The 58,242-nt window shown below is 37.2% G+C and overlaps 6 protein-coding genes across 9 annotated transcripts in view; 4 read left to right on the top strand and 2 right to left on the bottom strand.

The window, feature by feature from the left end:
- Positions 1-6,967: 6,967 nt before the first annotated feature.
- On the top strand, positions 6,968-10,967 carry LOC122076085 (transcription factor bHLH35-like). 2 transcript variants are annotated; one of them, XM_042641371.1, is made up of 5 exons: positions 6,968-7,120; positions 7,207-7,384; positions 7,500-7,733; positions 7,833-8,003; positions 10,594-10,967. In XM_042641371.1, the coding sequence occupies exons 1-5, from the start codon at positions 7,047-7,049 to the stop codon at positions 10,681-10,683; spliced, it is 747 nt and encodes a 248-aa protein (XP_042497305.1). In that variant the 5' UTR covers positions 6,968-7,046; the 3' UTR covers positions 10,684-10,967. The 2 variants fall into 2 exon arrangements, with proteins under 2 accessions (XP_042497305.1, XP_042497304.1); XM_042641370.1 differs by having other exon boundaries at positions 6,970-7,120; positions 7,204-7,384.
- A 1,640-nt stretch (positions 10,968-12,607) lies between these two features.
- On the bottom strand, positions 12,608-13,421 carry LOC122076360 (uncharacterized protein At5g49945-like). The gene is made up of 2 exons (XM_042641664.1): positions 13,291-13,421; positions 12,608-13,178 (listed from the first exon to the last, which is right to left on the bottom strand). The coding sequence occupies exons 1-2, from the start codon at positions 13,419-13,421 to the stop codon at positions 12,608-12,610; spliced, it is 702 nt and encodes a 233-aa protein (XP_042497598.1).
- A 4,125-nt stretch (positions 13,422-17,546) lies between these two features.
- On the top strand, positions 17,547-42,834 carry LOC122077129 (A-kinase anchor protein 9). Of its 3 annotated transcripts, XM_042642939.1 has the most exons (12): positions 17,547-17,763; positions 17,845-17,904; positions 18,025-18,151; positions 18,301-19,131; positions 19,288-25,002; positions 26,096-26,978; positions 27,088-27,773; positions 31,043-31,178; positions 31,384-31,465; positions 31,551-31,677; positions 31,772-31,824; positions 42,505-42,834. In XM_042642939.1, exons 3-10 carry the CDS (start codon positions 18,101-18,103, stop codon positions 31,651-31,653), a joined length of 8,487 nt encoding a protein of 2,828 aa, XP_042498873.1. In that variant the 5' UTR covers positions 17,547-17,763; positions 17,845-17,904; positions 18,025-18,100; the 3' UTR covers positions 31,654-31,677; positions 31,772-31,824; positions 42,505-42,834. The 3 variants fall into 3 exon arrangements, with proteins under 3 accessions (XP_042498873.1, XP_042498872.1, XP_042498874.1); XM_042642938.1 differs by lacking the exon at positions 17,845-17,904; XM_042642940.1 differs by lacking the exons at positions 17,547-17,763; positions 17,845-17,904; positions 18,025-18,151 and having other exon boundaries at positions 18,991-19,131; positions 19,277-25,002.
- Positions 38,473-38,954, top strand: LOC122076359. Its single transcript, XM_042641663.1, has 2 exons — positions 38,473-38,483; positions 38,591-38,954. Exons 1-2 carry the CDS (start codon positions 38,473-38,475, stop codon positions 38,952-38,954), a joined length of 375 nt encoding a protein of 124 aa, XP_042497597.1.
- A 7,266-nt stretch (positions 42,835-50,100) lies between the features above and the next one.
- On the top strand, positions 50,101-51,446 carry LOC122075832 (B-box zinc finger protein 32). The gene has a single exon (XM_042641001.1). The coding sequence runs from the start codon at positions 50,349-50,351 to the stop codon at positions 51,147-51,149; it is 801 nt and encodes a 266-aa protein (XP_042496935.1). The 5' UTR covers positions 50,101-50,348; the 3' UTR covers positions 51,150-51,446.
- A 5,215-nt stretch (positions 51,447-56,661) lies between these two features.
- LOC122076792 (trafficking protein particle complex subunit 8) overlaps positions 56,662-58,242 on the bottom strand; it is a 34,121-nt gene continuing 32,540 nt past the window's right edge. Inside the window, exons 27-28 of the mRNA XM_042642344.1 lie at positions 57,490-57,611; positions 56,662-57,392 (exon numbers count right to left, since the gene is read on the bottom strand). Coding sequence (XP_042498278.1) covers positions 56,852-57,392; positions 57,490-57,611 — 663 coding nt within the window. The 3' untranslated portion in view covers positions 56,662-56,851. The remainder of the gene's footprint in view (positions 57,393-57,489; positions 57,612-58,242) is intronic.

Raw genomic sequence — 58,242 nt, 5'->3', positions numbered from 1 at the left:
AAAAAAAAAAAAAAAAAAAAAAAAAAAAAAAAAAAAAAAAAAAAAAAAAAGAAGAAGAAGAAAAAAGAGAAATAAAGAAGTTATTATCTAACATGATTGTATAAACTACTTAAATTTATTACCATATTTTTAGTAATGATACTTATTAGATATAATTTTTATTTTCCTACTCAAATCTAAGAGATTTAGATGCAAAGTAAAATGAAATTTAATAACCAAACATAGAATAATTTAGACTTAAAGACACAACTATGTGGAATAATGGTTATAATAATAATAATAATAATAATAATAATTACAAAACTTTCCTTATTAAGTTTGAAGATACCATTTTCCTTCATTTTAATTTCTCCTACAACCAAACGGAACCTATGTGATGACCAATGCATAGTTACATTGATCATGACCCTACTAATAAAAAAAACCATGGTCTCTTTTTTACTTTTTGTGGTAGTATTCAAAACAATAGCCTACGTATATGACAACCCAACCCAACACCCAAACATACAAACCATGGTCTAGTTGACAATTAACCCAAGACCAACTCATACGTTGTATAAGAGAGAGAGAGAGAGAGAGAGAGAGAGAGTGGTGTAGATGATAACCAACCCAACATCCAACATACAAACCATGATCTAGTTGACAATTAACCAAGACCACCTCATACGTTGTAAGAAATAGAGAGAGAGAGAGAGAGAGAGAGAGTGGTGTAGATGACAAGCAACCCAAGACCAATTCGTACGTTGTAAATAAAAAATTATTAAAAGGGGACAATGTTTTCTATTCGGGAGTGTACCCTACACCCTCATACAGCCCTGTCAACCTCTCTCCTCTATCCTTCTCCCTGCCCTTCTTTGATTATACCAAATGAAGAGCCCTGAATAAAGTTGCGTTTGGTAGTCATTCTGTTCCAGAAACGACATTTTGTGTCAAAACAAAAAAAAAATTTGTTTGTGTCAAACTTTGGTTTTGGAAAAGCTCATATGTTGGAACATGGGTTACAAACATCGTTTTTCAACATTTTTCGTTTCTCACACCTTTTTTACCCGGTTTGTTTCGTAAAAATGGAAAAACAATTCATGGACACCAAACAAAAGATTATGTTTTCTTGTTCATGTAAAATGAAAAAAAAAATGCCACAAACTTTTTTTCGGATGATTATGAAATGTAGCCTAAGTATTTCCTGCCGATGTAACGTACATTCTCAAACAAAAAACACTCGATCTTCCATATATATGGAAAAATATTAGATTATCTGAAAACACAACCTACATTAGGTCTCCCTGAATCTACCTCCTTCCTCCTCAAACTGAAAGTAGATATATCATTTCATTGTAGGAAAAAAAAAAAAGACAAACACAAGACTACAAGAGAGGCCACACTCCCTCACAGAAAACACATGAGAGAGAAAGATATGATCTAAGGTAATGTTTAATAACGTTTATGTTATTTCTGTGTCTAGAAATAGCAGAAATGGATTTTCAAGTTTTCAAAAATAAAAACAAATTTTTTGGTGTTTGATAAACTTGTTTCTCGAGCTATTTTTTACAGACATAATGCCACTTAAAAACTCAATAGTATCATCGGATGCCCAAAAGAGAGAGAGGGTTTGATTGTCTTTTCTTAGGTTTAAATAATTAAGAGATTTATCGGGCACAATAGCCTTTTTTTTTTTTTTTTCTCTCTCTCTCAAATTTGTTTCTAAAAATGATGACTTACTTCGTCAAAATCGTTTCTAGAATTATAACGTCAAAATCGTTTCTAGAATTATAAATAAGCATAAATTTTGACAATCAACCAAGACCACCTAACATGTTGTAACAAAGAGAGAAACTCTTCACCCTCCACATCTTCTTGCCCTAAAATGGGAGACTGAAGTTGTGCCGCCATGAAGTTTCCTACCTACCACATGTACTTCTTCTTTTTTTTTTCTCTCTCAAATTCGTTTCTAAAAATGACGACTTACTTTGTCAAAATCGTTTTTAGAATTATAATGTTAATATCGTTTCTAGAATTATAAATAAGCATAAATTTTGACAATCAACCAAGACCACCTAACATGTTTGTAACATGGAGAGAAACCGCCACATCTTCGTGCCCTAAAATGGGAGAGTGAAGCAGTGCTGCCATGAAGTTTCCTACCGACCTCATGTACCTTCTTATACGGGTCACCCCAATGTAAAAAGTATAGGGTAATCATGTGGCCTAAAAGTTTATCAAACAGTGCACCAAAACAAAATCCCAATTTGAAAACTGTCCCTCCGAGCATGACCCATCACCACCACCACCACCACCACCGCTCACCACCGGTCCACCACCACCTAAAGTCCGTCCCAATCTCAATCCAAGAGGCCCCCAAATTGTCATTTTCAAGTCGCGCCGCAAGACCCTTGACTTCAGTGGTCAAAGCGGCTCTTCCCATTACCATAAGACAAGACTAAAAGCGCCTCTATTAGGCACCGACCAAAGACAAAATATCCAATGCTATGCTTCCCTTGCACCCCTCCCTCTCCCCCTATTGGGCCACTTCTATTATTTGGGTTGTGGGCCCAATTCCATTATTGATAAGATGCTGATGTCATCACATCCAAGGTAATCTTTCTTACGTCACATTTGAAAAACTTTCCTTCTTAGATGAAAAAAAAATTTAAGTAAAATGACTTTACTCACTAAATTCCAAGAGGAAATTTCAGTGAAGTTTATGAAAGAAGTGCGCGCCTTTAAGGGGTCCAACGTGCAAATTGTTGCATTTATTCGAAGCATAAATTTGAAGTTTTTTCCACACTATCATGTGAAAACATTCTCTGCGGCTGATGCTGTGGTACGACGAGTATGATGGCCGAAACCACATCGGACTATGTGGTAATGTTGTCTTGAACATCTATTGATGATCGCACCACTGCACAGGTGACAGACAATCATCGCTGGATTTGGAGTATGGGAATTTGAATCAAGGAAAATGGTATGAATCATTGGAAGAGGGAAAAGCAAAAGCTATTTGTTTTGCTATGAAGTACCAAATATTCAAGATTCTTAAAATCAATGTTTTTGGATTTATTATTCATGGGAGTTGAGACTTAAGAGTCTTGAGATAAGATGTATGAGGTTCTCTGATTTTTGGAGTCAAATATTGGATTCTAAATTGCTGATATAAACTATTGAGATTTAAAATGTAATCGTAAGCATATGGATCAGTTTAGCTATGGGTCGAATACAGGGAGAACAGTCATTTTATTTTTTTATTTATTTTAGTAATGCGAAAGTGAACCGATTAATGGTTGTGATCTAATTCTAATTACCATCATAAACATATGTATCTAAAATAATATTCTAATCATTCGTCATCTAAGAATTTAAAGATGCAAACCAAACAATTAAAATTAAATAAATAAATAACTAAAAATAAACAACCAACGTAATTTAAAAAAAAACAATAAAAGAAAAAAAATACTGAAATAAAAATAAAGTAAAAGAAAGGGGAGAAAACTAGAGAGAGACTCACAAGTAGGTTTCTCTACTTAGCCCGAGAGATGCATCATAATATGAGCTTTCTTACTTGACCAGAGAGTCACTCTTACAAGGGTTACTCTACTTGATTTTAGGGAAAGGGAGACAATTAAAATAAAAATAATTAATTGATAGTTATATGGCTAGGAGGGGCAATGCCAACACATACACTAGTCATGAACCTTGGGGGAAAGGGATAGCAATAATGTAACGACTGAAATTAAAATCCTAAATTAAGAAAGAAAAGGTAGTCAGAAAAAGGAATGATAGGGGGGAGAGAAGACTACCGAATGAGTCTACTTACTTGAATCAATGCTTGAACTTGAAAGTTTGGGTGGTTTTAGATACTATCAGTACTAAAAATCAGATCTTGAATAAACCAAATCTGAAATTTCTAGTGCTAGAGAAAACAAATCCTGAAAAAAAAAAATGTTCCACGGCTCGTGATCTTGTCATATAGATCTAAGCCTAAAACTATAACTTTAAAAATTACAACTCAATTGCATAAATCATAAACATAAAAGGCTGAATAGAAATTTAAAAAAAAAATGTTTGCATTAATTGACATAAAAAACTATTACAAAAATGATTAAAGCAAAAATAGAGAATAACTAAAACTAAAGAGTGAGAGAGTGAGAGAGAGAAGAAAACTAAGTATAAACTAAAAAATAAACTTAGGGGAATAATAAAATAGGAGGGGGGAGGAAGGGGCTTTTATAGGGTTTTTTTCTTGCTTCATTCCTTCTACAAGTCTTCTTTAAGAAAAGAAAGTAAATAAAATTAAATTAAATCTTGGTAAAAATCCTCATTCTCTGAGATATTGTATGAGGAAATGAAGAATCTGTTTCCAAAATTAACAAATTCTATTCTTTCCTTACAATATTCACCAATATCTTGCAATCTTGATTAAATTATAAATGAATCTCTGCATAGCATCTTCAAGATCTTGTGAGGTGGCAAGGAGGGAAAATAATCTTCAAGATTTTGTAAGAGAGAGAATGTGGTACCAATGAGTGGGTCTCACCTTTGGACTGGTTCTTGATTCACTTTAAGCACTTTCACTTGTAAACTTGAAAACAAAAAAAAAAATAAAAAAAAATAAAAGTAGTACTATCCAAAGTAGGGCAAAATATGCACTTATATCCCTAAGATTTCACACATTATTGTGCTCATCATAAACCATATTGGGTGGTCAAACTTGGAAGGATATTTGGACCAATGAACTCTATATAGGATTCAAAGTGGACCCCTCAACAGTAATTTTTCTTTTATTTTATTTTATTTTTATTTATTTATTTTTAAAAGGGGGTTTTTTTTTCTCCATTGCACTATGTCTAGTAAACTATAATGTTTCACTATTTACTACATGATAGTTTATGGGTTAACCCATGCGATAAAGGACTAGGCAAGCATCTCTTTAGTACAAAATATGTCTTTTTGTAATTTATAATCATCTCCATTTGATGACATTTTGATAATTTACTAAATCTTTAAATTGGAGTTTAAACAATTTTTCTTGTTTTATTTATTTATTTTCTTTCAAAACGGCTTTCCTTTCCTGATGCACTATGTATGTTGAAGTATGCGTTTCACTATTTGCTACATAATAGTTCATGAGTTAGCCCATGTGATACAGGACCATGCAAGCATCTTGTTGGTATAATTTCAGTTTAAAATTAGTAGAGAAAATAGCTCAAATTATAGAAGATACCTTTTGTGTTTTATATTCATCTCCATTTGATGGCATTTTGGTAATTTACTAAAACCTTGAACGGCTTACTTTGGACTAAAATTTGCCAATTTAGATGCATGTGGAGTCCTCTATCGTATGGACTAAGTCATGTAATGCTAGTGGTAAATACTGAAGCGTTATACTTTACATGGTGACACTTAGAAGGACCCTTTTCGAAAACTACCCCTAGGTTTAATGCAACCAATCACCAATAGAGTATTTTATCCTACATTTATATCAAATATATTTTATAAGCATCTACCCCTATACTAGATGTCTCCTACAATCAAATTTGACATGAGGATTATTCAGATAACTTAATCTCCAATTGTTTAACTATTAGAAAAATAGATATTTGGCACCCTTGGTGTGAAAAATATTTTTATAATTTACTATCGAATTAGAGAAAGTTGACCAAATTCCTCATTTTATGTTGGGTCAGTGAATAATAATAATAACAATAATAATGAATTAGAGTGTTATTGTTTGTTATATACTTGACTAAGATAAATGAGTGTGGATTCATGTGATAGAGGGCAATGCAACATTTATTTCAGTAATGGAATTTTAGCTTATTGCAAACATATTCAAACTTGAGAGATGCTATGGCAAATAATATGCAATAAGAAGAAAGTGCCCCTAGGTCCATCCTAGTAGCAGGCTCTCATAGTCACTCAAATTTCTATATTGTAGATTTATGAAATTGTTTATTGTTGGATTAATCAGAACACATCAAAAATTAAATTTAGTTCTAATCTCATTTAGAAGTATAAATCATGCCTCATGTAGGTATAGAATATAACAAAAAATTATGAACGGCTCATAATGATCTAGTTTGATAACGTCTATCGTTTGAAAAAATAAATAAAAGACATTTCATAACATATGCATGCATAGATTTATATTTCTGTAATCTCATTCACTAAAATTCCTAGGTCACTCCCCAAATTGCAAATAATTTAAAATTCTTATCTTAATGCATAAATAATCTCGCATGTAAAATGATGAAAATTAATATAATTTAAATTATTCAAATTGAATTTGATGAACACAAATATCTAAAAATAGACTTACCCTCGACAAGGGTTATGGGATTCCTTTCGTATTCCTTTTTCTCTCCGGTCAAGACTTAATCTATTTCCTCACTTTGTAAGATCTTCAAAAACAAAAAAAAAACAAAAAAACAAAAAAGCCTTGTCATGGGATAGAATAGAATCCTTATTTCCCCTACCTTCAATTTCAATTTTGGGGTAAGGGGGGTCGTCCGTAGCTGGCCAGTGTGAAGTCAAACCCGATTAGGCCATTTTGACCCGTTTCACTTCGGCATTACTTCTTGAAGGACGACCTTCTGTACTGTCGCTGTTTCCTCCTCCGAACGACTCGTTTTTTGGTTATTCTGAGTCTAATCCCATTTCCATCCTATCCCGCGTGATCCGCATGCCAGTTTTCTTCATGTTGGCCCATCCTAGTCACTAGAAATGACAAACCCTAGACCCCTAATAGGTATTCAAATGTCAACCAACCCCCTTTATTAATTCCCGAAACCCACACGAACATTCCTTTTTTATTACAGGAAACCCCCCTTCCCTCCACACCTTAAGCATGGGGCCCTTCCGACCATTTGATTTTTCCTGGTAAGAAACCCCATCAGTATTGACACGTGGTACAATCATCATAATTCCAATATCCTATTCTTTCCCCTATAAATTCCTCTCTCTCGCTGCAATTCTAAAAAGGAATCCCCAAAAAAAAAAAAAAAATATTTAAGGAAGAAAGAAAGCGAAGTCCTCTGTTCCTTGGGAAGAAAATGGAGAACGTTGAAGAGGATTACAATCTCTATTGGGAAACGAAGATGTTCTTCCAGAATGAAGAATTTGACAGGTATCATCTTCTTCTTCTTGATTTTCTCATACTTTTTTTTTATCTAAGTTCTCTGATTAATGTGAAAATTTGATGAATTAAAGCAGTTGGGGATTCGACGAAGGGAACGAAGCGATCTCTGGATACTATGATTCAAGTTCTCCAGATGGAACAGCGTCAGCTTCGTCGCCTGCTGCGAAGAATATTTTATCGGAAAGGAATCGGAGGAAGAAGCTCAATGAGAGGCTTTTTGCACTTAGAGCAGTTGTCCCCAACATTAGCAAGGTTTTGAATTTTGATCCTTTCAAGATTTCAAGATCTCGTTTTTAGGTTTAAATCTCTGGTTTTTTTTTTTTTTCTTTTTCTAAATGAATTGAGTGGTTGAATTGGATGATTATAGATGGATAAGGCATCCATAATTAAAGACGCAATCGAGTATATCCAAGAGCTGCAAGATCAAGAGAAGAGAATCCAAGCTGAAATAAAAGAGCTTGAATCGGGAAAATTGAAGAAGAATCAGTACAGTACTGATTCTGAAATCCAAAATCCAGTTCGTGTGAGATCGAAAAAGAAGAGAATTGATCAGAGTTTTGGGTCTGGAGGATCAAGAAGCCCTTCAGTTGAACTCTTGGAGGTGGATTTGTGTGTGTCTGATTCTGATTTTTCTAGATCAAGTCTTCATTGTTTGTCAAAATCATTGATTGATTTTGTTTTTAATGATTATTTTTTGCAGCTTAGGGTTTCACATGTAGGGGAGAAGACATTAGTTGTGAGCTTAACCTGTGGGAAGAAAACAGATACTATTGTGAAGCTTTGCGAGGTTTTTGAGTCATTGAAGCTTAGAATCATCACAGCCAACATCACTGCCTTTTCTGGAAGACTATTGATGACGGTGTTCGTTGAGGTGACTTCCCAACCTTTTTCTTTTATTTTACTTTTATTAATTTATATTGTAAATATATATACAGGGAGAGGGATCGATATGTCACTGATATCAAGTATGCTAACGGATAACACTAATAGGAACACATAATGGAGTATCATTTAGGAAGAATATGGGGATCATTTCAGAAAAAAAAGAAGAAAGAGATAGACACAATAGGTGTTAGCGTACTTGATATCGGTGGTATACCCAACATTTTTCCATATATTTAATATAAAACTGAAAATTAGTTTCCATGGGCAAATGTGGCCATTGTGCAAAAGGGCAAAATGATTATCCTATTGAACCTATCCCATGAAATGCAAAATGATCCATGTTCATGCTTCTTCGTCTATTCTCATTGATCACACTTTCCCCAAGACCATAAACAAAGATATGAGACAAAAACTTCCCGATGTGGTGGGGCTTTGCTGATGTATGTACCCCGCAGCCTCGGGTTCTTCTATGAGAAGCATGATTGCATGAGCTGAGACTTATCATGTTCAGAGTCTCAAAATTTAGAGTCAATAATCGAATCAGCCAGGGTGGCCGATTTTCGATTTCATTGATTGAAATCGGTAAGAATGAACTAAAAAATATCAAAAATTAGTGGAAATTGATTGAATTGATCAGTGCCAATATTAATACAAATTGGTCGATTCCACTTATCCGATTTTGATTTTTGAAACCTTGATCAAAATACCCATTTCACATGGATTCAGGAATCAAATTTCACTTTTTCCTCTGTTTTCATTTTTTTTTTCCAAATAATAATAACAATAATAATAAAAAAAAAAAAAAACCGAAAACAAATCATAAGGTTTTTACTTTCAAGGGGCGTGTCCTTTTCCACTAGACAGGACCCATATGGGACCTACCTTTGTATTAGTTTTGACAGTTGAAAAATTGAATCTGTCCACCTGTCCCTATATGCGCTCTATTTTGTAAATACATCCACTTAATAGATGAGGTGAGAGGTACTGGATATGGATGATTAGTCAATTCTACATAAGAGAATATGTAGGTAACAGTAACGTGTCATCTATATGTCACATGTTAAAGCCCTAATAATGGTATTTAAATAATAGCAATAATAATAATACTAATAATATTAATATAATGATGATAGAGTAGTAGGGCAATATTTTAAACTTGGGTTTTGTTTTTCTTGTTTTTTGTTTTTTCTTGGTTTGGCATTTTTTTCCTCTTCGTATACAAATTATTATTATTTTTTAAAATGTATGATTTATTCTGTAAAAATAATAAATTAGTAGTTAATTTGTCAATGATATCTTAAGAAAGTCTGGTTTGGTAAACATAGGGGCTTTCAACTCCAACCAATCAAGACATAGTAAAACAGGGGGGTAATAATACATTTCTCTTGCGACCAAACGTAACCTCTACAATAAACTTGAGAATTGGTTGATAAGGCAAAAAACGAATCAAATAGTTTTAACTAACAGTGGAAACTCCAATATGATAAGTGGAGTTTTCAAATGGAGCCCACTTTCTATTATACTTTTACCTTGGGCTCCACACCCTCTTTCTCTCTCTCTATACATTTTCTTTTGATAGGAACCTCTCTACATAAAGAGCGCAAAATGCAACATTTTTTCTTTTCCCTTTACATTATGATAATGGTTTGAGTAAAGTGCAATTCCGAAACTCACACGAAAGTATACATAGGAGAATGCCACTTTTATCATGGGCCCATTCTAAAGTGGATGGGTACCTGTGTGGCATCTTTTTATGCACTAACTCCACTAACTCACCCTGTTTTGTTTTTATAAGTACAAATGATTATCATTTTTATTTGAAAAATCTTACTAGTTTAGATAAACTTAGTAGATCTTTTTTAATTATTTGTTAGTTATTGAGCCGCGTAAGCATCGCAAGGGAAAAGATCCGCATACCATGTCAATGGTAATGCACAAAACAATATCATCTACATAGAACTCACACGATGAAAAACCCATCATGAAATGGGTTCTATTTCTTGTGCTCTTGGCGGTCCCAGACTCCCATTAGGTATCCAAGGCTAGTAGCTTTGATCACTAAAATGAGGAGAAAAGATGTCTTGACTCCAGCTAACACTTTTTTAACTGTTGATCCCATTGGACTGGTGTGAATGGGAGGGGTGGGAATGCGGGAGACCAATCGCGTAAATAGCGGGATGTTTGAGGAGAGAGAAAAACATGTTGACCCATTTTTATGCGTCTTGACGTGCAGATTGATTCACATATCAGCGAATCTTTTAACCAAATTATGATTAGACAAAGTTGAAGGATCAAGGGAATCCCTATGAAAAGTGTTTATAAGGTGTGTTAAAGTGAGTGCTGCTTGGCCCACCTGTGGCTCATCTTGTATTTAGAGGACTTGGTTGACAGCCTATTTACAAGTTTGGTGAGTTGGGTGGGCTTAGGGTCCCACTCTGAGCCCATTTTGGGATATAGAATCCAAGCCCAACTAACTTAAAGGCTATAAATGATTAAGTGGGTTTCTTATGTTTATACCATTTGTTGATTGCTTTTTAAAAAAGGTGTTTGGTTATTCACTTTATTCTACTTTCCAGGCTGATGAAGAGGAGAAAGATCACTTGAAGATGAGGATTGAAGCAACCATATCAGCTCTTAGTGAAACACAAAGTTCTATGAGCTATTAGTGACATGTGACTCTTCCTTGCATCCCCAAATCTTCTTTCGTGTCTTGTTAGTTGTTACCCCACAGGCTTTTTAGTTCTAGGATTTTTGTTCTATCTTCATCGAGATTAATCTTGATTTTAATAATTTTTAAGATCACATCCAACGAATCCATGAAGATTTTCCTCTTTAGTTGATGGGCGCTTATGTCGTAGGTTTTTTTTTCCTTTTTCACTTCCCCTGTTATTAAGTGAATGTCTATTGAAAAAAAAAAAAAATAGATGCAATGAATATGTCTATTCACAAAGTTTGATTGGCCATTACTTTGAGGGATTAGGGCTATGTTTTGATGCCACTAACATATTTGTAATGGCTAAACAGAAACAAGATTGAAATAGCAAAATTGCAGCCCAACCAGCCCCGTATGTAATTGATTCATAACGTCCATCACAAATAAGAATTGGGTGATACACATAAAACAATCAAGGACATTAGGTTGGAGTGATGACAAAGTAATTTTGCAACCAACTTATATAATGTGCAAAATAAGGGTGTAAGTTTGGCCCTATGAACCCGAGCCCGACCACAAATGTAGACTTGGTAACTTTCCAATAATAGAAAAACAATGTCAAGAGAAGTGGACGGCTCCCAAACTAAGAGGTCACAGAACATAAGGGTACAACCAGAATGGGTTGGGCCATGTTTTTAAAACCTCAGCCCAATTTTAGGTCCCTTAACTCAGCCTAGGTCTAGTCCATCCCAAGGTTGGGTAAGGATATCTCAGCCCAAGCCCAAGACTATGGAGCTCAGCCAAGTCAAGCCCAACCCTAAATGACCTTGATGGGTTGGGCTAGGGCAGGTTAGCACTGATTGACCCCTACCAGCTCCCATTTTGTCACTTCATGACTAGGCTTTTTTTTTTCCCCCTCATATATGATATAATTACATAATATAGAGAATTTTTTTTTATTGGCACCTCTCAAACTATCAAATAAATTATAACTTTTTTTTTTTTTAATTTGTAAAATGTACAATTTTTTTCCTAAATATTGCCATTTCACACGTGATAATGACATAATGATATGACACTTTCAAATATTTTTCAATTATACCCTTATCTTACATAACTTTTGGGAATAAGATTGGGGACAATAAAGAAGGTGTATAAGTTGAAATTTAGACACTCTCAATATATAATTATATATATATATTGATATATTTACGTACACAAAGTAGAGTCAAGCTCAGAGTGATGCGTCCGCCCAAGCTTGGTCTTGCTTAACTTTGGAGCTGAAAATCTCAACCCTACCCCAACCCGTTGATCAAAAAGACTATCTCAAGCCCTTACAGACTTGGACTTGGGCTCGTCAAGCCATACTTACACCCCTCAGCCCCCGTTTGTCTGAGGCCCATATTGTTTGATGGAAACTAGAGGAAGGAAAAAAGAGGCGGGAATAATGAGGAATATTGCCTCAAATACCAAAAACCTTGGTTATTTATTTGTTAGGACTTTATGGAAAACTTGTTTTGTGTTTCGCTCTCCTCCTCCTATATTATCTCGTTCCTATAGAATTCCACGACATTTCATCTATTTTCCATAGAGGTGGATCCCACTATAAATAATATAAAATAAATTTCACTCTCTTCCCTTGAACTAAGGCGAAATATCAACTGGACCCATCACTTTTGCGAAAATATTACTCCCCTCTCCTACAAGAAAAATATGTTATCTAACAGCCCCTAACCGTTAGTTTTGGCTGTTAAGTCAAGTTAATTTTTCATAATCCCCAAACTACCCCTATTTGTGTAATACCAAATCTACCCCTTTCTTTCCCCTCTGATCTTTCCGATGTCGGCGGCGATACTGTTGGTTCCGATGTCGATGTTGATATTCTGTCCGATGGTGATGGTGATACTAACTACATCTTCGTTATCCCCGACGAGTGCTTAGCCTACATCTTCCAGTCCCTGTGTTTCCCAGACCGTAAACGCTGCTCTATCGTCTGTCGCCGTTGGCTTCGCGTTAAAGGTCAGAGCCGACATCGTCTCTCCCTTAAGGCCGAATCTGGAGCTCCATGGTAGCCACCAACCCCGACAGAACCTCCTCCCACTAACATAGAACTTGAACACACTCTGCCCTTCTTTCAACAACAATGGCGGCTTCCCATCACCAGTACCCATTAAACTAAAATTCTCGTCAAAGATCGAATCCTTAGTGGCAAACTTGGCAGCCCAAGCCAAAGCAATCTTCTCATTCTCTCTCTTCCCAGTAAAGTAATTGATCACGAAACAAATCAAGAAACTGATGCAGGCGACCTCGATAATGAAAGACCTGGGCTTTGCAGGTGGCTTACTGGGTTTCGTATCTTCCGCCGGGGAAGATTTGTTGGCAGTTTCTGTCGTCACTAGTGTGGGTTCGGTGATCGGAATTCCTTCGAATTCGTCTTCGTCCCAGTAGTCAAAGGCTGATGCTTTGGGTGAGGGAACAGAGGGCGGTGACGAAGGTGATTGGTTGGCTCTGGAGTGCCGTGATAAGTTTCGAAGTCGGATTGGGTGACGGGAGGAGGAGGGACGAGTGACCAAAAGGGTAGATCGGTGATTTCTGAGGAATCAAAGGGTTCTTCTTCTACTTCGTCGCCGAAGCCTTCGAAGTCAACTGTAGCGGCGAGGACGGAGCAGCGAGTGAGCTCTTGGTCGAGGACAGAGATGACGGAGAGGAGGGCGAGGATGTACCAGAGGGTGTCGACATCAGCATCGGCATCGGCATCGGAAAGATCAGAGACGATTTTTCAGAGAATAGTGTGAGGGTGGAAGAGAAAGGGGTAGATTAGGTATTACACAAATAGGGGGTATTTTGGGAATTATGAAAAAAATTAACTTGATTTAACAACTAGCGGTTGGGAGCTGTTAGATAGCATATTTTTCTTGTGAGAGGAGAGTGATATTTTTGCAAAGGTGGTGGGTCCAGTTGATATTTCACCTTAGTTCAGGAGAGGGAAGTGAAGTTTACCCAATAATATATATTTCATTATTTCATTTTTTTTGTTTATTTTTCTTGTCAACCCAATCCACAACATATAGGACCTAGGGGTGTTAATCAGTAGGTTCGATTTAGTTTTGGTCTGATTGAATCAGTTTTGGTCTAGGAATGAGGGAGACAAAAACCAATCAATTAAGGAACATCAGTTTTTGGTCAATTTCGGTTTCGGTTTTGGTCCAATTTTGTTTCAATTTATTTCGATTTTTCAATATCGGGTTCATACCGATTTAGATCGATTTGTTATTGGGCTTGAACTATAGTGAAATATTACATTCATAACTTATAGTGACAATATTTGACAAAAAAAAAACACTTTAAATTTATGATTAAATCATGGTAAGGGAAATATAACTAATATTAAAACCAATGGATGACAAACTACTAATAAGATAACATATATTGAAATCACAAAATAAACACTATTATCTATTCATTCATTTCACCATTCAACTAGTTTTGTATAGTGAACAAGAAAATCAATGAATGCATTATTACAATTTACAAATCAATTTATCGATTCATAGCTTATTATTCAATGATTTGTAACAATTCCCCTTACGATAACAAATATTCTCACTAATATTGTAAAAAATGGATAGTTAATTCACCAATTTATAATCTCATAATCATTTTTCTTTTATCAGTTTGGTTATTGATTGGTTCTGTTTGGATCGATTTTTAGCCAGTCTTAACATTCCTCGGTCAAAAACCAATCCAATAAGGATAAGTTTGGTTTGATTCGGTTTGGGCTAGGTTTTGACACCCCTAATATGACCCACTTCATAAGTTTTCCACCCATTTTTATTCGTCAAACAAACGGGTCTCGAAGGATAAAAATGGGTGGATAACTTGTGAAGGTGAATCCCACATGTTGTGGGTTGGGTTTACCAAGGGAAAAATAAAAAAATAAATGAATTAAAATGATATGTAGTTTTTAGTGGGGTGATATTATATGAGAAATAGATAATGTAGAGGATATAGAGGATACAGATGGGGGGTGGTAGGACTTTGGAAGTGAGGGGTAGAAAATTTATGTGCCATATTAACAAACAACAGTTATAGCATTAAATGACATTGTCTGATAAATTTTCTACCTTATTTATCTAAATACTCGTATTTCTATTAATTTAAGGAAAACAAGTATAAGTTTTTCACCTCTTTTTACCTTTTTCCATTTTTCTCCGTTAAAACATATACGACCCAACAGAACAGCTCTCGACCACTGTTGGAATCATATTTTACTAGGGTTTTAGGACAAGCACAATGTGGGCATGTCCAGATTCCATAGCTTAGACTTTTCCCACCAAATTAAGGGCTTGGCTAGGCCCAACAAAATATTGGGCCACAACATGGGCTTGGGATATAAAACATGCCCATCCAGAAAAATTGCACCCGTTTAAGCTATCCAAGTTGATGATTGATTAATAGTGGCATTGCTCTTCGTGTATTATTAGCTCATGGTGCGTGACGGCCCATGGTCAGCTTAGACAAGCCCAAATTTCATATGGGCCTTAAAAACTAAAGCCTTTGGCCATACCTATCTGCCTATGTCACTCTTGCCCAAACCTAATCAACTCAGTCCCCAGGAGTTGGTAGGGTTGTGTCTGATGCTAATAGGTCTTTGAGGAGTGTAGATTAGTAATTAAGCTCAAGTTTGGTTTGAGAAACCCTGGTCAACTATCAGAATAGTAGGATGATGATTTCAATAGATAGCATCCAATATTTTCTAGGGCTCCAGAAAAAAAACCAGAATACCATTGTGTAATCTGAAATTGTATTTAGTACGCGTTCTCATAATAGATTCTAGGTTTAAAATGATTTTGATGATTGATTTATCTTTGTTTTTTTATTTTCTTTTTATTTTTTTTTTATAATGCATTATATACCCAAAATCTATACGAGAATGATTATACCAAACCCAATCTTAGTTTCTTCAAGTAAATGGAGTGGTGTTTCGGTGATTTATTTACTACATTTTAGAGAAAAACTCAATTATATATGCCATTAATGCAATTCATTTAACTTGCATTTCTTTTATTAGTCTTGGAAGGCAAAGTTTTATTAGCATGGCAAGCCTAATAAATTTATCAAAGCGACTCATCGATTTTAGCCATACGGTAGGATTATGCGTCTATTCAGATAATTGGATAGATGTCTAGTATTGGAATTACCACATGTCACTTTTCATGACCTAATTCGATCAAATACTATCAGCATCCATCCTTCTCATTCAATGATTGGATTTTTCAAATCATCTTTACCGTGTGGCATAGACTTGGATCCTGTGTGGCGCAACAGGAGTATGGTGGGCATCCAATGCTCATAAACGCATTGAGTTGCATGTGACAATCTTGGGCTCTGTGCTTTAGCGTTTTTGGCCGTTGAATGAGCACTAGATGCCCTACTGCGAAACAGGCGCAACAGGAGTATGGTGTGCATCAAATGCTCATAAACACATTGAGTTGCATGTGACCACCTTGGATTCCATGCTTGAGCATTTATGGGCATTGGATGTGCACTAGACGCCTTGCTACGAAACACAATAATTCAATCCTGCATTAGGTGGTCAGTTCATGGAAATTTTCATGGGTGGACCCAACTACAAGAAAAATTAACTAGTAGTTTATTCGGTTTGGAATATTTTTTTTTTGTCAACCAACTATATTAAAACATAATAATGAAAGAGTTTTCTTTTATAGCACGATGAACAGTGAACAAACTCATTGCACTGAACCTCAATAAGTATTTATGTTAAGTGGACTGGAGAGGTATAATTATGAATTCACTTTTTATGTAGCTATAGGGCATTCCCACTCACATCCAATATCCTACCATTGTGACATATAGATAGATCCATAATTAAATTTGCCGAAGTACAAAGTATCTTACAATGATAAGAATTATCTCTAGAAGAATAAAGTTAGAGAAAAAGAAACCTGAATGGCAATGTGACCCTTCACGTCCAGACATAGTTGGAGGTGGGGCAAATGATTAAAACCCTTATGAAATGTTGAAATCCAACATTTGTTGATGCTTTCACATACGCCCAATTGGTATTTTTAAAGGTTAGAGTAGATTAAAATGTAAAATAAAAATCAATTTGCTTTTCTAGAGTTAGTAGAACGGTGAAAATAATGCTAACTACATTCATACATGGGGGTCATGAAAATGACCACCCCACCCCTCCTTGTTGGATTCTTAGTTTTGTACTCCCATTGTATAGGCGCCACACGACCAAATAGCATTCTCTCTCCCTAAAAAGATATAGAAAGGTTCCTTCTAACCCATGTTTTAAGGTATCAATATCAAATTGCTGTCTCAATATCACTAGTCTCAATATCACCAGCCATCAATCTTATATTAGTTGAATGATACATATTACGAGAAAAAAAAAGGGCAAAACTTTCCAATCAAAGTCAATCTGTATCGATATCATATCGATTTCCAAGCATGATTCCAAAAAAAAGGAACAGAACGACTAGTATCACTTGGATCAGAATGATATTGACTATGATGATCCCCCGATCTTGACCTTTTCGATCCATTCTACTTATATGATCTAAGGGTAAAATTGTGAATTTTAAAACTTTATTTCGAAGGTGATCAATATCCGAACTAATACCGTGTACTAAAACCATATTTGTCACCCATGAATTTTGCTGGCAACAGAGGAATAGGAAATGACACACTAACCAGAATTTATTTAAAAAAAAAAGAAAAAAGAAAGGCAAGGTAATAGGAAATTGACACCTTAACCAAAATCTCGGGAGAAAAAAAAAAAAAAACCCTCCTCACCAATGTGTCTTAGGTTCCAACTCATAAGTCATAACCAACCAGGGCTACCGGAGCGAAGCCGATCGAACTAATAAAGCTTTGCGTTAACTTTAGATCTAAGATTCTGATTTCAATATAAAACTGAAATAAAAAACCAAGGGAAGAAAGCCCTCGCAAAATTTAAGGAACCGACACAAACCAACAGACGAAGAGACGAGAAGAACGAAGCAGACGAAGAAGACAATTAAACGAGGGTTTCTCTTTCTCTCTCTCTCTCTCTCGATTCAAGGTACGTTATCTTCTATCAAACTTTGGTTTTTCGACACAGATCTTTATTTATTTATTCATTTATTTATTTTTTCTATGAAAGTTTCGATTGGGATTCGATTTAGTGTTCAACAATCAAGACTGTCGATGTTTGGTTGAATAGGTGATTAAGAACAGTTTGATTTGATTTGATTTTTTTTTTTTAAATTTTAAATTCATCTATTTATTTAACTAATTTGATTTTGTTGGATTTTCAAACGCTTCTGGTTTGTTTTATATCTAGAGCGGTGATTTAATGGTGAGGGAGGCTTGTTTTGATATCTGGAGTGAACGTTGAGGTTGAAGTAGAAGCAGGTTGGATGGAAAAGAACAAGAACAGGACCGATTTGCTTGCTGCTGGTCGGAAAAAGGTTAACTCTTAATTACTTTGAAATGTGGATCTGAACTGAATCTGAGCATTTGCTATAATTGAAATTTGAGACCCAATTTTTAAAATTTGTATCTTACTTGATATTTCTAGATTGGAGTTTAAGTTTACTTTCTTAATTTTGTGTATCAGCTGCAACAATTTAGGCAGAAGAAGGAGACTAAGGGTGGTAGTCATGGAAAATCTTCTCACAAAAGTAGTAAGTCGGACCATGACGTTGATGGTGAACTGGAACCAACCGCGGACAAACAATCAACCTCGTCCACGGTTGCTGAAACTGGGGCTGCATTGCAGGCTGCTGCTGATGTGGAGCCTGTTGATTCTGTAATCTTGCAGTGTGCGGGGAATTCAGTGGCCCCTGAAGCAGATGTGTCCTTTGTTAATCCGTCTGTATCAACTTTTGCCGTGGATTCAGGTAGTGGGGAATCTGTACTGGCCAGTGATTCTTTGTTGGAATCTAAGGTTGATAGTGAGGTGGCACCAGCTGCTGACAAGTCATTAACCTCGCTGGTGGGGGCTAAAGTTACTGCTGATGCTGAGCCTGCTGATCCTGGTTTCTCACATCCCATTGGAGATTTGGTGGTCCTTGATGCTGATGCATCAATTATTAATTCATCCAGCACACCTGCTGCTTTAGAGTCTAGCAGCAGGGTAATTGATGATGCTAACACAGAAGGTGAAGTTGATGTTCCAGTCTCAGTTGTCATGGAGGGATCCAACATGGAAATATTTGGTCAGGCTGATAAGGCACAAATTGATCCTCTGGAAACATTGGGTAGGGAAGTGGTGGTGGGAGGGGCATCCTCACATGAAGGCGAGTTGGTTCCTGTTAATGTGGAGGCCAGTGAAAGTGTTACTGCTCCAGTCCAAACGGATGGGGGCAATTTGGGTGAGGAGGAAGTGTCATTTTATGCACCAAAAGATCATCACAGCTTGTCCTTGGTCCAAGCAAGGGAAGATCAGGTAAGGGACATAGGTCATACTTGTGTATATGTTATCATAAAAACTACATTATATATTTCCTTTGATTATTTGAGATAGAGAAGAGTTGGGCATATTAGGAAAGTGAATTTGATGTATAATTAGATTCTCATTTGTTGCTGGGTAGGGGCAATGCAGGAAGTGGACAGTATGGGTTCAATTCAATTTGATGGAAACACTGAAGAAAGTCATGGATCTTCATGTGGTGGTGAAAATTCAGAAGTTGGATCTGTGAAAGTAGAGCTTGAAAGAGATGGGCGGCTTGTTGAACCTAAGTGGGTGGAGAATGGTGATCCTGCAGAAGTAGCTGAAGCTGCAGCTGTGGAGGACACAAAGCAGGGAACTCATGAAGCAGAAAAACCCAATGAGGTGGATGGTGTTAATGTTTCTGCTGATGGTACCCACAAATTAGAAGGATCTTGTGTGAGAGATGGCCATGATTCTGCAGAGGCAAGTGAAGTAGAAGAAGAAGCTCCCCCCACAGAGCAGACTGATCCTCGAGTAATGTTAAAGGCACAGAAGGAGAATGCAGTCACAAGTTTGTATAATGAAGAAAATTGGGAAACTGTGCAACCATTCCCTGATTTAGACACTGAACCTAAAGAACAGGCTCAAGAAGTTGTGGAGCAGGCAAAGACAGGTGTTGAAGTGTATGTACAGAAATATTTTTCCGAGGGAGATGCTGTACTCACTGGTGAAAGACCTGAAAAGCTATTGGAAGCAAAAACAAATGGTTTACTTGAAGGACAGACTGTGTCTCTTGGCTCAGGTGACATCGTTCAACTTGAAGAAGTGCCAAGGAGGTTTGATGAAGATGAATTTAAGTTTGTTCTCAAGTCCAGAGAATCATCCCGTCAGGCAGACTCAAGTGATACAGGTGGTACATTTATACCAGGAAATGGCCCTGCTGATATTTTGGGGAGTCTTAAAGAGCAGCTCTACATCACAAATGTTGCAAAAGAAGTCCTCCAGTTGCAGCTTGTGGAACAGGGCAAGCAACATGTGGAGTTTGAACATTGCAGTAATCAGTTTGCTAATGAAATATCCAAGCTTAGTGCTTCACTCAAAGAAATGCAGGAAAGTAATATAAGCCTCAGCAAAGAGCTTGTGGAGTGTAGGACTGAGCTTCAGGCAGCAACAGCCACAGCAGCAAAGCTAGAAACTCAACTATGCTCAAAAAGAGAAGAGGTTGAAGATATTACCGTCAGTAATTTTGAACTGCAGACCAAACTGGGGAGGTCACAAGAGGAGTTGGAAAACTTGTTGACAGAATTGGCGTACTGCAAGGGTGTAGTGGACTCTCTCCAAATGGAAAATGCCAACTTAAATGGGAATCTTTCATTGGTGACTGAGGAAAGAAAGAAGATTGAACAGGAGAATGAGTATCTCACACATGAAAATGATAAACTCTTAACTCAGCTTATTGATCATCAAAAACAATTAGCTGTAGAACAGGTTAAACACATGCAACTTGAGGTTAACCTAGAAGACGCAATTGCTCGCCTTAACCAACTCACTGATGAATGTATATGTCTCTCAAGCAGCCGAGACATACATAAAGTGAATCTTATATCAGCAATAGAGGAGAGAAAGAAGCTTGAAGAGGAGAAAATGGATTTTGTGCATCAGAATGAAAAACTTTCAGCTGAGCTTGTTGACCATCAAGATCGATTAGCTACACGACAGTGTGAACTCTTGCAACTTGAGGTTGACCTAAAGGAAGCAATAGCCCGCCAAGAACAGCTCGCTGAGGAAAATATCTTTCTTTCAAGCAGCCTAGATGTTCACAAAGCAAAAATAAAAGAGATCGATAATAGGCATATGCAATTGCTCCCTGAATCTGAGGAAGGTGGGCATCAGCAAGAAGATTGTAATGTGCTGAACATGGTTTATGATAATGGAGTGGTTGATGAAGGTTCTCATCAAATTCCTGATAAACATGAAGGAGAGATTTTCATGGGAAGACCTGCAGTTCTCACTATTGTGGAATCTCTACCACTTGAACAGCTTGAAAAGGATTGCTTGGATGTTTGTGTTGGACTGAAGGAGCACCTGGAGGAGGCTGAGAGAATAATGGATAAAGTTGAAAGGGCATTTGAAGGGATGCACTCTCATTCAACAGCCTTAAGTAGGTCGGGTGGTAAAATCCCTGGATCTGGGGTGTCTAAACTTATCCAGGCCTTTGAATCCAAGGTTGGTCATGACGACAATGATTCAGAGCAGGTGCTTCCGACTGAAGGTGAAAAATTGATGGCAGAACCATTTAAGTTAGCAAAGGAGCAAATGGGAAATATGAGAGATGTGCTGAAGGAACTGTACCAAGATGCAGAGAAAGCCAATGGGCTGTTCATGAAAGACCAGGATAATACAAAACTCGCTAGTGTTGCTTTCAATGAGCTCAAAGTTCTGTATGAAACTTTGAAGCATGAGAAGAGTGGTATTGAAGTAGAGAATAGTGAGCTCAAGGTTCAGTGTGAAGTTTCAAAGCAACAATCCTTTGAAGTTGAATCAAAGAACAATGATCTAGTTAACAAGCTGAGTATGTATCAGTCTAGAGTTGGTGATCTGGAGAGTCAGTTGCATGGAATACAACATAGTTCGGATGAGATGGCTGCCACAATCTCTGATGAAATAGAAAATCTGCAGAAAGAAATGGGTAACATGGCATCTACCATTGAGCAAGAATGGAGTTCTATTGTTGTTACAATTTCCCAGGCAGTTGAGATGCTTGATACATCCATCAAAAAACTGTTGAGTCCACCCATTTCAATTGGCTGTTTTAGAGATATGGACTTTGGTTGTCATGTTGCTGCTTCGGTCACTGTTGCAACAAAAGCAATTGAGGATCTGCACAAGAAACTTGAATCAGCAAATACAGATCGTGAAACAATGCGTTCTTTATATGAGGAATTAGATAAAAAATTTTCAGACTTACATGTGAGGAATGGATTGGCTTTTGGTGTTCTGGATAAAATTCATCGGGAAATCAGAAAACTCCTAAACGACTGTAGAGGTGCTGATGAAAGTGATATGTATCTCAATGATGTCAAACTGCTTGAGCCTCTAGAATTGACTTCTTTTGAACCCCTCATAGAACAACTGGGCAAGTTACTGGGTGAAAGGTTGCAACTGGAGTCTGCCAGCAATGAACTTAAGTCAGAGTTGGTGAATAGAATGCATGACATCGAAGAACTGAACAGAAAATGTCTTGATTCAAAAGCCATTCTTAAGTTGGTGGGAGACATTGCTGGTGTAGTTAAGCTGGATGCTGTGGAGGTTGATTCAGACAAGGCACCATTTTTTCTCTTGGAGTCTGCTGTCTCGGTTCTTCTTCAGAAATACCAAGAAGCTAATGACCGCTTTAGCTTGTCAAGAGAAAATTTTGAATCCAAGGTGACAGAAATGAGTGAATTGCAGGCAAAGATACACCACATCACCTCTGTGAATCATCTACAGGAAGATGAAATCTGCCTTGTGAAGGGAAGTTTACATAAGGTGGAGGAGGAACTCGAAGCTCTTCGTTCTGAATTACAAGTGAAAGTATCTGAACTTGAGCAGTCAGAGCAGAGGGTATCTACTCTTCGGGAGAAGCTTAGTATAGCTGTTGCTAAAGGGAAAGGCTTGGTTGTGCAACGAGATAGTTTAAAGCAGTCCTTGGCAGAAATATCCACTGAACTTGAGCGATGCTCTCAGGAGCTACAAGAAAAAGATGCAAGGATTCATGAGGTTGAAACAAACCTTAAAACCTATTCAGAGGCAGGTGAACGCATTGAAGCTCTAGAATCTGAATTGTCATACATTCGTAACTCTGCTACTGGATTAAGAGAATCCTTCCTTCTTAAAGATTCTGTTCTTCAGAGGATAGAAGAGATCTTGGAAGACCTAGAGCTCCCTGAGCATTTTCATTCCAGAGATATAATTGAAAAGATTGATTGGTTGGCGAGATCGGTCAATGGGAACTTGTTACCTCTGACAGATTGGGACCAGAAAAGTTCTGTTGGAGGAGGGTCTTACTCTGATGCTGGTTTTGTTGTTATGGATGCGTGGAAAGAAGATTTGCAGCCATCCTCAAATACAGGAGATGATTTTAGAAGAAAATATGAAGAGCTTCAGAGTAAGTTTTATGGCTTGGCTGAACAAAATGAGATGCTGGAACAATCATTGATGGAAAGAAACAATGTTGTCCAGAGGTGGGAAGAAGTCTTGGATCGGATCAATATGCCTTTGCAGTTGCGGTCAGTGGATCCAGAAGATAGGATTGTGTGGTTAGGAAATGCACTGTCTGAAGCTCACCATGATAAAGATTCTCTCCGGCAGAAAATTGAGAACTTTGAAGACTATTGCGAGTCACTCAAAGCGGACCTGGAAGAGTTACGAGGGAAAATATCTAATCTTGAGGCTTCTCTTATCGTGGTAACTCAGGAGAAAGAATTCCTTTCTGCTAGTCTGGAGAATCTCAGCAGCGAACATGATAATGTCTCAAAAAAAGCAGTTGAATATGAGCTTGAGAAAGATTACTTGCAGAATGAACTAACAAGCTTGCAAGCAAAATTGGTTGAAAAGCTTGAGAATGAGGAGTATCATCAAAATATTGAAGTTGAGATTGGGAAACTACAAGTTTTGGTTAGTGATGCATTACAGGGTCATGATGCTGATGATGTGGTGCCTACTGGTAGTAGTGCTGCGAGCCTGGAAGCATTACTGAGGAAGCTTATAGATAATTACACAAACCTAACCTCAGAGAAAACTATGCTTAAAGAGACTGTGAAGGAGCATGATACTGAAGAAGCTAATATTGCAGCAGATGCCAAGGAGAGGGATGCAGTAGTTCTGAAGAAACAGCTTGAGGATGCTGTGGGTAATTTGGCTCTTGTGGAGGGGGAGAGGGATGAGATTAGAGCGAACCATAATTATTTGGTTACTGAAGTTGAGACACTGAATAGACAAAAGGATGACCTGCAAGAGAGACTTAATCAGGAGGAGCAGAAATTGGCTGCTACTAGGGAGAAGTTAAATGTGGCAGTTAGAAAAGGAAAAGGATTGGTGCAACAAAGAGACAGTCTGAAACAAAACATTGAAGAGATGAATAATGTAGTTGAACGCTTGAAGGGTGAGCTTGTCCACAAGGAAAATGCTATTGTCCATTATGAACAGAGGATCAAAGACTTGTCTACCTTTGTTGAGAAGACAGAAGTTCTAGAATCTGGGAGAATTCTCTTGGGGAATCGTTTGGCGGAGCTTGAGCACACATTGCAGGAGAGGGAACAGACCTTGAGCAGGTTGTTAAATACTTTACATGCCATTGACCTTGTTGATGAATATAATAATAATAATATTGATCCTATTGAGAAGTTGGGACGAATTGGAAGACTATGTGGTGATTTACGTGAGGCTATAGCTTCTGCGGAGCATGAAGCAAGAAAATCAAAAAGAGCAGCAGACCTCCTTGTCACAGAGTTGAATGAGGTCCAAGAGAGAGCTGATGGCCTCCAGGAGGAGCTGGCAAAGACAGAGACTCATCTTGTGCAATTGTCGAAGGAAAGAGATATGGCAGAAACTGCAAGAGATGAGGTTCTTTCACACCTTCAAAAGTTAATCAGTGAGAACTCAGAAGAAAGAAAGTACCAATGTGCGGAAATCATGAAATTTGAAGCTGCTGTTAATCAACTCAAAAAGGGGTACTTTGGTTTTGGTTGTCTTCTTGAAGATATTTTCTCCAACGAGCAAGCACTTTTGTACAATGTGGAGGCTAGCATGCAGTCATGGTTAAAACAAATTGATGGTAATGACTTGGTCGACCTAGATCTTCTCGAACCGTCTGATGGCATTTTCTTTCATAATTCACTAAATGAGGTAATTTCTGTGCTGACCTTTTCATTCCTGGTTTGGTTTGTATAGTTACTATGCTTATCTGTAATCTGTGTGAATTGTGATCGACAACTAAAATTTTATGGATAAAGATTCATTTAGGATTACAAATGGTGGGTCATTAAATCGGGGCACATAAGGCAGGTTGGTTCTGCATCAGAACTATATAGATCAGGGTCCAGAAATGAATTTGCTGTCTCAGGTTTGGATATGGTCTGTACATCTTGATACACATCCTACTGAGATCCAAATAGATCTCAAAATAGTCTCAAGCCCTGTTCTGAGCTAACTCATAGAACAGACCTGATATTGGGATCTGACACAGCTGAAACAGTAACAGATTGGAGTGGATGTTGGATCTAACCCACTCTATTTTATTCTATAGGAAAAATTCCTGAAGGCATAAGGCTAAAACCAACATAGCTTTCCTATAAGTGGGCAACTGCTAAAGCATAGGCCTCAAAGAGCAGAATACATGGCAGAGCATTCGTGTGCTTTGTGCATGTGTTGTGGGAAGTAACATATACTGTTAAAGTAGGAAATAGTTATATATATATATATTTTAAGTTGAGAGCTAGTTATATATTTATTGTTGGTAGTGATTAGAAAAAGATCCCTTTTCCTATATGTCTTGATTTCATTTCCCTTCCCTTATCCTCACTTCCAAACAGACGGTGCCTAAGTATACTTTGGCCATTTATGAAAGCTGCAATTTCAGTCTCTAAACTCTCATCCCCAAATTGGAAGAAAATTGCCAAACTACTCATAATGCTGCCTAAAGTTAGACTCTTAATTGGGATGGTAACATCTTGGAGCTTTCTATATGTTAATTGTTCATGTGCCTTAAAGCTCCCATCAATCATTTTGCTCTTTATTTGTTTTAATTTTTTAATGCTGTGAGGCCACAGCATTCTTTTTTTGGTTGGATCCTATTGAAGTAAAGGTCATAGTATGTTATACACACAGCCTTACATTTCTTTAGAGGCTAACTTTGCATGTTTGTAATGCTTAACTGGTTATCACAATATTTAACATGTCTATATAACCTTTTTTCCTTTAATATCAAAATTTCTGTCAGATAAAATTTCCTGCTAGTGTTTCTACGTCAGAAATGATGAAGCGGAAGCATTTTGATAGCAGTAATATAATTGAGGCTTTTGGTTGTGTTGACAATGGCTTGCAAGAATGTGTGACAGAAATTGGGATTCTGCAAGAAAAACTCTACAAACATTCTGATGCTTTCAAACAACAAGCCAAGAACCTTTACAAAGTAATGGAGACTGTTCACAGAGAAGTAGCTTCCTGGAAAGAATCTTTGGATTCCATGGCTAGAAATATCACTGTTCTAGATTCAATGAAAAAGGACAAAGACATTGAAGTTCTTGTGCTGCGTCGAAACATTTCTCTGCTTTATGAAGCATGCTCCCATGCAATTTCAGTAATTGAGAATAAAAGAGCTCAAATGGTTGGTAGTAGATTGGCTTCTGAAATGCACGAGATGGGGGTAAATTTGAAGCTGCTAAGGCATGCCAATGAACAAGAACCTGTTGATTCTTTCACTGAGGAACATCTTAGGAGTATGTCACAGAAGTTATTAGTAGCTGTGAAAGATTCAGCAAATTTACAAGAAGAACTAGTAGCAGGAAGCCAAAAGGAACTAGAATCCACCATTTTGAGTCTGCAGAAAGAAATTCAGGAGAAGGATATCCAAGGGAAGCGGATTTGTGAAGAGCTTGTTAGTCAAATCAAAGAATCTGAAGCAGTTGCAGCAAGTTACCTGGTGGATCTTGATACAATTAAAACTCAGGTGCATACTCTGGAGAGTAAGTTAGAAGCAGTGGAGAAGGAGCGGAAGTTATTGGAGTTGCAATTAAAGGAGCTACAAGAAGGTGAAGCCTCATCGAAAGCATTACAAGATAAGATAAGGTCACTGACTGGTTTGGTAACTGCCAAAGATCAAGGTGAGTACTTTGGAGCTCATTCCTTTAAGTTCTTCTTAACCATGTGCATCTTTAATTTTGATTGATTTTTTTTTTGTATGTCTTTGATCTTTAATTTTGTGCATTGCAGAAATTGAGGCACTTATGCAGGCACTTGATGAGGAGGAGTCACAGATGGAAGGCCTGACAAAGAAGATTGATAAATTGGAGCAAAGCTTGCAACAAAAGAATCTTGAACTAGAGACCCTTGAAGCTTCTCGTGGGAAGGCTTTGACAAAGCTTTCAATCACTGTGAGCAAGTTTGAAGAACTTCATCAAATGTCCGAAAGTCTTCTCTCAGAGGTTGAAAATCTTCAATCACAGTTGCAAGATCGGGATGCAGAGGTCTCTTTCTTACGTCAAGAGGTCACGAGATGCACTAATGAGGTTCTTGGTGCATCACAGGAGAGTAACAAGAGGCATTCAAATGAATTCCATGAGTTGGTAACATGGTTGCGCATGATGAATTCACGTCTTGGGGTGTGTGATGAGCTTCCTGATGATAAGAAGGGGAGTCAAATACAAGCGTATAAGGAGATCCTAGAATTGCAAATAAAATCACTCGTGTCTGAGTTAGAGAATCTACGAGTAGGAACCCAAAGCAGAGATGCTTTGTTGGAGGCAGAAAGAAGTAGAGTAGAAGAGCTATTGCACAGAGAAGAAGCTCTTGAGAATTCATTACGTAAAAGGGAAACTGAATTGTCTATGCTGCATGGTGCGGGAGTTTCTGGCCAAGCACCTCGGATATCAAGTGAAATTTTGGAGGTTGAACCAGTGGTATGATTTTTCCTCCATTCTTTTCCTTGATATAACAAAGTTGTTTTGGGTCTTCTGTCGGAAGACTTGTTTATTTGTTGTTTTAGCTCCTCCATCATCTAACATTTCCTGCTTATTTATTCAGTAGTATGTATCGAACTTGAAGTTTGATAGACAGTTTAGCTCATTTTTACTTGATTGTATCTTCGATTCATTCCAATGTAGTTGCTGTGACAGTAGTTTGAGATCAAATGGATTTTTGGTGGGAACATAGGTATTCGCATTGTGGAGTTAAAGACCATAGAAAATGCTTTTTGACCAATAGCTACATAAACACATATACATTTTGCCCCTTTTGATTGAGAATAGTATCTGTGGCTACTGCCGTTTTACCCGTCTATCTGTCCGTATTCGCATTGTGGAGTTAAAGACCATAGTATGCATTGATAAGCTGTTCCACATGGTTCAAAGTAAATTTCATTTTTGCTTTTAGTTGGCATCTACTCTCTTAATTTGGATTACAAAAACTCCATGATCCTTCATGTACTTATTAACTAGGAATATAACACATTGTTACTGGAACTTCTAGTTATTTGGACATTCGTTATTGTTACAGGATTTTCTTTTCTTGAGGTTATTTTATTTTATTTTATTTGTCTTGTTAAATATGCTTGCAAAGTTCAAGTACGTAGTTTCCATGGATGGTTTAGGGATCGGATCATCGCTTCCTGCTGATTCTAATCAGAATCGGCTGATAGTGATCCCGATGCATGGTTCAGGCAATTCTGGCGGATTCCGGCGGGAATTGGATTGGAGTCGGTGGAGACTGATTCAGTTCCTGATTCCGCTACCTTGAACCTTGTTTGCATTTGATTATGAGATTTCTCTTTGTTTCCTAAGCATTTTGCTTGTGGATTTTTTTTTCTTCTAGTGTATCTAAATGCTTCTGTAAGTATCTATTTTTTTTTCTTTAAAACGTCAGTTTTCTGACCTTTTCCATCAAAAGGCTAATCCATGTGCCAATAGTCTAACCTGTACTTTCACTTTAAGTATTTTGTAGCATAGTTGTCAAGGCGACAAGGGGACTAAGGTGTTGATGGGCTGACTGAGCACTTAAGTGACAAGGCGCCCTAGTATAATACACATATATATAATTATATATATATATATATATATATATTTGAGCATTTTATGTATCCAATTACGTAAAGTCATAAACACATAATACTCTTCAATTAACAAAACAATACCAAAGTTTCAGCTTGTTTGATTTATGAATAATCTAACTTCCATCAAAGGTAGTAAGCTACACACAAATTAACAGCCCATTACAGCAATAGCAACTTCAATCAATATATGCTAACAATTAACTAATAGTTTAAGTTGAATTCAAGAATGAAAAGTATTAAGCAGTAAGAATGTAGAGGATTTCATACACTTTCACATATCAAGCAATAAGAACAAAGAACTAAAAGTATTAAAAGAAAAATCAGACTTCAACCTGATCTTCGTACAAAAATGCAACTAAAGCTAACGAAGTAACCAACTACACCATTGTATGCATACACACATTTGAGGTGGAAATGAAAATAAGCATTGGAGAATCAATAACAATTAATAAAGTTGTAAAACTGAGCTTCTATAGTAAGTAAGGGGAATTGAATGCTCCCTGGTCACACAGCCCCTGCGCCTAGACACAGAGAGCGGTGAAATGACACCGCATCCCTGTGAAACCCAAGAAACACACTCCTGTTATGCCCATGTGAGCCCACTCATTGGCCCCCGTGCTGATGCAGGGGCCATGCGAACTGGGAGTGTTCTTTTCCCCAATAATTAATAAATGTAGAACATAGAAGAAGATGAAAGAGGAGGAGGAGGAGGAGGTGAGGAACTGAACTACCGAGAACCAGTGAAGAAGAAGGAAGGAAACTGCAAGAAGTATTTAAAAAAAAAAAGGGTGAAAAAACAGAATTGAAGAGGAAAAGAAGTAGAAGAAAGGGGAAAAGTAACACAGCATCCGAAGTGTTGCCATAAGAGAGGTGCTGCCGGAATGAAGGGTGTTTCCAAACAGAGGACCTGTTCAGCTGTTGAGGTAGGGTTTCCAGAGAAGCTCTGGAGTCTGAGAAGAGAACGAATCAATGTCAATGTATCGAGTTGTATTTTTATGTCGTTCACTTATTGTTTTTTAATAACAAACTGATTCTATACTTCTCTCCTGCATCGTAACCAATACACAAGCCACTTAAAGTGATAGAAATACCATCTCACTTAAAAAAAAAGGGCGTACCCAGTGCACGATGCTCCTGCCACTGTGGAGTTTGGGGAGGTTCATATTGTACGCAGCCTTACCCCTGATTTGCAGAGAGGCTGTTTACGGATTCGAACCCGTGACTACTTGGTCACAATAGCAACCTTATTAATGTGAGAAATACCATCTCAATTTATACAACCAAAATTATAATAGACAAAAAGGTGGGTGCCTAGTGACCTAGGTGACGCACAAGGACCCAAGGCGCCTGCCTTATTAACATAAGGCGGAGCACTGCTCTTTGACAACTATGTTTGGTAGAAGTAAATGCAGCAAGTGAGTTTGGTGAAGCTAAAGCACATGATGCAAGAGAATAATACTCTACACCATATTTTTTATGTTCTTGTATACATGTGGGAGCTAGTTTTTAGTGTGAAACTGTTGTACACAATCAGTACTTTGGGTATTGTGGATTTATTTAGTAATTTGGAAAGTTTTTATAATTTTCTTAAGTGCTCTGGTCATGTGGGGTGGTTGTAGGGTTAGATATGTTTTGAGTAAGCTAGGATAGGTTCTAGTGATCGTAGGAAAGATGTTTAATTTCTATAGTAAATTTAATAGTTTTATTCAAATGCCAGGTTGTCTTTCTGTCTTAATATTTTTGGGGGAAAAATAAAAAAAAGAAAGATCATGTATTAGCCAAGTACCAAGACAAAGTGTCTTTATGGTTTCTCACATAGGAATGCCATGCATATCATCCATCTATTTCATATTTATTGTGTTTGATCTTGACGTCGTAAGTTTTTATTTTTGTGGATTCTAAGAGCTTCTACTCTATGTTTGCCCCGTTACTTGTATGCACAGTTTGTTGTCTTATGAGATTGAATTCAATTTTTTACTGTACCTATTTGAAAAAGTTCAGTTCTTTACTTAGTCAAGAATATTTCTTTCTTATTTCCTATTTTCTTGCTCGCAAACTTAATTGCTGGTATAAAAAGCATAGGCGTCTCACTGTAGGAATATTTGATGCCATCTAATGCAGATGAACAAAAGGACAGTTGCTGGGGCCTCTATTGCACCTCATGTGCGCAGTCTGCGAAAAGCCAATAATGATCAAGTTGCTATTAGTATAGATATGGATCAGGGTAGTAGTACATTAGATGTAGACGATGATAAAGGTAAGCTTCGCCTGCTTCTTTCGTTTTCTTTTATAGCGTACTCATTCTTGCATATTTGAATGTCAACGAGTTGAGAAATTTTTACTTTACATGAGAGGATAGTGGAAAATATTGGTCTTCAAGAACTTTGTTTTTAGTTTGTTTGTTTGTTTGTTTGTTTTTAATGTTCATATTTATATTTATTTTGTTCTTCTTCCGCTTGAAGTTCATGGTTTCAAGTCACTTAATACGTCAAGAATTGTACCAAGATTTACTAGGCCTGTCACCGACATGATTGATGGCCTATGGTAAGCATAATCCTGGTTTTGATGTTCATTGGTTTATATTTATTGTTTGTTTTTGTGCTCAAGATTCTCAATTTTAATCTACCAGGGTCTCATGTGATCGGGCACTAATGAGGCAACCTGCTCTACGGCTTGGAATTATAATTTATTGGTCTGTGTTGCATATGCTACTTGCAGCTTTTATAGTTTGAAGAAAATATTCTCTCATCATTAAAGTATGTCTCTTTCCTAGTCTGTTCATGGTAAATTTGCTGCAGCTCTTACCTTTATTTTAATTAATAAACTTCTGTGCAAATTGCTCACCTGCAGGGAAGTTGGGAACCAGCATCAAAATTTTTCCAACTAGGATGTTAAGGTAGCTGGTAAGTTGGAAAGATAAGTTTTTCCCGATAATTTAATAATATAATTTGGTATCCTTTATGTCTCTTAAACAGAGAATGGTGATGGTGATGTGAAAAAATCCTCACCATTTTTCTTGGGATCATTGAGATCACTTAACATGGAATTTGCCAAATGATTCCACATCCGTCCTCTCTCTCTTTCCTCATATGCCCCATGTGTACTAATAATTTCCATTCTAGAAAGCTAATTAAAAATGGTGCAACAGTAAGGTTGCTCCATTGCGACCTAGTGGTTGCGGGTTCAAGTCAGAAAGCAGCCTCTCCTCGAAGCGGGGGGTAAGGCTGCGTACATTATTACCCTTCCCAGACCTTGCAGTGCGGGAGCCTCGTGCACTGGGTACGCCCTTTACAGCTAATTAAAATGATACTAGCACGCCAAGAATTAGATTCTACCATGTATGTCTTTTGGTGCCTTGTTATTGCCTTTTCTTTTTCTTTCTTTATATTACTTTCCATTTCTCCCTAGCAACGTCTATGCGTCGTTCTTATTATATGTTTATATAATTGAAGTGGCTAGTTAGTTATTGCATTAACCAACCAATTGAAGCTCTTTAGTACCATCAATAACGTTGTATCCTTGATTATGGCTTTACTAACGACTATTGTTGTTTAATTAATTTATCCATACTTTTGAGAATATGAAATAGGATATAAGAGGAAAGGTTTGTGTGTTATGTCCCAATTAGGGGTGTCAAAACCTAGCCTGAACTGATAAAACCGACTAAAGCCGACTGAAAAATCCCAAACGAAACTTTTGGACTGAGGCATGTTGGACTGGCTAAACACTGGTCCGAACCGAACCGACCAATAACCAAACCGATAAAAAAAAAAGTGATTATGAGTTTATAAATAGGTGAATTGATTATCCATTTTTTACAATAACAATGAGAATATTTTTTGTTGTAAGGGGAATTGTGAGAAATTAATGAATATAAGGTTATGAATAGGGAAATTGATTTGTAAATTGTACCAATACTTCAATTGATCTCATTGTTCACTATACAAAATTAGTTGGATAGTTAAATGAATGATTGGATAATAGGTCGGGTTTATTTTGTCTGGGGAGGTGGGAGGGAATGGAGGAGGTTGAAGGGGGGGTTGGGAGACCCCAGGAGGAGACAATGTGAATATTCCTAGGGGTACTGGCAACTGGGGTTGGTGGCATTAGAGTGAGCTTGGAGGAGACCTCAAAATATATGGCATTCCAAATCTTATCGAAAGACTTAGAGTTGGAAGTCCATCTACAAAGGTCTTGCTCCATCCAGATGTGACTAATGACAGCTTCGAAGGCAAGCTTTCCAATGAGGTTGTGGATGGTTTTACTCGCAAAGGTCATGTCAATCCATATCCATTCGCGAGAGAGAGGGAGGGGAGATCTTCTAGGCCAGCAGAGGGCAAGGGACTTTTTTCCAACAGTAGAGAAGGGGCATTCAAAGAAGAGGTGGTAGGTATTTTCTGAGCCATACCAACAAAGGCAGCAAGAGGGGGACACAAGGATGTTGCGGTGGATAAGGGAAGCTTGGGTTGGGAGACAGTTGGAGAGGGCTCTTCAGACAATGAAGCTATGGCGGGGGATGTGAAATTTGAACCAGGTGATTATGCGCCAAGGATAGAGCGTACCAGGGGTACGGACAAGGTGCCAAGCAGAGAGAGATGAGAAGGTTCCTGTGGGTGAGGGAGTCCAGATAACTCTGTCTTCCCTGGGAAGGTGGGGGAGGGGGGGGAGGGAGGACCAGAACGGGAGAAGAGGGTTGGGGGAGGGGGTAGAACCCAAGTACCAGTGACAATGATGGTGGAGACTGGGGAGCTTTTTGGAAAGCCAGAGGTTATAGGCTGATCTAGGCCCCGCTTTGGGAAAGAGAATGCTAAGGGTGCCAGTTGTCAAGCCAAAGAGAAGTAAAAAGGCCATTGCCGATTTTGCAAAGGATAGACTGGATGGCAAGAGGCCTGGCCTGGAGAATTTCCCTCCATACCCAAGAGGCATTGTTGGTGAGGGAAGCCGTCCACAAGGAATCCTTGCGGAGGAGGGAGGAGTAGACCCAAAAGTTATGTTCTTAGTAATTAGTTATCCATTGGCTTCAATATTAGTTATCTTTCCCTTACAATGATAAACATTGACTTAGTCACAATTTTAAAGTTTTTTTGTCAAATCTTTCGTCACTATAGGTTATGAATGTAAGATTTCATTATGGTTCAAGCCCGATAATAAACTGATCTAAATCAGTATTAACTTGATATTGAAAAACCGAAAAAACCGACCAGATTGAAACCGACTGAAAATCGAAGTTCCTTAACGGATTGGTTTTGGTCTCCCTCATTCCTAGATCGAAACCGACCATTTGACAACCCTAGTCCCAATCATGGTCTATCTCTAATACTTGCAATATAAAGCAATTGACTTCTAGTAGGAAATCTACTAAGAGTACAGGTCTAATTACAAGCAAAGTAAACTACAACTACTCATTGCCTAACAATTACACCTAAATAGGGATGCTCCCCTTCGCGGTAACAATGACAAACACCCCTCACGTTTCTGCGTTTAACACCCCCACAAGCTGGAGTGTATATATATATATAATATATGTAAAAAAGGCTCCAGCTTGGAACAAAAAGAATATATATTAACAGCAGGACCAGTGTTGAATATATATAGTAGTCTTAGATGCCATTGAGCACAGACAGTACTTCATTCTGGTAGCAATACCAACTGAAGCACATCAATCATCAGCAGCAATAGTAGAGAAAAACTTTTGTGTCGAATAAATAGATGACGAAGAACAAAATAAGTGGCAGAGAATAGCATCATCTAAAATATCATAGCAGTTCTCAAGAAAGGAAAGTAGTAATCTTCACAAAGAAGGCTGATAAAATTGCAGCATAAGTCGTCGTCAACCATGGTAAAAAGTGCAACATAGGTTTTTGCATATCACTGACAAAAGTGCGGTATAGGTTACTGCAGAGTGCAGACCAATGCTAAAACCGTAGAGTAAGTTGCTGCGAACCACTAATAAAAATGCAGTATAGGTTTTTGCGAACCACATAACGCAACATAAGGTTGTTGGGAACCACAGGTTATTAGATAAGGCTGTTGCAAACAAGTACCGTTTTTATAAGATAAAATTGTTGCTGAGGATGCAAGCAGAGACACAAACTGATAATAATACTCTTCAAATAAGCAGGATACTATGTGGATGACATGAGTAGATAATAATAATAATCTTCAAAATCTCGGATGAAAATCATCCAATCTCCTCCTCACATGTAGCATTGCATGTGGACAAATAATGTAGGGGAAAACACTAAAGGATAATCCATCATCATATGGCAACAATAACCAGCATTGCGAAGGATGAACAACATATAAATCCCATAATCAAGAGCAACTACAATAGCATCAGTAGCAGCAACGGATCAGATCAAAGTAGATAACGAACTCCGTCAGCAAGACAAGTTTCATAATAAAACTAGAAATCCCATTGTAGGGAACCAAATCACAGAGCAGGCAGAATAGCAATAAATTAATAATCCAAAACTTGAGAGCTTGATATCTCCCAAATTTTGGTAAAATGCTCCTTGTAAACAATAACAAAATTCCCCTAAATATTGAGTTAATCCAACGACTAGTTTGCAATATATAGCACACCCACCAAATTAGTAGGTTACCAAGAATCCCAAGAAGAACCTTCTGATATTTTTAATTAGAGAGGTTAAGGATGATGTTCTTTGGTGTATGGTTTTTGCTAATGATATTGTTTTAGTGGATGAGACAAAAGCAGGGATTAATGCCAAATTGGAGTTATTGGAGTTATAGAGATCAACCCTTGGAATCAGAAGGTTTTAAGATAAGTAGAATGAAGACAAAGTATATGGTGTGTAACTTTATTTACACTAGGACGGATAATGAGGTGGTGAAAATTGATGATAGGGAGATAACATGAAGCAATTATTTTAGGTATTTAGGCTCAATCGTAAATAAAGAAAGTGATATAGAAGATGATGTTTCATAGAGAACTAAAATAGGATGGATGAATTGGAGAGGTGCGTCTGGAGTGTTGTGTGAATGTCGTATTCTGTTAAAACTTAAAGGAATATTTTATAGGATAGTCATACGACCGACTATGATGTATGGTGCAGACTGTTGAGTAGTTAAAAAAGCATCACATAGATTAACTCAGTGTAGCAGAGATGAGGATGTTGAGATGAATGAGTGGAAACTAGGAAGGATAAAGTAAGAAATGATCAAATTATGGCTGATTTTGGGAGCAACTCCTATACATGATAAGCTACAAGAAAGTTGTTTGAGGTCGCATGACCATGTTCAATGAAGTCCTTTGGATGCTCTAGTAGGGAGGAGTAATTTGATTCTGATTGAAGGAACTAAATGAGCCAGAGGTAGACCTAAAATGACCTTAGGAGAAGTGAGAAAAGTTATGCATAGCTTAGGCCTTGTGTCAAGTATGACCTTGAGTAGAGGAGCTGGGCCTATACAATTGGGATAAGGCTGAGTTATTGTTATTTGTAGTGATCAGTCGAAGGAATATGATTGCAAAAATTGATGGTTTGATCTTCATATGAAACACTGGTACAATAGTAATAGTAATAGGGCCCGACTTGGGTTTGTTATGGGTCGACTCTGATACCAAATATCCAAGTTACAAGGAAAGAGTGACAAACTTGTAATAAACCTAAATTTCCAAGGGGCAATGTGTAGTTAAATATGCCCCTGCATAATAATTCTAAATGACCCTCTTGTCCATTCCCATATTTAACTACATATTAAAGGGTGTACCCGCTGCATGAGCTCCCGGATAGTTGTCGGCCCTTGGACCTCGCACATGCAGGAGCCTCATGCACCGGGTATGCCCTTTTAATATGTAGTTAAATGGAGGAATGGACAAGAGAGTAATTTAGAACTATTATGCAGGGGCACATTAGGATGGGGAAACAGAGTGGGTAAAGGGATATGATAACACAAAGTTGGGTTATTTATGTAACTAAAATTGGGTGTAGATTAAACAAGGAGGCCCCTTTCTTTTCCTTGCGATAGGAGAAGAAAATAATGGAAATTTTCTCACTTGTGCATCATTTGACCAGAGAATTTAAAAAATGAATCTTCTTTCCCATTCCTCTCGAGGACATTCAACATCAAGGCAAGCAAGCAACCAACCAAGAAATCAGTAGCTACTTCCTGCAACCACAGTTCGGCGATGTCTGCAGAACCAGCAACAATGTATGGTTTGATCTTACAGCAGGGATGGAGTTAGTTATTGAGCTCCTAAGATCTGAATCTCTCTAATGTGAAGACTCTCTATCCAGAACAGCAAGTAGAACAAAGAAGGGCATGAAGGAGATCGACAACTCTCTCTCAGCCTTACCAGTTCGACAGTAACATAAGAACAGAATATTATAAAGAGGAAGAAGAAACAGGGACATGAGAGATTGACAACTGTCTCTTTCTCAATATTCCATAGTAGGGTAGAGAATGGTCAGAAAAAGGACAGTCAGGAATGATCGGCAGTAGTAGCAGGAAAAATGTACAGCAAGGTACCATCAAAACAGCAGCAACCCTAGTTTTTATTTTTCCAACTAGGGTTTCATAGCCCCCCCTCCCTTTTTTCTTCATAGATCTGATACCACGTGATAAATACAAGACCTGAAACCCAGTACCTGCAAGTGTAAAAGAGAGAGAAAAAAGAGGGAAATCCTAGTGCCAGAATATGATTCAGTATATCCTACTCGTGGTCTATCCCCAATACTTATAACATAAAGCAATTGACTTTTAGTAGGAAACCTACCAAGAGTATAATAAGGAAAGTAAATTACTGAAGGAAAGTAACAACAACTATAACTACTCAGCCTACCGATTACAACCAAACAGGGTCAGTCTCCCTCACGGTAACAGGTTATTTTTTTTTGGTGAATGAAAACATATTAAAGAAAAGAAAATAAAAATTCGAAACAAAGCCACAAGGCTAACCAAAAGGCAAGGCCCAAACAAAGGAAGAACCAAGGGGAGGGGGCAAAACAACCATCAAGGAGTATACATAAAAAGCCAAGGGGGACATTGCACAACAAAAAAGGAGGGAACACAAAATAAATGGGGAAGGGGAGAAACATGGGAAAATCAGGATGGGGAGATCCCAAGTCAAGGCAAGGTGCTGTTTCTTGTAGAATCTGGGCAGCTGGCACACCTTTGAAGGATTTTATTCCTGACTTCAAAGTGATGGCATTCCATATTTGATCAATAGATCACGATGAAGAAGTCCTTCTATTTTTATTTATTTCCCACCAAATACTGAATTGCTGCAAAAAAAGTCAAGTTACCCACAAAATCACGAGGACTTACCATTAAGTTCTTTCAAGATCCACCTCCATTCTTTGTAGGAAGAAAGGATAACTTTAGGGAAGGGCCAACATTTTCGGAAGATACCACTTCAGACCGACTTAGAAAAGGGCTAGGAGAAAAAGAGATGCTCTACACTTTCCATGGAGTTCCAACATAGACAGCAAGTTGGAATGAAAATATTTCTTCGAAGGAGAAACTCCTGGGTGGGGAGGGATTTGGTCTTTAACAGTTTTAAGTTGCTGAAGTTTCAATTTATTGGACTAATGGTAGACTGGTAATCATATTATATCCAGCCAATCCATCCTTTGCATGGATCCCCGTATTTTTTTTTTATCACATTTTACCCCCTTTCTGTGTCCTGTCTGTTTTTCATGTTGTCAGGGCATCCCATGCAAACGACACACGGTATCGAGCTACTTTCCAACAGGTTCAAGAGCGTGTTAAGAATGTTAATAATAAAAGGAGGATTCGATGTGCTTTCTGGAACATTGGTTCTCTGACGGGCAAGAGTTTGGAACTGATAGATGTCATGAAGAGGAGAAGGATTAACATTGCATGTATCCAAGGGACTAGATGGAAAGGGATGAAAGCTAAGATGTTGGACGACTTTAAACTTTGGTACGTGGGAGACCAAAGTGGAAGAGGTGGAGTTGGCATAGTGGTGGATAGAGACTTGAAGAACGACGTGGAAGATGTTAAAAGAGTTGGGGACAGGATCATATCCTTAAAAGCTAGTGTTGGATAAAGAAGTGGTCAACATTATTAGCGCTTATGCTCCACAAGCAGGATTGGATGAGAGTTGCAAGCTACAATTTTGGGAACATATGGATGAATTGATGCATAGTTTTAGACCGGATGAAAAGATTATTATGGGAGGCGACTTGAAACGACACATTGGGAAGGATAGGAGAGGTTATGTAGAGGTGCACAGAGGTTATGGAGTGGGGGAGAGGAATGAGGAGGGAACCTCAGTTCTGGACTTCGCAACCGCCTATGATCTATCGCTAACACCTTTTTCGGTAAAAGGGAAGAACACTTAATTACTTACAATAGTGGACAACATTCCAGTTAAATAGACTTCTTCCTCACTAGAAGGCTTGACAGATGGACGTGTAAGGATTGTAAGGTCATACCTGGGGAGAGTTTAACCTCTCAACATAGATTGTTGATCTTGGACATGTGCTTCCGTTTATCGAAGAAGAAAACAAGGAACCAAGTGTGTCCTAAGTTTAGGTGGTGGAGATTGAAAGGAGACGCAGTGGGGTTCTTTAAAGATAATGTGGTGAAGCATAGAAAGTGAGATTGTGAAGGGGATGCCAACACGATGTGGAATGAAATGACAGATTGCATTAAGAAAATTGCTAAGGAGGTTTTAGGGGTGGCTAGGGGTACTAAGGCAGCCCCTAGAGAGACTTGGTGGTGGGATGTTGAGGTTCAGGTTGCCATCAAGAATAAGAAAGATAATTTTAAAATTTGGCAAAGGATTGACGAAGTTGAAGATAAAGAGAGATATAAGGCTGCCAGGAATGAAGCAAGAAAGATTGTAGGGAAAGCAAGGGCGAGAAAATATGATGATTTCTACAACAATTTAAATACCAATGAAGGGGAAATGGCTATCTATAAGGTAGCCAAAATTCGAGAAAGGAAGAGCAGGGATCTTGACTAGGTTCGATGTATTAAGAATGAGGATGGCAGAGTGCTTGTGAAGGATGAAGACATAAAGAGGAGATGGGATGAGTATTTCTGTAACCTGCTTAATGGAGACAACACTAATAGGAATGGTTCGAGTAGCTTGCTCCACAATAGGAATCATAGGTATGTATGCAAGATAGGAATGACCGAGGTTAAGGAGGCCCTAAGGAAGATGAAAGTAGGGAAGACACCAGGTCCGGATGAGGTCCCTATTAAAGTGTGGAAGAGTTTGAAAGCATATGGAGTTGTTTGGTTATTTTAACAAAATTATGAACTCGAAAAAGATGCCTTATGAGTGGAGGAGAAGCATTATTGTCACAATTTACAAAAATAAAGACGATATCCAGAGCTGCAACAACTACAGAGGCATAAAACTTATGAGTCATACGATGAAACTATGGGAGAAGGTGATTGAAGTTCGCTTAAGAAGAGAAACTAATATCTCTGGGAACCAATTCGGTTTCATGCCTGGGAGATCCACCACGGAAGCGATCTACCTTCTTAGAAGGCTTATGGAAAAAGCCAGAACTTACAAGAGGTATCTCCATATGGTCTTCATCGACCTTGAAAAGGCCTATGACAGGGTTCTCAGAGATTTAATATGACAAGTTTTAGAGAAGAAAAAAGCGTCAAATAAATGTGGATATAATTAAAGATATGTATGGAGATGTGACTAGTGTGAGATATGTGGGAGGCCAAGGTGTTGAGTTCCCAATTAATATCGGGTTACATCAAGGATCCACTTTGAGCCCTTACCTATTTACACTTGTCATGGATGATTTAACCAGGAATATTCAAGGAGAGGTCCCGTGGTGTATGCTTTTGCAGATGATATTGTTCTGGTCGGTGAAACAGTGCCAAAGATTAATGATAAGTTGGAATTATGGAGATATACTTTGGAATCGAGAGGTCTCAAGATAAGTAGAACGAAGACGGAATATAGGAGATGTAACTTTAATCAATTGAGGATTGATAGCGAGGAAGTGAAAATCGAGGGGAGAGAGATCCCGCAAAGTGACTGTTTTAGATATCTGGGCCCTACGTTAAACAAAGGTGAGATTTATGATGATGTTTCCCACAAAGTGGATGAAATGGAGAGGGGCATCTGGAGTAATATGTGATCTACGTATTCCTCTAAAGCTCAAGGGAAAATTCTATAGGACTGCCATAAGACCAGCTATGATGTATGGTGCAGAATGTTGGGTATTCAAGAAGCGTAACACAGATATGTGGCTGAGATGAGGATGTTGAGATAGATGTGCGGCAAAACCCTGAGAGATGGAATAAGAAATGCCCAGGTTAGAATGGATTTGGGAGTTGCCGTAATTCAGGATAAGCTCAGAGAATGTCGATTACGATGGTTTGGTCATGTCTAAAGGAGGCCCTTGGATGCCCCAGTATGGAGGAGTGACCGGATGCAGATGTATGGAGCTAAAAGGGCTAGGGGCTGGTAAAAAACGACCATTGATGAGTTAGTTAGAAGAGACATGCAAAAGTTAAGTCTTTACTTGAGTATGGCATCTAACAGGGCTGCCTGGAGGGCTAGGATCCGAGTTTCCTATTGTTCATGAGTGGGATGCCCTGAAGTTTTTTTTTTTTTTTTTCCTCTGCGGATCCATGTAGCCGACCCCATTTAGTTGGGATAAGGCTAAAAGCTTTGTTATTGTTGTTGTTGTTGTTTTTGGTAGACTAATAATATATTGGTCTTGGAATATATTGTAGAGCTAATTCTCTGTCAAGGGCATGGGAGTTGAGAAATATTGGAATTTAAGTTGCTTCTCTGAGAAATCCTTTTAAAGAATAAATTAGGTTCCAGGATTAAGTGATATGGGGTTTATAGAAACTCCACCTTTTTGGTTAGTGGTTATGGTGCTGTGTGAATGATACAATGATGAATGATATACTCACTGGTATTGCGGCGACGCAGCCAATGGAAGAAACTGCTTAATCTGGTTCCAGTCCTGCGTTCTCAGGTTCCAAGAAGGAATGGACTGGAGTCTGTCCTACCCTTATCCACTTTGCAGAAATTGACCATCCTCAGATTAGAACCATGTCCTTGTGCTGGTGGACCAAGATTTTACTGCTAGAAATATAACAGTAGAATAGGAAGAAAGAATAAATAGAATTGAAGTCTTATGCTTACGGCAAGTTGCAGTAGGCCTTTTTCTCCAAGTGCTCCGACCTACTTGAGTTCATGTTGTAAGTGGATTATTTTGAACTCTAGGTGGTTAGTAAATAGTCTCTTCTTCTCTATGTGAATCAAAGATGGATTTTCCTCTTTCACTTGATCGTTGACACTTCTTCATGTCATGATTGTTGTGTGTGATAAATATATTATGGGAAAATGAACTTTGCCTGGGAGCATAGTGTACCGCCGTACGCTGGCACCCCCTTGAGTCTTTCTCTCCTCACCTCTATGAAAAGATATATCTGCCCCTCTGTTGTGGGAGGAGAGAGAGAGAGACTCAGGGAGCGCAAGTGTACACTATACTTGCAGACAGAACTGAATCCCATATATTATATCAACTTTCAGCTATTGTTCCATCCTATTTGTCTTGTTACTATATTGTGGATTTTGATCCATAGCTTTCTTGATTTTGCAGGTTTCCCCCCAGGTCACTGGACAAAATAGAATTGGGATTCAAAGCTAAATCTACTATGACACAACATTCAACTGTATAACATTGATTCTTTTTAGATTAGATTACATGGTTGGGATTATTTTTTCAGCTCAACCTGGCAGCTATGATTTTCCAATTTTCTTGGGTGAAAAAAAGTGGGTGGGGTGGAGAGGATGGGGGTTCATTATTAATTTCAGCTTGCCTTGGTTGTATGCAATAAAATCATGTCCATACTAAGGAAGTTAGTTTTGCTCCTACAATCAAAGGTTGTATATTAATGGTATCAATAAAATGTAATTTTTGCTTTTATTATATCGGTTGTCTTCAATATTTGATTTCAAGGTATTTTAAAGATGTTTGTATCTGCACTTTTCTCTTGCAAGGTTCTCACGATATGCACTGGAAAGCTGAATACAGTCAGTTTGAATCGAGATGAAGTCAAAAAAAAAAAAAAAAAAAGAACTGTTTTTAAAACTAATTCTCATTCACTCAGCAATTAATCGGGCGGATTTTGACATAATGGTAAGGTTGTTCCATTGTGACTTGATAGTGACATAATGGTAAGGTTGTTCCATTGTGACTTGATAGTCATAGGTACGAGTTGGAAAATAGCGTCTCTGCGTGGATAAGATCTGTACATTATGACCCTTGTTAGGCCATGGCACATGCAGTGGCAGGGCATCATGCACTATGCCTTGGGAAAAAAAAATCTCTGAGCTGCTGGTGCTTCATATTCCTTTTCATAAAGAATTATTTTATTTATTTTTTTCTTAAGAACGCTATTTCAATGAAACCTCACTCAACTATGAGGGTATGTACTATGTAAGATACCCTAGTGGCTTAAAGAATCCTTCCCCATATTAAAAAAAGGAAAAGGGTTCTCTTATGTCTACAACATTTGGATTTTTTAACTTTTCTTTAGTGGAGAGAAAAATTATAAAAGATAATATAATTCCTGCACATGCATGAGGGCTAATGGGAGACTAGGGGAAAATATTCATAGAAAAGTTATTTTTCTCTTCATGGGGGCATGGATTGATCATTTTACCCCATATATCCAGGTGTAGGGCTATTTTTTTCTACTGAGTACTTTTCCTCCTTGGAAGTCAAATGTGAACGAACATTTCCTACGCCTCATGTTCAGGGAGACATTTCCCATAAATATTATAACTACCTCAACAGAACCCTCACCAAATTTTTACCCTCTTCAACCAATGGAGTAAAGAACATGCCAAACCTTTCTAACCATTCTCTACCTATCACTCATTACCTAAGCACCACAGCCTCTCCTCTCCTGTTTGCACACCTACCACACATTCCAAACCAACCCCTTATGGAATTTAATTTTCTTTGAAGCTTCCACTTTATCCTGTACCATATTTACCACAGACTACCTTTGCATACCTTTGCATACCTTTGGCATTGGAACAAATTAAAGAGAATGGCCTTTTTGAATTTTGAAACCTTTCCGTATGGTTCTGGAGTTTATGTGCTGACCTATTTAAGAGCCTAGATGACCCTGAAGTTGCAAGTCGGAGTAAGGTTACCTTAGCTCATACTCACTGGCGAATTCTGATTGTGGCCTATTTCTATGACTTAGCACGTTTTACGCTGATTTTCGAGCACAATATCTCTTAATCCAATGGTTGGATTTTCTTGGGTCTTTCTGAGTACTATCCAATGATGGAAATATCGGATATTAGTCATATCGTGAACATTAGTCAAAATTGCATTCAAAGTGGGGAGCTCACAAATTGTTTTTGCATGAATTGATAGTGAAATGATGTTGCCTTGCACCAATGGGCTAGACTCAAATAAATTATGATGAAATATACTTTTCTAATTCTCTTAGGCTCTCTTTGGTTTGATTTCTATTTGTATTTATTTGACTTGTTTCTATTTTTACAAGTGTTTGGTATAATTTATCTCAATTATTTCTATTTAGAATAAATCATAAATCACAAATCACAAATTACTCTCAAGCTATTTGTGATTTGTGGCAACAAATCATTATGTTGATTTTTGCTACCTTAAATGAGCACGTGTGTTAAACTATTCAAAATCAATGGTAAATAGGTAACTTGAGTATGTTTTATACTTTTCCAAAAAAAAAAAACCCCAAATCCTATCATCTCTTTAGCTCGAAGCTCAAAGTTGAAGGTGAAAACTGAAACCTATTTTCTCATCATATAATCTATTTTATAAATAGTAACCAAACAAATACTATTTGTGGTCCATAATTTATTGCCACAAATAATTTCTAAAAAATAGTTCATAAATACAAATAGAAATCATACCAAAGAGAGCCTTAGGGGGTAAAATGGTTACTGATGATACTACCAGTCTTGCGAGAGTCTTGTGAGGGTCCTTTAGGGTGATAGTTTTTGTATCTATACCTTGGTGTATTTCAGATAACTAAACCTTTTCAAAAATGATTAAAACTCCTAGTTAAGAAAAAGAAAATGTACTCATATAAATTGAAAGATAATCCCCTGAATACTTCCAGCCAATGTTTAAAAAAACTATAACATCAAACATTCACACAAAATTTGACAAACCACTATAAGTTTCAAGACATATCATAATATTATCCAAAATATATCATACAACATCAAATCCAAATTCATACATCATAACAATAAAAAACATGCTCATATTCCTGTTAAGCAATGTGGCTTGATTATGGTGTTGTTCATTATTGTCAATATAACCAACACACTTCCAGAGTGTTTATGTTGAATTGGAGTTGGGAGTCATCGCTTTAGAAACCCTTTAGCAAATGCATCAGTTATTGTTTAATTTTGAAGTCCATGCAATGAATCTAAGTTTAAGGTGATATCATGAGAAACGTGGCATTTCGAGTCAGCTTTACATCGGTGAAAGAATTAAAAAAAAAAAAGAAGAAAAAAAAGAAGAAGAAGAAGAAGGGAAACATGTTTTAAATGCATTTAAGCGGATTGCTAGCCATTTACCGTTTTTTCTATATTGTTGTGAAACAAATGGCAAAATATGTTTAAAGCGATAAAAAATAGGAATGAATTTTTAAATGCGTTTGTTTTTGCTACAGTAAGTCAGATACCACATCTCATTATAGTATTTTCAAAATATACACTGCTAAGTAGATGCAACAAAAATCTCCAAATTTAAGTAGGTAATCATACATCGTTCTCTTCATAAATACAATAAATATCGCATAATAGACTATAGAGCATGCATAAATTTTTTCTTATAACCTATTCTACTGACAACACAATCTCCAAGGTTCTATAATTCTGATTGGACCATTAAAACATTTCCCAAAAATATTTGTAAAAATAAATATTAAAATTTAAAACTTTGTAAACAATTTACCAAAATTTCTTGAATCCCGGGGTCAAAAACCTAGGTTGGGGTGGTTTGGTGATGTGTGTTTGAGTCCTCCCAACCATGGGATGGCTCCCTAGTCCCTAGGCTCCATGAAGAGGAGCCGGATCCTTCTCTCGATTAGGACAACAGATTCAATGTTGATCATCTCTTTTGAATACGATAAAAACATTGTGAATCAAGTACACCGATATATAATCAAGGAGACACCAATTATTTATACGTCATAACTCACATTACGATAAGGACCTATTAAGTCAAGGGATTGATCGTACACTACCAACGAGAATTCCGTTCCTAATAACTGATAATAATGAACATTTGAAATTTAATATAATCCGATTCAATGTAGACACTGTATGTACACTCATATTTGTGCCATAGAATATTCATTCTTATATACACACAATGTGACGATTACACGAATGGGATGTCCAATCTCATCTTCAATTGTATACCATTTTAGGTTAAACTTGAAGAAGTATCAAAGCCCATTATTAAATTATACAAATTAATTTATTTAACCCACACAAATATTGATTTGATGGATACGTTTCCAACACAAACTAAAATTCAATCAAATACATCCATATATGTCCATATATCTTTATATTCTTTAACCATCCATGTATGCTGATGCAATATCTCATAGGCCTTAAAATTTCTAAGTTTTTTTTTTTTTTTGTAGAAATGAGGGATATCCAACTTTAGGCCGACTAAATCCCTCTTGGGCTCGTACATGACCCCCGCGCCACCTGAGAGCCGGGAGCTTCTGGGCTCTAGTGAACCTCAGGCCGACTAAGTTTTTTTTTTAATACTTCATAAAATCAGTTGTGATTGATACATATCATATTGGCAAGACACCACAAGGCTTACCCGAATCAAGTTGATGGATATGTCATCCATTACTTACAATTTGAAGGCACTTCTTAAGAAAACCCTAGATATATGCTGTCTGAGGTGGTAGTTTCACATACTCTTATCTTGTGAACTATGCAGTCAGACAATTTTCTTTTTTTTTTCAATAAATTAAAAGAAGGGAAAATATTGGGTATACCGTCGATATCAAGTATGCTAGCATCCATTGTGTCTATTTCTCTCTTCCCTTTTTTTGAAATGACCCTCATATCCTTCCTGAATGATACTTCATCATGTGTTTCTATTGATGTTATCCGCTAGCATATTTGGTATCGGCGGCATAACTATCCCTTTCCCTTAAAGGAATCAAGTAAAAGAAATGTCAAACTAGGGATGCGGTGTACATAGCATGAAATTTCGCCAAAGAAAAACAATGAAAGAATTTTACATGACAGCAATTTTTTATAATATGAATCTATGGCTGTGGGAAATGCAAAATGTATTCATTTGAAAAGCTTGTAATCTCATATGTGGAAGTGGAGACTTGCGAGTCTTCCTTCCCTAACGAGTGGCCCCACACGATCCACTCCCCTTAGGTCTTAGAGCCCTTAACGAACACCTAGCACACGCCGCGGCGCCGGCCCCGCCACGGCCCCACCCCCTCTGACGTTTCGGGCTGCACCGCCTCAAACATAAGAAGGGTGGTTTCGTCAAAAAAATAAAAATAAAAAATGAGAATGGATATCTTAATAAATTATAAGTAGATATTTTATAAAAAAAAGAGTTAAGCATCCTACCAATATACCATAAGATAGTATTCACTTTTTAAAATGACTTCCATGTCTTTTCTATGTTCATATGCCTTATCATAGTTTTAAAGTGTGGTATCATAACGAATATTGATCATCCTTAAAATTATTATAATATTAAAATAAATCAGTATTAAATTACTTGAACAGAATAGGACGATTATCCTCTGCAATGAGTGTGGCAGTGCGATAAGCATTGAATGGTCAAGACCATCCAAGCACACGCACCAAAGTCCTCTTGACCATTCGATACTCACCGCACGATCACAATCACTGGAGGGAATAATTGTAGAAAATAAATTTCTAAACAGAAATACCGTGGCGTTATCTTAAAAAATGATTTTCTTGACTTTTTCACCCCTCGTCCTTACGGCCTGATCGATACGATATTGGCCAAATGTAGAACCATGATCCTCATTAGATGCGGCCCGCTAATTTACCGTACACTGGTGACATTCATGTCTCACGCCCTTTTATTTTTTTTTTTCATTTACAAGAATGGCCTTCTTCCATGAAATTCCAAACTCGTGACTCTATTAAAGATGCAATGAATGCCAGAAGGTTATTTTAGGAAACTAGTGAATTTTAGTCTTTCATTTCCCGCCATTCACCTCTTTCCCATAAAAGGGTGACACCACATCAGCAAATCATTCCCCAACCTCACTCAACACTTGTGCTTAACTACCGTTGGTTCCACGTGGCTTTCTCACATCCGCTTAATTTGAAAATGACGTTCTAGTGCCACATGGCACATTGGGACCCGTGGATCCACCTTTGGATTTGGATTTTTTTTTGTGGACATCGCGGCGATGGCTTGTGGGTATTGTGGGTATTGTGTGGTCGTGATTGAAAGCGGATATTTTTCACCCATTAGAACTTCTGTCGGTGTAGATTATGCCACGTCAGTCCCCACTCCAATGTGGGACCCAACGGCACTCCGTTGTTTCTTGTCGAATAATTTGGGTGCTACTAGAGGATCAAAATCCTTTGTTTCTCTCATCCCTATTGTTCCTTGTTTTGCTATCTGCAGAACACCACGATCCAACCAAGCGCTTGTACCCTTTACGCTTCCCAAAAGCTAATAAGTTTATCGGAGTCAGTTAAATGCCATTGTAAAAATCATTTGTTCCCATTTCGGGTCGTGTGAAAGACATTTGCATTAGTTGCATCAGTGTGCTGAGCATTGAGTGACTTGATCGATCTTTAAATTGTAGAATGGTATTAGTTTTGATCGATCCTATGATTGATTTCAAGTTTTAAAACCTCACCGTTTGACAACATTATGTTTTTGTCATTTCTATGTTTTCTTGTTCCTATAAATGAAGAAATAGTCTAAAAAGTGTTTGATGAAATTGTTTTGTTTCATCCGTTTCTAGAAACATAAATCAAAATTTATCTCCATTTATAATTTTAACATCATTTCTAGAAAAGAATTTGAGAGGAAAGAAAAAGAAAGCTATTGTGCCCGATAAATCTTTCAATTATTTAAATATAAAAAGAGGCAAACAAACCCTCTCTCCTTTTTGGGCATCTGATGATACTATTGGGTTTTTTAGTTGTATTATGTCTATAAAAAACGTTTTGAGAAAATGTTTTTGTTTATCAAATACCAAAAAATTTGTTTTTATTTTCGAAAATGTGAAAAGTAGTTTCTACTGTTTCTAGATACAGAAACAGCAAAAACTTTATCAAACGATGCATAGTCAAGACCTTCATAGATTCCGACCTCGATTTCATCTTCTCAAACCGTGATAGATATCGCCAATCATTGAGTTTGATACAATGTCGATCTTGTATCAATGAACATCCAGACCAAGGGTAAAAGAGTCAAAAACCCAAATTCTTAAAAAAAAATAAAAAATAGGGGCACAAATGTTCGATATCCATGCCGATCTATATATATATATTGTATCGGTCTTCAAAGAAGACCGATTCCAGATCCGTGGACTAGAACCACCCAAAACCTTAATATTGAGCAAATTTTACACTAAACCAGATGGCATTTTTGTCATTTAAGCTGATGGCTCATGGGCTGATTGTCTATTTCATCAATGATTATTACAAAGTAATTGGGAGCGAGACATGCAGAGGTTCAGTTCACCATGGAAGTCCTTTTCACATCTTATTTTCCCAAATTACCCTTCAAGTCAAACGTGTCACGTAGTGAGTGGATCATGTCATAATTTGGAAAGTAACACACCCACTTCGCCCAAAGGGGCATTTTCGCCAAAAAAGGAAAGAAAAAAACGCCTGGTATTATTTATTGACACGTACCCATCTCCAACCTCTTCAAATTCCGCCACGTGTAATTTGTCCTCATTAGTGTCCCTTATAAGACTCCTCTTCCTGCCCATAGAAAGAAGGAAAAAGAAGAATGAAAGAATTTTATTGTGGGCCCCACGATACCAGTTGGTGAAGAAGATATTTTCTACATCAACTTTAAAATACAAAATCTGATTAAAATTACGAAAAAGCCCATGCATTTTCGTCTTTTTCCCCTTAGAAATAGACAAAAATAGTTTTTATAATTTGAGAAGTTCGAGAGAAATGAGGTTTATGTGGACAAGGAAGGGCGTCGCAGAAGGAGAGGCACAGCGTATTGTATAGCTTATAAACCTGCCGAAACCTTTCAAATTTCTTAAAAACTATTTTTCTTTCTCTCTCTAGAAACCGCTTCTCTCGCCCCAAATCTCTCTCTTTCTTTCTTCTTTCTTAAGATCTCCTCTCGAATCCAAAAATCCAAAATCTTCTGCTCCCCTCGCGATCTTTACGGATTGTTTTACGATTGTTCTGGAGATGAAAACGAGGGTTTGCGAGCTTTGTGATGGAGAAGCTTCGGTTTACTGTTCCTCCGATTCGGCTTTTCTGTGTTGGGATTGTGACGCTAGGGTTCACGGAGCTAATTTTTTGGTAGGTCGACATGTTCGTCGGACTGTTTGTTCTAAATGCAAAGCTTTCGACGGAAATCACATCTCCGGTGTCGGATTCCGACCGGTACGTTCGATTTGCCGGTTGTGTACTTCGGTGCCGGAGGATGATGATTGTGATTCTGATTCTTCGATATCATCTGCTTCTTCTGCTTGTCTCTCTAGCGCGGAATCTTTCGCTGCTCATGTACCGAAGAAAATCCATCTCGATCGTAGTCGACCGGAGAAGATCGTGTGTTTTGGTTCTCTGTCGGAGGTTTCCGGTGACGATTCTTGTTTTCCGGCGAAATCGAAGAAGGTGAAGGCCGTAAAATCAAGTACTCCGACGAACGTCGACCTGAAGGCGGAGGGTATTTTGGTAAATTGGTGCAGGAAACTGGATCTAAAGATAAACTGTTACGTGCCGCTCGCCACCCACGCTTTCGGTGTGTGCTTGAGAAAATTGATGGTTTTGCCTTTCCGGGTTTCTCTGGCTTCAGCCCTTTGGTTCTCATGGAAGCTTTGTGAAGGGAAACCAGCTTCAACATGTGAGAATCTCAAGAAGCTTGAGCAGATCTCAGGTGTTCCAGCTAAACTGATCTTATTTGCAGAGTCGAAGCTTGCTCGTGTTCTGAAGATCAAAGAGACTCAGATTGATCAAGAAGAAGGTTGGGCTGAATGCTCCAATTGAGTCTTTGAAATTGCAAGAAACAACCATGGAAGAACAAAGGCATGATTGATGATGATACACATTAGGAAATTTTTTTTTTTTTTTTAATTAATTTCCCAGTTTTGCTGACTTTGGTGGTGTGGATTTTAGGTGGATTTAGTCACTGATCTGAATTTTCTTTTAGGGTATTGTATGGATTATGGTTCTTGTTTTAATTTTATTACTTTTTTTTTTTTAATGGGAGGAAAGGATTATTGGTGTATTGATATCTAAATGTAGGAATGGGAAGTAAATCAATTTAAATTGTTTTATTGGCTATTTGGGTCTTCTTGGAATCTCTTCAGATCAAGTGGGGTCATGATTGGTGATTGGACCACAATCTTCAATTGGTTAGCTTTATTTGAGATATGAATCAGAATTTGAGGAAGGGGAAAGGAGCCTTGACCGGCAACCATGGTTTAAGATATTGAAATCGGTCTTGAGATTGGATAGGACCGATATCCATTTAGATCTGAATCGGTCTTGATCAGATAGAAATATCATTGATTACTATTAAATGATTTATTTATTTATTATTATTATTATTATTTTTAACATTAATACCTTTCATACATGTGAATCAAGTGATATGGTATCATCCAAGAAATGGAATCATGTAATGGTTGATATCTCTTAACCATTTTACCAACAGAGGATAATTTATTCAATCACCTAGTTTGGGCTTGTATAATAACGTGATGTCCTTGTGGTAATCTATTTAATTGTATCAAAAGTTCTAATGAATTGGGATTTTTCTATTTGGATTAGGTCATTTTAGGTTTAATGAGTCATCGATCTTGATAACGTATCGGAGTAAAAGTATCAACGAAGGATTAAGCCGATTAAAAACCATGTTGGTTAGGCTGTATTTCTTGAGTTGAGTTGCCCCTACCCCCATACCATTTTACATGGTTGATTAAAATTACAGGTATTAGTAATGGTGACCAAGAATGATCATAATCTTATCCCAACTAAATGAGGTTAGTTATATGGGTCCAAGTTATGAAAAGAAAATATAGTAGAAGATAATAAAAGAAAAATAAAGAAATAAAAGAAGTAAAAAGAGGTAAAATACAAAAGTCAAAGCAATATCTGGGGAATATCCCTTAAAAAGGGTCGGGTACAATGGGTATTTGTCTTCCAAAGAACTTTAACCACTGTCATACTCGGGTTGAGCTCTAACTTCTGCATATATTTCTTTATAAGTTCTTCTATAGTCATTTTAGGTCTGCATTTTCTTCTTTTACCTCATTCTATTTGAATCTGGTAATTCTTCTTTACTGGTGCGTCAATGGGTCTCCATTGGATATGAACATACCAACTCAAACGGCTCCAGGGAGCTTGTCCTAGAACGGTACGAGCCCCAAATCGTTCTAATACAAATATATAATCATTTTTTATTTTATCTCCCCTTCTCTTACTATACATCCCCCTTACCATCCCTTATCTTTGTTAAGCCTAGTTTGTCTACATTACTCTTCTTACTACACATTCCACATTATATGTCATATCTGTCTTATCACTATCCTGTAGAATTTTTCTTTACGCTTAACATACATGCATTTGTCACATAATACTCCCGTTGCACCTCTCCACTTCATCCAACCTACTTTAATTATGTGGGAAATATCATCCTTTATATCTCTCTCCCTCATTGTTAATGGTTGACCTAGGTATTTAAAACAATTACTTTGCGGTAGTTCTCACTCTTCAAGTTTCACTGCTTCATCGATTGTCCTGGTTTGATAGAAGTTACACGTCATATATTCTGTCTTGATGACAATATTCTAATAACCATACCGATAGAATATGAATCGGGCCACATCGGTCACTTGTACAAGTATCAGATACTTTTCTTTTTCTAAGTGTGTGTGATTAGCATATCTATGCGGTTTTATTCTTGCACACTTTTGTTTTGGCGTGTTTGTTTGATATAATTGCTTGTTTAACATAAACTAATACATGTTGCTAAATATCATCATCATTATTGTTAATTTAATATAACTTAGTGGATAGAACAAAAGGTTGACAGTTTGAGAGATGGGCCATGTAGGTGGTTGTGGTTACAGTTTAAAGTTGTGAGAGAAAGAGAATCCAATGAATATGGATTATATGGACCATGGTATGGGAAAGATTTTTTTTTGGCTGACTTAAAATACTTTCCTTTCATATCAGCCATATATAAATCTATTAATTTAATGAATGGGATTTTTATTATATGGTCTTTATTATTGACTTTTATTGATTTTATTTATTATTTATTGATGAGGTTCATGCTTAACCACTCATTATTATTATTTTTCATGTAACAAAAGCTACTCCCATTTAGCAATCTACTCCTTCTAGGGGGTTCAAGAATGGATAAAGTTGAAGGACAACGACTATGCAAGAGATTCAAAACCGCCTTGCTTATTAATTTTTTTTCATAGCCTGACTCCACTTCTTCATGCGTTTGGGTATACGCAATATTATTAGATAGTGTTCTTTATCTTTTTATTTAATTATTAACCTGCATTGTTATATTTTTAGTCTTTTACAACTTATTACATAAAAATAATAGAAACAATAATGTTTTAAAATATTGTAATTCTTAAATAATATGAAAAATTAAGATATTAAAAGTAAAAAAAGGCTTAGAAGTAGAGGTTTTCGTTTCCCAAGTTAGGTTTGGGATTTCTCTTTGTCCTTCTTAACCCATTTCAACATCTAACACTCAAGTAGAGAGAAGAACTTTCTAAACACACTAACAAAATACATGTAAACAAGATGGGCACATAACAAAATAGCTTAAAATTGTTGAAGCTTTCCGTGGAAGATTTCCGCAAAAGTATTTCATTTTGGGCGTGAAGATGAAATATTTCATATTTTAAACTAAAATAAAACAAAATTTAAGATCGAGTTTTCCTAAACCAACAGTGAATGGGGTGTATTTTTAGGATTTCTAAAACCTAGATGGATTTGTAAACCTTAGAATTGGGCGAAGAACCTCACAGCTTAATGAAAAAAACTTCTCCTCAAAATTAATGTCTTGATAATACAATGATCTTTTATTATTGGAATAATAATAATTCTTCTTGGGTGGAGGTTTTTCTTTGCCTCTTTCATTTGAAAAAATCCATCATAACCCCCTCCCCAAAAAAAGGAGAAAAAAAAATGTATTATCAAGCTATGTTTACACGTAGCATATGTTATATGTTAGCATATCCTTGTACTTGTCCCTCTTCTTTTCCCATAAAATAACATATCTACCCGATATTGTGTCACTCATTGAACATTAATACTACACCTATGCTTCTTAATGACCTTTCAACTTTGACCACTCTTTGAATTTTCCAGAACAATAAACACTCCCAAGTGTAAGCATTGTATTCCCATGTCCACTAGTTGTTGATCAACAAGCCATTCCCAAGACCAATAAACATGTGGCATATCAAAAGGTTCAAAAACTACTTTTGGTATGTGGTGTCTTACTGAAAAGACTATTTCACCTTATAAGTTTAATTACGTGTATCGGTTAAACATTAAATTGGAAGCTAAGGGAGGGATCTTTATAAATAATTCTCAAAGTTGTTGGGGATTGCTTTTTTGTTCAAATAGTTAGTTTCTGCTTCTTTGATTGTGGTCAGTAATAGAAAATTTCAATGACCTAACATTTGGATGGTTGACATTGATGGATGGATGACCTTAGAAAGATTCACACTCAATAGGGCTTACAAAGGCCATAAAAATCAATATGACTTGACCTTTCTGAAGGCTGCATCCCCAAAATTGAATGGTCTTCCTGTGATATTTTTCTGAACTTGTGGCTATGGCTGTCGGTGGATTCAGACCTTATTTTGGGATTTGGCCCATTTAACTTGAATTCGAATATATGAAACCCAACCCCATTTTAATGATGACCAGGTTGGTACAAAGTAGAGATGTAACCACTTTATTATTAAAAAAAGAAAAAAAAGAAAAACCTACAAAACATAAAGGACCTTCAAAATTATAATTATTAATGAGTTAATTTTTATTTATTATAGTTGATTATTTATTCCAATCCGAATACCTCTAATGAATAAAATTTGAATTTTCGACTTGATATTAGAGACAACATATTCGCTCCAATTATTATTTTATAGGAGTATTTGAGTGACACCTCTACTTAATGTATTTAGAACTTGCCACCTTTCAATTGTCCCGATTCTTATTCTAAAAATTGATAAATTACTAGACACATTCTTTTCTTATTAATACCCCTCAAAATGTCTTTAAGTTTTTTATCCTTCCAATGTGACATATAATTTTTTTTTATTGAGAATAATGATATTATTTCAGTGTATTCAAAAAATGTGTATAACAATATCTTTTGATAACTATTCAAATTATTTTTGAAATCTTTTTATACTCCTATCTTAAATAACTTTTGAAATTAAAAAGGGATAATTAAAAAAAAGTGTCATGTTTTAAATACACCCAGAAGTGTCATTTAGACCATCGTTTTATGTATCTAACATGGATTGGCTGTATCTAGTGATCTAAATTGATATCGGCCAAATCCAATACTGATAGCTAGTTGATCCTGTATCGACCATACAGTATTGACCAGGGGTAAACTAGTAAAAAAACCCAATTTTTGAGAACTAGGGGCCAAACAGTTGTACATAGACTGATCCGTGCTATTGGCCTATACCTGATTCATGCCGACACCCATTCTGATACCATGCACTAAAACTATGATTCAAACACTACCTTCTTTTAAAACTGAATGTGAAATTTATATCGAGCTATTCTCCTTGTCTCAAAAGAGTAACTTCCTTTAACGACGGCAAGGTGAAAGAATCATAATTTCAACTTGGTAAATTAGGAGTGGGAGTGTAATGATAATAATAGACTCCAATCACAAAGTCACATTACCAGTTAGTTAGTTAAAAAAAAAAAGGGCTGGGGGTGGAAACTGGGTTGCGACAAGGAAATGGGAAGCATGATTTTCCATTTCTGTTAAAAATAATGGGACCCACAGCGTAAAGCAGTGGGGCCCACATTATTGAGGGACTAGATCGACGGTCATATATTCCTGTAACGTTTCAGCGTTGGCACTCTTCTTCACGGTATTAGAGTTTAGACGTACAAACACAATCCAACTTGGGTTCTCCTTTGTAAGCCCAAGCCATTCCCAAGGCCTATATCCCAACCCAGATCAGGTGTTTTCAGCTTCATCTTGGGCTTGGGCAGGTTCCAGTGAATCTACCCACTTTCCTTATCCTTACGTGACCACGAAGGTGATCAATTCAATACGTGGGAGATCCTATCGAGCTAGGCACCTGTGATTCTTCTTGGGATCAGAAGAAAAGAAGCTATTAACACAGCTTGTAACGCTCCCCATCTACTACTGGAAAGAGGGGGTGGGAAGCAAAAGGAATTTTTCTGGAGCCAGACCACCTTTCTGAGTTGGGATATACAACCGAGAAAGGTTTTCAGATTGTTCGAGACATGTAACAAAGATAGTGGGTTGGAACACCCAAAACAAACTTACATCCTTTTATTTCTTCAAAACTCAAGAATTTTCGCTCTAGTACTCTGATTCTATCAAATTTCATTGTGGCCTTCTGTTAGAGCCACCATAAACTATAGGACAGTAGAAGCTTACATTTAATTTCACAGGAGATGGTTAGGGTATACCTTTTAAAGTGATACAGTTCTTAAGGAGACTGCAGTACAGTAATATAATATGGATTACCAGGACTTTTCCCAGAGAGTTGCCTTGTGCTGTCTCCAGAAGATACTGGATCACCCGAAAGCTTAACTTCCCAGTGCACTGAGTAGTTTGAAAGGTTATATGTTCCAGGGGCAAACACACAGACCTTGAGAGGAACTTCAGTGGTAGCATTAGGCTCAATTTCAACTCGGGTAGAACTTGATGCAGCCCAAACAAAGGGAGCCATCACATCAGATGATGTTCCCTTGCCAATTCGGGTCCCAAGGACATCAGAAGTGACTTTAATGTCGTTACCTAGAGATACACTGTGCCATCCTGCTTGATTTTCAGATGCTGCAGATACATCACTCAATTGGCCATCGCTGGAAGTGACATCTACAGTGTTTATCCGAATAGAAACAGCTTCCTCTGATGAGTTGTGAACAGTCATACAAAGTCTAATTTCGCAGAAAGAAACAGAGAAGTTGTGGTGTACTGTCCGTGGCCCATTCATTAAGCACCACACAGGGCTCGTGCTTGCAATACTAGAAAACCAAAAGAAAGGTGAAAGGATGAGTTAATACAAGCATGATTATATCCGGGATCTATAACCAAAAGCATTCAGCCATTCACAAATCTTGCCTGCAGTGACATGAATGATGCGAGAATAATTGAGGAAGATCGGACTGGCCTCCTGGCCCACGGTCTGCTCTATTATCGGGCAGCTGAGAGATCAAGATGAAATCAACAGTACCTTGCTGTCCCTATAATACACAAAAATAAAAAAACATAGAAGTGTCATAAATTTTTGTGCATCTTGTACTTCAGCATATAATAAGATATAGTTTCAACTTAATAATCAATAAATGGATAATAAAATTATAATATGGAATATTATTAGGTATATATATATTTTAACATAATTGCTGCCACATGTTACACGAGGCCAACAGAATGTAGCATGCATATTTTTTAAAATTATTTGCATCATATACTATATCTTACAGTTGTTATATAAATATAATTGACAAGTTTTGTAGACAAACTCTTATAAAGCCATTTTGGATGTGAATACAATCAAATCAAGATGTTATTAATCTCTAAATTAGCATCCCTATAATTTCAGTGGAAATTTTGACATTTCCACATAATTGCCCCTACTTCCCTCATTTCATAAGATTTTCTGCAGATTCTGGTGATTTCATCCTAGGGTGATCCTATCCAATGAAATTCAAAATGTTGGCACCTTCCAGGAGGTTTTTCCTTCAGTTCTCTTCTAAAAAACTGAAGCTCCTGCAGTTATTGGTACTTTTCCTGACCTACAAAGCTTTGCCTCATCACTTGCTTCAGGTAAACTAAAACCTGGGTTCGTTGGGTTACCCAAAACTGCTTCCC

This window comes from Macadamia integrifolia, chromosome 4 (assembly GCF_013358625.1).
Source record: "Macadamia integrifolia cultivar HAES 741 chromosome 4, SCU_Mint_v3, whole genome shotgun sequence".
Taxonomy (NCBI): Eukaryota; Viridiplantae; Streptophyta; class Magnoliopsida; order Proteales; family Proteaceae; genus Macadamia; species Macadamia integrifolia.
This window is presented reverse-complemented; position numbering and strand designations above follow the sequence as displayed.

What these genes read in the sequence shown, in the direction of transcription:
- LOC122075832 (XM_042641001.1), top strand. Translation starts at nt 50,349, where the DNA reads ATGAAAACGAGGGTTTGCGAGCTTTGTGATGGAGAAGCTTCGGTTTAC.
- LOC122077129 (XM_042642938.1), top strand. Translation starts at nt 18,101, where the DNA reads ATGGAAAAGAACAAGAACAGGACCGATTTGCTTGCTGCTGGTCGGAAA. An exon ending in TTGCTGCTGGTCGGAAAAAG is followed by an intron (nt 18,152 to 18,300) that starts GTTAACTCTTAA and finishes TTTGTGTATCAG; the next exon opens with CTGCAACAATTTAGGCAGAA. An exon ending in AGATGTAGACGATGATAAAG is followed by an intron (nt 31,179 to 31,383) that starts GTAAGCTTCGCC and finishes TTCCGCTTGAAG; the next exon opens with TTCATGGTTTCAAGTCACTT.
- LOC122076085 (XM_042641370.1), top strand. Translation starts at nt 7,047, where the DNA reads ATGGAGAACGTTGAAGAGGATTACAATCTCTATTGGGAAACGAAGATG. An exon ending in TTGTCCCCAACATTAGCAAG is followed by an intron (nt 7,385 to 7,499) that starts GTTTTGAATTTT and finishes GGATGATTATAG; the next exon opens with ATGGATAAGGCATCCATAAT. An exon ending in CTTCAGTTGAACTCTTGGAG is followed by an intron (nt 7,734 to 7,832) that starts GTGGATTTGTGT and finishes TATTTTTTGCAG; the next exon opens with CTTAGGGTTTCACATGTAGG.
- LOC122076360 (XM_042641664.1), bottom strand. Translation starts at nt 13,421, where the DNA reads ATGCCGATGCTGATGTCGACACCCTCTGGTACATCCTCGCCCTCCTCT. An exon ending in TCGAAGGCTTCGGCGACGAA is followed by an intron (nt 13,179 to 13,290) that starts GTAGAAGAAGAA and finishes ACGGCACTCCAG; the next exon opens with AGCCAACCAATCACCTTCGT.